At 44.4% G+C, this 72,089-nt stretch overlaps 2 protein-coding genes across 2 annotated transcripts; one reads left to right on the top strand and one right to left on the bottom strand.

The window, feature by feature from the left end:
- Positions 1–9,903: 9,903 nt before the first annotated feature.
- tyrp1b (tyrosinase-related protein 1b) lies at positions 9,904–15,146 on the top strand. The gene is made up of 9 exons (XM_084566146.1): positions 9,904–9,961; positions 10,810–11,168; positions 11,383–11,491; positions 11,918–12,131; positions 12,320–12,524; positions 13,848–14,015; positions 14,313–14,492; positions 14,581–14,727; positions 14,812–15,146. The coding sequence occupies exons 1-9, from the start codon at positions 9,948–9,950 to the stop codon at positions 15,015–15,017; spliced, it is 1,602 nt and encodes a 533-aa protein (XP_084422272.1). The 5' UTR covers positions 9,904–9,947; the 3' UTR covers positions 15,018–15,146.
- A 5,189-nt stretch (positions 15,147–20,335) lies between these two features.
- Positions 20,336–57,077, bottom strand: LOC311508020 (multiple PDZ domain protein; the record flags this gene model as incomplete). Its single annotated transcript, XM_084572634.1, has 42 exons — positions 20,336–20,482; positions 20,947–21,070; positions 21,178–21,278; positions 22,680–22,784; positions 23,057–23,210; positions 23,685–23,812; positions 24,018–24,089; positions 24,174–24,321; positions 25,174–25,367; positions 26,214–26,297; positions 26,454–26,783; positions 26,886–26,960; positions 28,059–28,151; positions 28,311–28,440; positions 28,537–28,628; positions 28,832–29,040; positions 31,758–31,857; positions 32,292–32,363; positions 32,839–32,901; positions 33,591–33,701; positions 34,881–35,058; positions 35,635–35,832; positions 37,682–37,993; positions 43,008–43,206; positions 45,257–45,380; positions 47,183–47,353; positions 48,419–48,628; positions 49,247–49,408; positions 49,578–49,763; positions 51,132–51,278; positions 51,440–51,519; positions 52,130–52,204; positions 52,415–52,628; positions 52,936–53,027; positions 53,122–53,224; positions 53,361–53,468; positions 53,555–53,638; positions 53,965–54,087; positions 54,264–54,332; positions 54,603–54,830; positions 56,078–56,244; positions 57,065–57,077. The coding sequence occupies 42 exons, from the start codon at positions 57,075–57,077 to the stop codon at positions 20,336–20,338; spliced, it is 5,775 nt and encodes a 1,924-aa protein (XP_084428760.1).
- Positions 57,078–72,089: the final 15,012 nt, after the last annotated feature.

The following is a 72,089-nucleotide window of genomic DNA, read 5'->3' on the forward strand; positions in this document are numbered from 1 at the left end:
CACCCATCCAAACCTCCACCGTGGTCAGACACCAAGATGGCCAGACCTTACCCAAGGAACCAGAGCTGCCCACTGCAGAAGTGGTGCCAATAGTGTCCCCTCCTAGTCTGAAGGAGGTACAGCAGGCTGTTCAGGAAGCCTCCGAACAGGTGGAGGGTCGCGGAGCAGAAGAAGTTCTGAAGGAGCTGCTGGAGAGGGTGGTGGAGGCAGCTCTGGGGCAAGTGGAAGGAGGGAGTGAAGCAAAAGCAGATGTGGTGCGGGGAGCAGTCGAGGAGGAAGTGTTGGGGGCTGAAACCAGAGAAACTGAAGCTGACACAGAGGCAGAAGTGTTGAAGGTGGCGAAGGATGAAAATATGGGCTTCAAGGAAGGAGATACGAGCGTTGAGGAGAAGCAGGAGGTAGCGGATGCATTTGAAGTTGTAGCGGAGGAGGGAAAAGGTGTTGTCGAGGGAGAGGCTGGTGCAGAAACCGAAGTCAGGGGAGCAGAAGGTGTAGAGATCATTGACGAGTCTCTGGGAAGTAGATTCAGTCAGGACGTTGTAGAGGGAGCTGGAGCTGCTTTAGAAGAGACAGTAGGGGATTTAGCAGAGGAGGAAACAGGGGAGAGGAGCAACGAGGAGCAGGAAACGTCAGAAGAAGAAGAAGAAGAAAGAGCATCTGAAGCAGAAGAAACCCCATCTGTTGTTGAGGTGGCAGAAACAATAGAAGAGACCGAACCTATTCTGGGAGTGGCTGATGTGGAGCAGATAGGGCAAGCTTTGGGAAAAGATGAAGCTCCGGGAGAAGAATCTCAGGTAGATGAAACGGAAGGCGAGGCAATAGCACCGCCTTCTGATAATTACAAGATAGAAACCACACAAACCGCAATAGGAGAAGCCGTAGAGGAGGAAGAGGAGTTAAACACGGTGAACGACAGTGAAGGGCGTGAAGCACAGGATGAGCAAATCCATTTAGGGAAGGGAGGAACTGCAGAAGAAGACGTAGAAGCAGAAGCAACGGGAGAGGAAGGAGACAGTTTAATCGGGGAGGAATCGGTGGCAGTGGCGGATGAGGGAGGTGACCAAAAAGCAGGTGAAGAGGAACAGATTGCTTCAGAGACTTCACGAGGCGGTGAAAAGGAAGGTCAAGGTGAGATAGCGCTAACAAGTGGAGTTTTACAAATGTAGGAAACCTAACACAAGGAATTAGGCTTCATTGTGGTGGCCTGAAACTGACACCCAGCGCCCGCCGAATGTAGAACTGACTAGAACTTTCCACAAATTGCTTCAGGGTTGAGCTGCCAAATACTATGTGCGTTAAGTTCGTTCATCAACATCTGTCAAATAAAATGCTGAATATGTAAATCTAGCTTAACATTTGGGTCACAAACACCTAAGATAGCAAAGGCGTTTGTCTCTAATGCTGCTGCATTAGACTCTGCAGCTTTGGTTAAGTGTTGCATTCTTTGCAACTTAACCTACTTCTTAGGATTATAAGCCACTTTTATACACGTTGCAATGATATTAGTTGCCAGCTCCATGTCCTGCAAAACTAAGATGCAGCAAATGTGAACGTTAAGCTGCCCCTGTAGTGGTAGCTGTGCAGCTTGGGTGGGAAATTAACACTTTTTAAAGTTGTGCACGTCAGAGTAAACTGAGATAGGAAGCTTGATGTTTACTCGTAATATCTTGATATGAACATTAGCCATTTATCGGTCTGTGCGTCTACAATTATCCGTGTTGTAAATGCAATTTTTAATTCAGTTAAAATCAGTTAACTAACAAAAAGCATACAACTCACAAACCGCAGCACGCTCTCAGCTCCTGCACATCCATGCGTTATTCTACATTCCATAGGTCAAACCCCTGAACCTTGGCCTCTTGGCTTCATTTTCATGTGTGTGTCACATACCTAACCTCTCTTCTAGAAGTGCCGGTGATCTCTGGTCCAGAGCCCGAGGATGGTGCTGGAACCTCCACAGAGCAGAGGCCTGAGGTCCAGACTCCAACCCCAAACCCTGCTCTTGGCGGCGGCGAGGGGGCTGGAGGAAATAGCTTTAGTGACGGAAATGAAATCATCACCCCCACCGATAACCTCATGCCGCATGACCCCGCCGTGGCGCGGCCTACGCTGGATAATTTCCCTCTAGCTGAAACAGCTCAGGCAGAAAGAGCGGAACCAGGGGAGGCCAAAGAGCTCGTTGAAGATACCGCTGGAGCCACAGGTAAAATAGAATTTAAAAAACAACAACAATATGTTGTGTTCATTGTGTATTTCAGCGGTCTTGTGTAGAGAATTTCATATTTTTTTTCGTCAAAATACAGACCATACACCAATCAGCCTCAACATTATGACCACTGACAAGAGAGGTAAATAACATTGACCGTCTTGTGACAATTCAATGGGAAACTTTTGGACCTGGCATTCATGTGGATGTTACTTAGACGTGTAGCACCCACCTAGACCAGACCAAGCACCCCCACCCCATTGCAATGACACTCCTTGATGGCAGCAGACACAGGCACACACAACAACAGTTTAGGAACAACTCAAAAAACATTCTGTTTCCAGACACCACAGGACACCCTCAGAAGGCCCATGTCCATTCTCTGATGAGTAACAACTGTTTTGGAGGCACAAGGGAGACCTACACAATATTAGGAAGGTGGTCATAATGTTATGCCTGATCGGTGTATTCATTATGAAGCAGTTTTAGAAACATCTTAGGCTATAAATGGTTTGGGAGCTTACCAATTGGGCAGAATAAAGAAAAAGAAAAGATGAAAAAGAAAAAAAAAGATCATTGTCATGATTCTGCCAACACGATATGCAGAGGGCCAAGTTGATGTTGTTCCATTTGACTGTGCAGTGAAGCAGGCTAAATTTACACTCTTACCAGCGGGGGAAGACTAGAGAGTTGGGACCATCCTGTAAGAACACAACAAGCCATTTTCCGTCCAAAGAAAACAGATGACACACACCTACGTTTCTTTCTACCCCCCTATGGGTCACACACATTTGAACAACCGGTAAAAGTAGTGGTACATATTGTGTAATTTTGGGAGATTACTAATTTGTCTACAGAGAAAGTGTGGTGCATCAGATGTTTGGTTTTTTTAATGGGTCATATCTTTATTATTAAATTCTGCCCCTTCCTGATTCATTTTTATCATATATTTTTTTTTAACCCTGCCTTATTATACATCTTTAGAGACCAAGGAACTAGGCCTGGAGGCATGGAAGATTGGGGCTATTTTTGCTGCAGTCTTTCTTATTTTGGAGGCTGTTGTCATAGTTGTCTATGTCCTCAAATGCCGCAACAAAACCAGGTAAGTTGCATCAGTTTTTGAGCGCTTAATCTCCAGGAACACTCGTTCAAATAATAATAACAACAAAAGTTGCCTTATGGCGCCAAATTTTTCAAAGCACTTCCGAAATCTTCTCGGTGTACTACTGCTCGACATCTAGCCAATGTAATTTCTTTTAGCCTGACATCCATGCTTCCAATTTGGGATAACTGAGTACCTCATACAAAAAAAAAAAAAAAATAGATTTCTCTTACAACCCTAATTTTACCATACCAGGGAATCAATCTGTGTTCAGATGCAGACTCTCTGAAGCAGACTCTTCAATCTCTTTACTTTTTATGAATTAGAATCGAAACACTACTTCTGCCATCACACCGGCGTCAGCGGCATCTCAGCGCTTCTCGTTTAATATCCGAAATCAGCCATCTGATTGCTAGCTGTAGCACCAACAGTGCTACAATCACAGATGGGACTCACAGCAGTGCTGGTACATGATTGCTTCTGATGTTTCCCAAGCAGTAGCCAACATTTCCACACTGATAGATGGTGAAATGAGGAGCCTGCGCTCAGTATTGAGTCAGTATTTTCCCACTTTGTTAACAACAAGAGAATGGCCTTTCCTCAGTAATATGCCGCACTACTTTCGATTGTTTCTCCGCATGGCTCGCCGCAACATGTTGTTAATTTGTAGAAGGACAACAGTAAGGGGCGGCAGCAATATCGGTGATAAATGGATGCCGTTCGTGTGTTTGTGTGTATGCAGCGCCCCGGCTCTGCAGCGGGCATGTGAGGAAGGGTGCGTCGAACCAGAAGCGGCTACGGGAAGTGACTGCTGTGACGATACACTGCCTGTGGGCAACGGTGACACTCAACAGTAGGTTTTTAAAATATCTACAGTGGTGGTGGTGTAGATACTGTACATGCAGTGCATACACATGGGAAGGGGGAAAACGAAACAGCAGTGTCCTAACAAGGCCTTCAGAATGGCTTCAGTGCTCCTTGGAATAGACTTCCCGAGACTTTGGTACCCTACTGTACGCAGGAACATTATACTTTCAAAACATATTTCCTTCTTTGGTGCCAAGAGTGCCAACACATAACACATCAGCCTAACACTTTCCATAGTAGGATAATTTAAAGGATTATTTTATCTTAAATTAAAGGATTATCTTATCTTCTTCATCATTCAAAGTGCTCTTGGAAGTCTTGCATTCCTTATTCTCTTTCTCAACTAATTACTTGAGTTTTTTATAGACTTTGTCACCCATCTGTATCAATTCATATTGTACTATTTAATACTGCATTACAAATTTAATGAGGCGAGGGCTACAAGTTCTTCATCAACCTTCAGCAGACCTTATAAAATATCAAAATGAGTAGTTTACACACTCTCACTGAACTCAACTCTCTGCTAGGCTTTTATGTCCCCTCGCCAAAATTGTCTCCTTGAGTGTCGCTTTCTTCTACCGTCAAACTGATCCAGTGTAAGCCTCCTCGTCACTTACACTAGCCAGATGTCAGGCTTTTCCTTAGTCAGTTGACTAAATATTGTGCACTGACCTGAAAACATGTGGTTCATAGGAACCACCAGTTGTGTGCTTCTCAGCTGATTCCCTCCTGGCAGTTGTGTAGCCTACATGCTCAGGATTCTGCTCACTGCGTCACATGAGATTGCGAGTCCCGTGAACGCAGAGCATTGTTGGGTAATACCACACCTAATCAGACTAGCGGGCTTGGATCAATAGTAAGCCAAAGGTGCGCGTGCGTGCGCACAAAGGGTGACCGTGTCGGGGTATGGGGTAAGAATGTGGGTAAAAAAAAAAATTGGAAATGAAAAACAGGGAAGCCAGGATGAGAGTATGATATTTGTCTGTGTAAAGACAGAGCTCACAGACTGTAAAATGACTGCATGTCTGCTGCCTGTGCAAATGAATGTGTGCAAGACACAAACAGAAACGTGGTGCATGCCTTGCACAGACGATAAAGCAACACTGAATTATTAAACAGTTGACAGAGTCATAGTGATACATGTCCTTGTTAAAAGACTTTGCAGCAGCTGTGGCAATTCAGTTGTAATTGGATCACGGTCAACAAAAAGCTTTTGAATACTACCTAAAAGCAGTGAAGCAAGATGTATTCTGAGGGCCAATACAAGGAAAATTTGGACTTAAGTGTAAAATAAACTATTCAACTAAAAGTACTGATTTGGTCCCTATCTTTGATTATTGTTGAGACTGGGCAAAGCATTTATTTAAGAAGTACAATATTTCCCTATAAAATGTTGTGGAACGGAATTAAAAGCCATATAAAACGAAAATACTCAAGTAAAGTATCTCAGAAGATAAAAACTATGATACAAAAAGCCATGGTGCCATGTGCATGACCACAGAGCATATATGAACTGTGGCTATGATGTTTTTTCTGACAGCATATGTATTTCAAATGTCAAAGTGGCTGTAGTTCAAAAAGCCTGTTCATTTTAGCATTTGAAGAAAAAATACATCAGTTTTTATCTATGTACTTTAAACTTTATTGCAATGAACTTGGTACAGAGTGTCGTCAATGACAAAATGATGGGTTCATATGAAAGGACTGCATGTGACTTCAGCTGATGCAATGTCCCAAGGCCGGTTAGCTGAAAGTGTAATCTCACAGCAGCGAACCCGACCTTAGCTCGTTTCTCCTCGCGCATGTTGGGATGTAGCACAGTACATCATTCATATAGCCTTTTGTAAAGCAGGGACACATGTTCCTCTTGCATGGGGCAAGTCTTTCTGGCAGCCTTTACTTGCTCTAGGAAGTCAGGTGTGGAAATATACAGAGCAGCAAAGTCCACATATGAAGGAGGTTGTGGTGAATGAATGGGCCAAACATAGGGCTTTCACAAAGGGAGTTGTGTACTTATTTATTTAAATCTATGTTTTTTTCACTATCCGGTTATTGCTGTGAAAGGGTCTGTAACCGAGGTCAGGACTTAATAAATAACAATGACAGTCCTGTGTTTGACCCATTCACCCACTCTGAGGCTCGTCTATAGGAGAACATTGTCTTCATGTGTAACACTTCACAGACCGGCCTAAGTCACTTCTGCCAAAAATACAAACTTCTTCCAATTCACAAAATTATTTCTCTCAATGTATACCCATGTCTTCTAAATTGGTTTCATATAAATAAACTTGAAGGGGAACTACTGTTTTTTACAACCTGGACCTTATTTCTGGCATAAAATACGATCGTTTACTCACACATATAACTTTTGTGTAATTTGTAGTCAGTCGGGAGATATTTAGATCTGCGTATATCCATATAGTGGGAGTGACTGGGGCACCGAAACGCAGCCTCTAAATAACGTATTATCTGCAGCGAAACTCATTCAGTTCACCAGTATTTTGTTATCGTGCTAGTGTTATTCCCCACTGAGACCGGAGTTACCTGTTATCATCATCCGGGATCTGTAGATTGACCTGCAGATAATGCGTTATTCAGAGGCTGCGTTTCGGTGCCCCAATCACTCCCACTATATGGATATACACAGATCTAAATATCTCCTGATTGACTACAATTGACACAAAAGTTATATGGGTGAGTAAACGATCGTATTTTATGCCAGAAATAAGGTCCAGGTTGTAAAAAACAGTAGTTCCCCTTTAAGTGTGCTGAATGGGCCTTATTTTTTGCAAAAAAAATGCAAAAAAAGCAAGATAGAAACAAGTGACGAAGAAAGATAAAGAAAGTGAGAGCTCAGTTCTTTAGAAGAACATTTGAATTGGAAATTCCGAAATTATAAAGTTGGTAAGAAGTCACTTCGGCACACATGCAACACACATCTGAAATTGCACTTAAGATGGCAGTGTTGCCCTTGAGGAGTTGCCAACTAGGGTATGTTAAAAACTTATGCACCTCTTTACAAAATCCTCTCACCCAGGACTGCACAACCTGCAATTAGTCAATAAAATCATGTGATCTATTTATATCTGAGTGTGTCATTACCTCAGAGCGTATCTCATTTCAGCACAATTTGTATTCTCTCCATCTGGCGTGGTAGTCATTAAATAAACAGACCTTCCGGTGAGAATATTAACGTTTGCTCACAGCGGCACATTCAACAGCAGTTTGACGGCCATTATGAACACACCATATTAAACTGTGTTTGAATTCTACTAAAGTGTCCCATTAAGAGCGTGCCAAACAAGCAAAACAGATTTCATCCCTCATCTGTATCAAATAGCGCAGACTGTACTACTTATAACACTTTTTTTATTCATCCCTTACAACTGTACGACTGTCCTTTCTGCCAGGATAGCTGCACTTGACCCATCTGACGTGGCTTCAAGCCTGGCCACAAAAAAGGAGCAGCGACAAGACGAGAACGCGATAGCCATGTCAGACCTTCTGCCCAGCTCCACAGAGGAGTCGGCCAATACTGGACCAGGACTAGACTCCTCACAGGACCTCAGGACTTCTATTCTCTAGGGGTTAAAAAAACTGTTTCTCTCTTCCTGCTGTATCTAAATAAAACGCAAAAAGCCACTTTTCAACCTTTGCGTCCCATCCCAGTCCACATAGACAGCCAGCGAATTAGCCTTTACGTCACAAAACCTAACCAATTCCAGCACAGACTACCTTGGATTCAGACGGTAACAACTACTGTATGTGTATCACACTTATATTTAGTGTATATGACTATATGTGTGCATGTAAATTGAAAAAAGAAAAAAGATACTGAAACACATTTGGTATGTTTGAATGTGTGGATGAGAGGACAGAAAAGCTTTTGAAATACTCTGTACATGCGCGACTGTGTAAATGTGGTAAAATGATTCTAATTTGGCCTTTGTATTTAGGTTGTATTTAGTGTTTAGGCTGCGATGTGATTCCTGAGAATTTTTTTTCATACTGTCCATATCATTTGAAGCTGTTGACAGCAACATTAAAAGGGCCAATTTTCTCATCTCATCAGCAATTTGGTAGAGTTTGTTCACAATGTGCTGGTTGTGCCGTAAAATGCATTATCCAAACAGCCTCATTAAGTTGTACAATGCTAGCCTACAAAAAAACATTTTTCATTACTTAGATGGAGTACAAAACTTTTTAAGTTTAAGATTTTTATTCTACATAACTCTTTACTTGTGCATTGTCATTTGAGCAATACTAAATTAAAATGATTATGTCGAATGTGTTCCTTCCTTTTTGCCTCTGCGTTGCATGGTTTCTAACGTTTGCTAACTTGAGCACAAATTAAGTACTCAGAAGGAACAAGTGAGTATACTGCATGAACAAAGTCTTAAGATTTTTTTCCCCTGTCGCCTGGCTGCCTCATAGACTGTATTTAAAAATGGGCAACATGACAACTTCCCAGAATTGGGGGCGTAAAAACATATTGATCGCCCCCTGGTGGCAGGCTGCAGTATAGGTCATAAACCCCACCCTACCTCAAAATAAGTAAATAAATAAATAAAAGTAGACTGCTAGTCTTACATAACTCTTATCCTATTCTTGTATGCCCAAGTGTTCTCTTGCTTCGTTTGGTTTTAAGCAGTTATTGATGACGTCATAGAACATTTAAAGTCACATCATGATTGGCAGCTGCGTTGAGTAAAGTAGCCAAGATAATACAAGCAGATTTGGGAATGCAGCGTTCACTTTAACTTTATGTAGCTGTGATGGATTGTTTCAAACCAACAAAAGGATTTCCTCTACAGTAAACTACAGTAAACCTCGACCACTTTTCAACTACAAGTTGCTAAGAAATTGTATGTGCGTAAATGTGTGTGCTGACCTAGCTAAATCATAGATGATATGAGCTAAAGATAGCTGATATGGCTGTCTACCTAGTGTCCACCTGTCCACCTAGGGGCATGTAATAGTTACAGTATGTTGTTATATTAACACACCAAACAGTCTTTGACCTCCAAATGACATCCCAAGCACAAGATGGCAGCGATGGACGCTTAGCTTCACTTTTGAAGTGGAGTGGATATGCTTTGTAGATCTTTGCTCTATGATCTGCCTCCATGGCTCAAGAAACCATCACCGTGTCGTTGCTTGGCTGAAATTGTCAACATTTTCTGAAGTATGACTTAAAGGACCAGTGTGTAGGATATAGTGGCGCCTAGTGGTGATTTTGTAGACTGCAATCTAATAACTGCCCCTAAATTGACCTGTTCCAACAAGTGTGTAGCCAGTGTTTAGTTTTTCTTTTATGCATAATTGTAGAAAAAAATGGCAGCAAAGCACTGTCGACTTAGTCAACCCACTCCCTATGTACTGTAGATATGAAGGGTTCATTCTAACCCAACAACCAACATAACTGAGACTGCTACATTTTGTTTTTGATAAAAGATCCCCTAAATCCTACACACCAAACCTTTAAGCATGAATATCTCACAGCTGACTCCCTTCTTGCGTGAATCACCACACGGGCTGGCGTCATTAGGGCCACGATCACAAGGCGTACTATAAATGATTTTTTTGAAAGAGCACCGCTTACCCTCAAGTGTAACCATGTGTACTATGTGTGCACTGTGTATGGGTGTGTGTGTGTGTGTGCTTTCCCAAGCTCCAGAAAGGGTCCGGTCATGTGCTTGATAGCTATTTAAGACGGAAGAGAGAAATGAGCCGACTCTTGGGGGGCTACAGTTCTGCAAACTGAGGAGCAGCATGCGCGGTCAGAGGTAGGTGAAACACATTATACAGATTTTTATTTTACATAATGAAGTGAATAATTCCATTATGAATTAATAGTACAAATGATTGTTTCAGCACCTTTGCAAAGTAAATGTGAATATGAGACTACTGTACAGTTAAGTCTTTGTCAATGAAATCAGGTTTTTACTAAAAATAGCATTATCCTCCCGTAGTATTAAAGTTGAGTAGTGCATTTAGTCATTCATTACATGGCTGTATTTCTGCAAAGGCACAAACCATTTCACTTTTTTTTTTTTTTTTTTTAATTGGGTGGTTGCTATCGACGTTAAATAACTGCCCCGGCCACATTATTAGTAACCCCCTCACTCATTCCTAACCAACAAGCTTCAAAGAGCAAGCAAATCTAGCTACAAAAAGGTTGAAGCAAACCATCCCTTGCCGCGTGTTGTTGAAAGCATTTCTGAGTTTGTAAGAGTTGAAAGCTAATGGCTTTGTGAATTATGAATAATAACTGGTACTGCCTGCCCTGCAGGGGCATGTACGAAAGCGAGGTTTTTTTTTTTTTGGAATGATGTTAAAACAACTGGCTTTAACAAAAGAACGCAAATCGAGTGAGTTGTTCATCAGATGTAATTGAAGTGTATGCCTGTTGAAGTGTATGTGTGTGTATTGAATTTTTTATTTTTTTTGTCTTCATCATAGCAAATGTGTTGTGGGAGAGCCCTGAACATGACAAGTGGTTTAGAGAAGGATGGGTGGATGTTAAATGATCTTGACGTGGAAAACACGCCAGATTTCTCTCTGCGTTTCCGAAAAATCTAACCTACTTTACTCTGACTTTATTCTCACATCTAACCTGTTTGGATTTTGTTAGCATGTGGAGAGCGGGTTTCCTGGTGGTGGCCTTGTGTGGCACCCTGACGCTGGCCCAGTTTCCCCGGGAGTGCGTCACCCCCGAGGGGCTGCGGAGCGGCCAGTGCTGCCCGTCTCCCACGGGGGCGGCGGGGGACGAGTGCGGCTCCAGCACGGGAAGGGGGCAGTGCGTGTCCATCGCGGCCGACAGCCGGCGCCACGGGCCGCAGTACCCTTACGCCGGGCGCGACGACAGAGAGAGGTGGCCGCTGAGGTTTTTCAACCGCACCTGCCAGTGTAACGGGAATTTCACCGGCTACAACTGTGGGCGATGCAGACACGGGTTGACTGGACCAAACTGTGATCAAAGGATCTCCGTAGGTAAGAGGAGCCATGCTGCGTGGGATTAAATAAATCAAGAAAACTTATAATATCCATCCACTACTACTGTAGCCTTTGAGATTTCACATCAGCCGAGGGAACATTTATAGTCCACGTTGATTTTTAACAATGGTTTCTTTCTTTCCCCCTACACCTAAACTCTCTCTGTCTTCTTTCCATCCTGTCTCCCTCCACCCCATTAACCTCGCTCCAGTGAGGAGGAATATCATGCAGATGAGTTCGGCCGAGAAGCAGGCCTTCGTGAACGCACTGGACCAAGCTAAGAGGACCGTGCACCCTGACCTGGTCATCTGTACGAGACGGTAAATAAGCGCATACTGGACTTGAAACTGATTGAATGAACTGATTTCAAAGGGTGAATGAGTATAAAGAAGCCAGTCAACATAGGAAGCCGAGCTTTGCCCAAAGACTTGTCGGCTCAATTGAGCCGAGTCTGACATTTGAAAGCTAAGCAACAAAGTCTGTGAATCATCTTCTTCCTAATCAGCTGAAGACTGCAGATTGAATTTTGATGCAATTGTCACCTGCAGGTAGAAGAACATCCCAATAACAAACTTATATCAGTGACCACATCTAGGTCCTTAGTTCCCGTTGGCAGCTAAGCCATGCAAGATCTACATAAATGTGGTTCACCAAAAAGCATGCATCCCCTCCCCTCCCCTCCCCTCCCCTCCCTAGAGGATAAACAGGCTACCTCGGAGCACAACTCTCAACCCTCTTATCTTTAGGTACCAGGAGGTGTTCGGGCCTGATGGCAACACCCCACAATTTGAGAACATCACCGTTTACAACTACTTCGTCTGGAGCCACTACTACTCTGTCAGCAAGACGTACCTGGGCTCGGGCCAGAGCAGCTTCGGAGGCGTAGACTTCTCCCACGAGGGCCCGGGCTTCGTTACCTGGCATCGTTTTCACCTGCTGCAGCTGGAGAGAGACATGCAGGTGAGAAAAGAAAAGGGGGGGGATGGAAAAAGGAGAAAGGAGGATAGGAGGAGGGCGGATGAGAGGAAGGAACTAGTGAAAAGATTTAAAGATGGCATGAGAAAATGGGATTCAAAGTGCAAAGTTCGTGGAATACAAGATAGTGAGATGCATGTTCAGTCCAGCTTCCCCTGTTCCTCTCCGTGCAGGACATGCTGGGCGACCCCTCCTTTGCCCTGCCTTACTGGAACTTCGCCATCGGAGGCAGCGAGTGCGACATCTGCACCGACGACCTGCTGGGAGCCAGGAGCTCGTTCGACATGAACTCCCTCAGCTCCAACTCTGTGTTCTCTAACTGGAGGGTCATCTGCGAGAGCGTGGAGGACTACGACACTTTGGGCACCATCTGCAACAGTCAGTAACGACAGCCCCAGAAACACGCAGACACACACACACAGTTTACGTGCATTTGATATACGGCATCGCCTCAGCTGCATCAGAAAAGAGGGCAAAGAGCTCATAAAGAGAGCATGTGGAACATAAGCCCCTATAAATAATCCCTCACAGCTGTTGTGCTAAATTTGATATGGCTCGCTGTTACTGCGGTTCGTCTGAAACTACTCCAGTCGTTCGACGTGGCCGTCTGAGCCCGCCGAATCTTAAAAATCCACGGGCCTAATTCCTCAATAGAAGACGTACAGGAGATTTCAAGCGTTAGTTCCCAATAGGTCACGGGGTTTAGTAGTAGAATAAGAGAGGCGTTATGCCGTAATGAGCTAACACGCTGCATAAGCCAGACTTTGGGGGTCGATCAGATTTGCGGGGATTGGATCTCATTCCGCAGTGGCACCAGATTACAGTCACTACCTTTGCTCTAGTGTTCGAATAAACCTAATTCGCGGTGCGCCTTCCTTTCATCCGGAGTTGAGGAATAATTACGGACGTCAGTCATCTTTTAGTCTTGCACAACAAACACATCAAAGTAGGGTCTCTTTGAAAGCGCATATGCATAAGAAAAAAGAAAAAAAAAACAGTGTTTGGTAACAGGTAGAACATGCGAGCGGACGACGTGTGAGTGATCCGCCTCATTATTTACCCCCCCCCCTTAGAGAGTCATGACAGGCCTGGTATTTCCTGCATCAACAAGCAACATCGTCTTAAATGGGTTAGGTGGGATTCAGGGGGGTGGGGGTGGGGGGGTTGCCTCATTTGTGTGCGCTTGTTGAAGACAGGAATCTCGCAGTCTACTGGTTCCTTTGATCTGAGGGAATAATCTTCAAACAGACAGACAACTGAGTTATGTAGCCTTCTGTTTCTGCACTTGTGTGTAGGAGAGAAAGCGCCAAAAAAAGAAAGAGAGAGATCATGCATGCGAGGAGAGGAGAAAGGAGGGGGGGGGGAGAAAAAAAAACGCAAAAACTTCTGTTCGGCAGTCACATAGCTCCCACTCACTACTGTTGACTTTTATTGAATAATTAAAAAAGAAAACTGCCATTCTGTCATGTTTAAGGCTGATCAAACGCGGCGAGTCTCCCACACAGACTTAGAAAGCGGTTAAATAATACAACATTTCTAATCATGTTTGTTTCCATTTCTGTGGGGACCGCCGGGCCGAGTTTGAAACACAATCTCACCACGAACTAACCGTTCATCGTTCAAGCCGCTCTAACCGTGATTCCGTTTTGCTTGAGATACGCTGCGTAGCGTCTGACCTTTGCTTCTGCCTTCCTCACCAAGACACAGAGAGCAGTCCCATCAGGAGGAACCCAGCGGGCAACGTGGCGCGGCCCATGGTGCAGAGGCTGCCGCAGCCCCAGGACGTGCTGGACTGCCTGGAGCTCAACACCTTCGACACTCCTCCTTACTACTCCACCTCCTCGGAGAGCTTCAGGAACACCATTGAAGGTGCGGGTCACAGGTCGGAAAAAGAAGCGGGCCGGGCGGTCGCTAATTTAAAATTCCCCCGTCAACCGGAAGGGGAGCGTTCAAGTTCAGTCGGGGCTCGGCTCAGAAAATAAACCTGCTGAAGTACTGTGTGACTGTACAGACACAAATGCAAAGCCAGGAAAAGCACACTCACTCAATCCTCCACCCACACGCACATATGGTTCGCTCTGAAACAGCATTTGCTGTTACTAATTTTGGTAAATCAGAGCTTTTATTTCATTTGTTTTTTTTTAATTATTGCTCCATATTTTCTAGGCTACAGCGCCCCCCAGGGGATGTACGACCCGGTGGTCCGCAGCCTCCACAACCTGGCCCACCTCTTCCTCAACGGGACGGGCGGACAGACTCACCTGTCGCCCAACGATCCCATCTTCGTCTTGCTGCACACGTTCACCGATGCGATCTTCGATGAGTGGCTCCGCAGGCACCAACCGGGTGAAGTTCATTTCCAGATACATCAGCTCACTCTGAAGGAGGAATAGATGGATAAACGTGTTTTTTTTATTTTTTTCTCTGCCTGCAGGTGACGTAGTTTACCCAGAGGAGAATGCACCGATAGGACACAACCGCAGGTTCAACATGGTTCCCTTCTGGCCTCCTGTCACCAACGCTGAGATGTTTGTCTCCGCCCCAGAAAACTTGGGATACTCATACGAGGTCGAGTGGCCAGGTTAGTAGTAGCAGTGCACACACTCTCTCTCACACTCACACTCACGACCCGCAATCACCCTCCTCTTCCCCTCCCCCTCCACAGCTCGCGCCTACACCTTGTCTGAGGTCATCACCATAGCCGTCGTCGCGGCGGTCCTGGTCGCGGCGGTGGTGGGCGGCGTCATTGCCTGCGCAGTGCGGGCTCGTTCCTACCGCTCAGCCGAGGCCCTCGAGCCGCTGCTGGGAGAAACTTTTCGACGCTACTCAGAGGACGAGCGGAGGTTCGACAAATCCCAGTCAGTTGTCTAAATCCGCGCCCTTTATTTTAAAAAGAGAGGCCTTAACATATTCATGTGTTTGTTTTGCAATTTTTTTATCCTCCCGTTTCCTCTAATAAACTGGTTCTGAACCCCGAGCCTTATGTGTTTGTGTCTGTATTTGCTATGAACTGCAGGGCAGCCAGAGGTCTGGAGATCTCTTATTAGACTGTAGCCATGGGGCCAGAGTACTTGAACTGAGGCAGCTTATAATGAATGAAAGTGGTAAACACTTTGCTCTACCACTGGATATCAAAAATAACTCCACCTCTACTGTCCGCTTTTCAGCAGCCAACTGCTATATTGTTTCCACGTACATTCATGCAGACCGGGCTTATCCGTCTACAAGATGAATGGTTATTGTCACACAGTCGCTCCTTTCATGCTGTGCTCCGACTAGGTCCACGACTACGTGAACAACAGACTGTGCTGTATGAACAGACCACATAAAGATCTTAATACTGCAGGCCTTTAGCTGCAGGCGCGTGTTTATTTGTCTGAAGCCCGAGGCCAGCTGGCAAGTAACAGCAGCTACATGTAATCTAACCAATAATGAGTCAGATCAGGGCCATGCGAGGCTCCTCCACGTCTTCATATAACAGCACACACACCGCCCTCATGTGGATGTGTGGTATTACTGCTAAAAGAGAGTGAGGGTACGGTTCAGATCTTTTTTTTTTTTTTTTTTATTTAGCCATTTTGGACTGACGTGTTCTTAACTGGGGTGGAAGGATCGTGCTGCATTTACGGAGCTACAAGTACATTTTGTTACAGACTACATGAAAAGTTTTAAGGTGAGCAAAAAGAAATATTTCCAACATACCTTAGTGACACTTTAACACTGAGCAAAATCGATTTTACACTTGTGAAGGGTGCTTTATTACGACTTAAGCTATGGACCTTTAAGTCACCAAATATCAACCTTGTCACAGCAACGGGCTCATTAATTAGAGATGTCCACCATGTTCGGGTCCCTCCACAATTTTGGCGACAGTGGCCGCTTGTTTTTCCCGTGACTGCGATATAAACTGGAACTCAGTGACTTTACGCAGAGCATGCTTTCAACGCACATCTGTAAGAAACGGCCACGTTGAGCCTTTGACTCCAAGTCTTGCGTAAATCGGGTCCACCTGGCCGTGCGTAATTACGCACAAAGGCGCTCTAATAATGCACTATTTATCATTTAAGTTAATACTTTTGGAGGGTTAGGGTTAGGGTAAGAATTTTAATCTCAGTGTCCTTAAAGGTGATGATTTTTTTTATAGTGTATCAGAAACTGTTGGACATATTTTCAGTGGATAACATTCTGATGAGAAATGAATGGATAAAAGAATGTCCCTTTTAAATCTGCTCTGAAAAGAAGTGAGCTTGGCGTTCTCCTATTGATAAGACAGGAGTTTTTTATTCATAACCAGACGATATGACATGCCATGCCATGCAGCCTTCTCTGCTATAGCTGCATGTCAGTGTCTAATTATTTCTTGCTTCAGGCTATGCCCCTGAATAAAATGGGAGGATATAGACATGCATCCTTCTCCTGTGCCAAGTTTTCAATCAAGTCCAGCTCATTTGCCCATGGCCACCCAGACACAGGGTTGGGGAATGACGTGGAAATACAGTAGTGACACCTGCAGTGACAGGTGCCATTAAGCGTGGGCCCACAGCCTATGTACAGTAGTTACAGTAAACCTCCCGGATGAGGTATTTTTGTCCTGCTTTAAGGGAGGCAAGAATTCAAGACTCAGCACTGGACTGAATTACTCAGGTTTGGCATTTTTGCAGCGCTGGCTGATGTCCTGAAAAAGAAAAAGAGATTTTTTTTTGGATCCATCATCAGTTGGCTGTTCTTTCCATACCACCAGGTTACACTGACAGGAAACAGACACGCAGTCCTGTGGATTTATGAATATGGAGATGTGACAGTCTCACGCAGAACAATCATTTGGCCCACTGCTACCCCTCTTGAGAGAGAGATGATCGTTAGTGTTTTTCAAGTGCGCCCTCATGAAAGTCATCCTATTTTCAGCTGCGCAGAAATACGCCAGCCACAGAAGATGCTTTACGCTCACTGTAGGTTTTACACAGGTTGGAAAAGAAGGCAAGAAGTGCAGCGGAGGGGTAAAGGTCTACGGCCTGCCGGCACTCTCCTCATGAATGTTTGAGGGAAGGGGAATTTGAGCCTGGCCTGGAGACGGCAGATCGGTTTTCTTAATGGAAAAGAACTAGGATGAATGTAAATACATCTGCCCACGCGAGGTTAAAATGGGTTTTAGATATCAAAATAAACGGCACATACAGGAATGTTATTGCTCACAAAGGGACAGCCATTATATTGAACGAAAACATCCAAGCTAAACGCACAAAAAAGCATTTTTCTTTGCCATTTCCCCATCTTAAAACCCTCCTCATGCCAGCAGGCAAGCGATTGTTCATCTGGAGAAGGATAAAGCAGACTGCGATGGCTGGGTTTCAATAAAGCTTGCAATGTGAACAGATGGCTTTGATTAATGCGAAGGCTCGAGACAGGATCTCCCTAGATGCCTCCTATATCCTAAATGAGACATTTGTGTGCAAATGTACTGTTTGTCAAGTTGTCACCAGTACTTAAAGTAATTAAAGTGAAAGTTCTGTGCATTTATAAAAATAAATAAATAGACGTCACGGGTTTACTCGCCCTTAGTGTTTCTCTGACTCGGGTTGGAAACGTCTTTGTCCCAACTTTAGGCTAATTTATTCTCAAGAATGTTGTTTCTCCTCTTACTAATCCTCTCGTCTCGTGACTGCTCCGTGATTTAGAGCCGCCTGTCACTCCGCGTACGACGTGCACTTCGTCCTGTCACCTCCACTAAACCTGAGTGCTTCTGAAAGCGTATTCAGGTTCGACAAAGATGGAGAGGAAGGAGCGCAAGTGGGAGAGAGTGAGACAAAGAGCGCAACCACGACAATAAGACGTCTCCAAGGCTAAATGCAGCTCACTGGTTTGGAAATAGATGCAAAAATATGCAAAATGTGAGAAATCCTTGCATCTATCCATAAAAATGTGACTGCAGGGCTTGTTTAACAGTTCGGAAGTTTCAGATTTTCTCAAACGCTTCTCTCTCGTGTGCATCTGTGAGCTTTGAAAGTCAAAATAATTTGCAACCCACAGCTGTATCCATCTCGGTATTATCCCACAGAGAACACACAAAAGAGCTAAATGGAAATATTCCTGAATTCTTGTCATCTGCCATTAAAATATGACCACATTTAGGGTATATGTTCCACCGTGAAACACATCACAGAACAACAAAAGTCAAACGTAACATGTTTCGTATACAAAATCCTAACAAATGAGCGTTTAATGAGATCACTTACAGTAGTCGGAGTTACCCGATGGTACACAATGCCAAACACACACGAGCCTGAGCGCCGTGGCTACGAGGACTGCTCGCTTAAACAAAAGCAAATAAACAACAGCAGCGAGGAAAACACAAGCGTCACAGTGTCAGCGGATTCATATAAAACAGGTATGAAAGGGTTTCTAAGTAAAGATTCGACGTTAGGCTAACAATACAACAGCTGCTCAAATTGGAGACTACCAAGACAAATAAATAACACGTACATGAGCTGATATTCAGCAGCTGCTCTCAACAGATGTAACAAAACGCTTATTTCTTTGCAGTTCTACCTGCTTAACATACGGTTGCTATGATTGCTGTTCATCCACATGTCAGCCAAGACGTTTATTGTACTGGTACGGCCGTGACATCTCGGTAATTATCAGAATCAGAAGGAAGATTAAAGCAAATGTCCTAAAGCCTTATTGCCATATAAAAGATTGGCAGGAGCACTTGGCATGTTTTTGGGGGTCTTAGCAGTTTATCACGGTCGTGAACTCTGAGTGAACAGAAGTCGAGAGACAGCTGTGCTGAAAATACATGTCTTGAGAGATTACATTCATTTGTACGGTCAGCGCATTCAGAAGGTCTGAGATCATTCATTTATTCATGCGTTGGTTTTCAAAGACAACTACTGAATATTTTAAATAACTTAAACAGGACCACAACATATCAGTTAAAAAAAAAATGCTATATTGGTTGGATACAGCAGTTTAGCACGCCGATCACGCATATCATTATGACCACCATCCTAATATTGTGTAGGTCTCCCTTGTGCCTCCAAAACAGTTGTGACTCATCAGAGAATGGACATGGGTCTTCTGACGGTGTCCTGTGGCGTCTGGCAACAGAATTTTGCGGGGAGGGGCCTCTGTGGATCGTCCCACAGATACTTGGATCAGTTTGGGATCTAGTGGATTTGAAGGCCAGGTCAACACCTTGTGCTGTTCTTCATATTTTTTTTGAGTTGTTCCTAAAGCCTTTTTTGTGTGTGTGCCTGTGTCAGGCTGCATCCTGCTGGGGATGGCTGCTGCCATCAAGTGTCATTGCTATGGGGTGGGTCTGCCTGGTCTGGTCTAGGTGGGTGGTGCACATCTAAGTAACATCCACACGAATGCCAGGTCCAAAAGTTTCCCAGCAGAACGTTGTATTGTCACAAGAAGGTCAATGTTATTTACTTCTGCTGTCAGTGGTCATAATGTTATGCCTGATCGGCGTATCTTACAAATAATTTAAAACAGGACCACAATATATCAGTTGCAAAAAAATGCTATATTATTTGGATATAGCAGTTATTGTATTATTTTGGTACTTTAATTTCTATCTACTCTGCCGTTAGCACAGTCGCCTCACAGCAAGAAAGTTCTTGGCTCCAACTTGCTGGGTGTTCGGGGCTTTTCTGTTTTTCTCTCTTCGCATGTTCTCCCTGTGCCTGCGTGGGTTTATCTCCTGGTTCCTCCCACTGTCCTGCCAGCAATCAACTGGCAACCTGTCCAGGGCATACGCTACCTCTCGCCCAACACCTGGGCTGGGTTAGGCCTCCTAAGGCCCTTTACAGGATAAGCGGTTACAGCTAATGGATGGATGGACAGAGGGATCTCCTCCATCTTAATAAATATAATCTTTTGTCATGTAAATACATTATAGTTATGCGACAGATTTGTTCAAATAACACCTTCACTACTGGAAATACTGTGTGCATGTAAAAAAAAATAAAACACCCAAGCTGTGTTTGCAATTAGAGGTAGCTTACCCAAACTAAAAGTAGATCAATTTAGACTTACTTTATCTACTCTTGTGATTTTTAACAAAACTACATGATTCTATCCATGTTTGCCTCCTCGGTTTCCCTGTGAAGCAGTCCTACAACAAGCAGCTACTCCACTTCGGTTAATTAAAATATCATTAAAGTGGGACACAATGGGTTGGTGTCTCAGGAGAGTACGGTGAGGACTACAGTTCCTTTGGTCTTCTTCAGGATGTCCACAGCTTCGGCGTGAGTCACGCCCTCCAGGCAGTGTCCGTTCACAGCGATGATCTGATCTCCGCGCTTCAGCCTGCCGTCCTCTATGGCCGCCCCCTGCAGGGAACAAAGCCCATCGCTGTACACAGATCGCAGTCTGTTTACACCAACATATGTACTCAGAACTGCAGATAGAGGCCAACAAAACTGTCCTGCAGTAGCTGACAAACCATGTATAGTGCAAACGCTTTACTATTCAGCGCCATATCTAGGATTATTCGTCACAGTTGTTATTTTGCCGTTCAGAATTCACCAGCTGCTGCAAACCATTTGCAGGTTGTGACTGTGGCTTCCTGCCTTTGTGCTTCTTGCATAAAGAAACACTTTCCTCCTAAAACTGTTCCATGCAAGGTAATGGAAATTTGTAGCCGGTGTGTGTTTGATTTGCTCCTATCAGAGAACAAAACACCACGCTGAAGGTAATGACTGACTCAGTGTGTGGCTTACAGGCCGCTGTTAAACTGTTTATAAAACTCCTCAGTTTCTCCAACAAAAGGAGACCTTGCCAATGTTTTTCCCACCTTGTTGAAGACGGTTTTGATGTAGATCGGCAGGTCTCCGTGAGGGCTGCCAAACCCTCCTACGATGCTGAAGCCCAGGCCTGAGGAGCCTCTCTCCAGACTGATGGTCTTATACATACGAGCACTGAAGGGGAATGGAGTGCAAAACAATAGGGAACAGCGTTAAAAGCATTAAACGCGTGTTAGAGGTCTGCCTTTGTTGTTAACCAGAACAAAATGACTGACTCTTACCAGAGGTTGTTTTGAGAGCAGGTCTGTGCGCGGCTAGCTGGCGACCTAGCGTGAGCATCACTGTGATCCTGTGTGCTGCATCCCCCAGAACTTGGTGCCACCTACACATACACACACACAGTGTTATAATACTACACACACTGCACTCCTCTGAAAACGTTTTAGACACTTTAGAAGTTTCTATTCTTATCCATCAGGGAGCCGCCTGATTGGCTCGTTCTTTCTGCAGAACATCTCAACAGGCATAACGTCATTGTGTCAGTCTGGCATTACATGAGGAGAAAGACGCAGCCGAGGCAGCCCAAATCTAATGAAGAACTGCGACAGTTTCACCGAGATGATTGGAACACCGTGGTCACACATTAAAGGACAGTCACGCCACATAATGACTGGATTAAGTGAATGATGCTCTGTTTACTCCACTTTGTATGCACTGTATGACAGGCTTTAACATGGTTACGCCCCTCCTAATGGTAATGCAGCGGGAGAAATACAGTATAAAACCTTTTGGTGTCGTGTAAACATGCTTGTCAAGAACAACTGCGGTGTTTATTACATGGACTGTATAAAGATGGAACTGCGCCTCAAAAGTGAAGCCAAAGCAAGTAGAGCTCCCCCTGGTGTCTGGCTGCAGTATAGGTCATAAGCTCCACCCCCTTCATGTTAGTGGATGGGACTTGGGCCAAATTAAAACACTGACTAGAATATACGTCACATTAAAAAAAAAAAAAAAAAAACTTCAAAGATGGTTTATATCATTTTAGGTAGTTAATATAATACTGATGCGTGCTCAAGTGTCCATTTTTCTGATAAGTTTCATTTTAGTTAGTTATTTGACGCTATAGAAACAGAAAGTGACATCACGATGACTACAAGTTGCCATGGCAACCGCTCCCCGAAGTGGTCCCGTAGGACTGAGAGAGTGGGAAAAATAAATAACTAAATACGTACGGTGTATAATCCAACATTTCATTATAACTGGTGGAGGTAGAGCAGAGTACAGTATTAATTAACAAAATGTGAGTGAGGTCTGGGGGAAGCATGGTCGGGCCGTGTGGCTCCACTCTCAGACCGTACTGCGCAGACTCCGGCTCCAAACTCGCAAGATTGCGCCGCCCGTACCCCCAGGGAAACTAGCATCAGTTTGGCCAATGCAAGGAAGTGGGGACGTGTTGTCCATATTTATATACAGTCTATGCCTTATTACATGAAATGTCGTGCACGTCAAGCACGTTGTTATCCTGAAATTACAGTGTGGCATATGCACAAAAATACTAATAATGAAGGGCCCGCTGAAGCTATACAAAATCTGAATTGTGTTTGATTTTCCGCTTAATGTCTCGGCGAGTGTCATGAAAGTAAATATGACCGAGAGGAAGCAGAGAGGCACTTCTGTATTCTTCTCTCACCATACAGAACATAAACTTGCTGACGTTATCACAAAGAAACTTTGCCTCCCAGGCATTACATATCAACTTGTGCATGTCTCACTGTGACACAACCTGCAGACTGATGGTTCCGGTGGCGTTTTTCAGCAGGACTCCAGCATGGACATGAGTCATCCCCTCAGTGGACACGTCATTGATACTGAGGATCCTGTCTCCTGTCTACATGACACACATGGACACACACACATAAGCTGGTACTTATATGCTCGCGAGGAAACTATATTCAGTTAGATAAAAAAAATATTTGACCAGGACTTTTCAAAAATCTGCATTTATTCTTTGTGTACCGCACTGAGTTTTATACAACCGTGAGCAAAAATCTACAAGCAACTCTAAAAGACAATCTTAGCCTTAAACAAATAGTTGACAGGTGGCAGGTTGCCGCAATCTGAACACACACTGGTGTACGTATATACATGTACGCTCCCCACCTGTAGTTTCTGTGTTTTGGCAGCCAGTCCATTGGTATCCATGGTAGCAATAAAAAGAGGTACGTTGCCATGGGGACTGCCCACTCCTCCAGCTACACTGATGCCCAGGGAGTCAGATGGACCCTGCGGTGATATCACAAACAGATTATAGACCCTGTGAATCACATGACAGATTCTGCACATGACACAAACACCTAATACTGTGTCATATAAAACCTGACGGCCTGACCAGGCAGCGTGTAGTGAGTGTGTAGTGAGTAGGTCACATCTCCGATTTGGAGGTCATTTTGAAGGCCCTACGAGGTCGCAATCATATTTCAACTTTCTGGACATAAACGTCAAATAATTCAGGGTCCGTTTTTCCATTGTAGTGTTACAATTATCGATTATTCTTTTAAGATCGTGTCTTACCTTTTGTATGATCACTTTTGTGACGCCAAAGTCTTGGAATGATGAGAGAGAAGAAAGCATTTTATATTGAGTTATTTTCATATATTTACTGAAGATGTTAACAACATAATTTCCACTTAAAGAAAATTGATCACGTTTCTTTTTTAAAAGGTAATTGATAATTAGGATTTATATACTTCTTTTGTTTTCAGACATTAATCCTAATAACAGGGGGCACTCACTGTTGCTCCCTGTTTTAGTGTCTGTCTCCCTCTGGTGGCCGAAGGAAGCATCGCATCCACTTGAGTGTGTCAGGGTGGAACAGTCAGAGTCTTCGCTCTGGATAAAACACAACTTGAAATACTCCTAGGTTCACAAAGTACTTTTGTTAAAACACCGCATGGGAATAATAGTTGAACTACAGACTACAGTAACAATGAGTGAGCCAAAACAGAATACAAATTAAAACTACACATTTAAAAATAAAAAACAATGCCAGTGTAACAAACATCTGAGTCTACATTTCTTTTTCACTGATTTGACACACACATGGCCGAGGGAAACGGCTTACCTGGCTGCGCTGCGAGTACTGCAGCCCGGCTTTAAATCGAGCCACCTCCAGGTGAACTGCTCCGCTGCAACCCTGTCAGCAAAGCATAACAATGGCACCTGATGACACTTTTAATTGAACACCAAAGTGTTTGCGTTGAGTGCGTCTGCGTCAGACCTGCAGGAGTTTCTGTGCGTGCTGCTGCGATGCGGCGCGCACGTCCTCCCCGTTGATTGACAGGATCTGGTCACCTAGCAACAGCCTGCCATCCGAATCTGCTACACCTCCTCTGATGATATCTGACACAAAGATGCCCGTGTCATTACTGTCGGAAGAAAACAGAGGTCAAAAACCGCGTCTGCTTCACGCTCATATAGCAAATGATGTGACCTGTGAGACGGCTGTTTCGCGTAACGTCACACTTGATCGTGCAAATACATGAAGGCACATAAATAAATAAATCAACTCTGCTCCTGAACTCTTTAGAAATGATGTGATCTGTGTCATCTCTGCAGTATGACCCCTTGGCCTGGCTGTTTACCTGCATGGTAATTACTGAGCACTGGAACGGTGTGTCATTTTATTATACGGCATATCTATCTCCTCTTTTTTTACATTAATGATCTCTGTTGCTGCAGAGTCACTGACCTCTAACTGAATAAGAGCCTCCTCTCCTCCGATCATTAAAAAAGGGGAGTTTACCTTTACAGTATCGTCATTAACAAAGACATTTTATTATTATTAAAAGCATAAAGGACAAAACTGTTAAGAAGCTACACAACTGACTTCAACTCATAAATAAAAAGTTGATTCTGATTAAATATGAGATAAAAATAGGCTGTGCATCTGCTGAATAACTTGTTTTAATATAGTGGTAGCGATGCATGGCCTACTTTGTTTCATTTCTCGCCTATTCTTCATCTTCACAAGGTGCAAGACATGCAAAGTCGCACTTTAACGTCAGTGCCAACCTCCTCTATTGGGTTAGCTTACAGTTACCGGGCAAATTCCCCGCGATCTAAATCTAGACCGGCTTCAGGAGTGTTTTGAACATCAGACAGCGACAGAGCGTTCACATGTGTGCAAAATGATTTACAAGCTGCACCTCGGATTTCGATGCGAGTGGACATAACAACTCGGAGGTTTCATCCTTCGTTAAGGAGCGTCGTAATTGTACCTCTTCCCCACTGTGGTGAACCCCAGTCCCTCTGCGGGACGGGGCCTGAGCTCCAGGCTGAAGACGTCCCACAAGTCCTCCTCCCTGTAGGCCTCCTGGTGCCTGAAGACGCACAGCCGGACGCGCTGGGTGGTGAGCCGCAGCACAGCAATAGCCTCGTCGTGGGTGGCCTGCCGCAAGTCTATGCCATTTACCTAGGAGGTGGTGAGGGTGAGGGAGACAACGGGAAGTGATTGGGTAAGAGTTAACCCACAGTACGTTTTAAATACAAAAATGAAACGACAATAATAATAATATCCTTGCTGCTTTAGAAACATAAAGTCAATAAAGTCAATACCACTGGAGCTGCCTAATGGATCTACACCGATCAGGCATAACATTATGACCACATTTTTACAATTGTGCAGGTTTCCCTTGTGCCTCTGTGACGGCCTGCTTTGTGTTTTCCCCACTTGTTTTGTTGCTCGTCAAATTTCTGCAGGTACCTTAGTGGGCGGGACTCAATTTGGGTAACTGGGAGCACCTGGCCAGTCTCCCTGATCCTTTAAGATCTGGCAGTTGCAGCCCTCACTGGGGCTCTTGCCTCTTGACATTGATCGAGCCAGGTCATGACACCTCCAAAACAGTTGTGACTCATCAGAGAATAAATGTGGACCTTCTGAGGGGGCCTTTGGGTCCTATGGGTTGAGGGGAGGGGCCTCTGTGGATCGTCCCACAGATACTTGACCAGTTTGGGATCTAGTGAATTTGGACTCGAGGTGCAGTTTTTCATGCTTTTTGAGTTGTTCCTAAACCATTTTTTGTGTGTGTGCCTGTGTCAGGCTGCATCCTGCTGCCATCAAGGAGTATCATTGCTATGGGGTGGGGGTGCCTGGTCTGGTCTAGGTGGGCGCTACATGTCTAAGTAACATCGGCACGAATGTCAGATCTAAAAGTTTCCCAGCGGGAAATGCATCCAGTCGGGTCAGGTTTGGAGAAATAATAAAAGGAACGTGTTGTGTCTTTGTGTGTATGTGTGTCTGTGTGTGAACCTATTATACCTCTAATATCTGGTCTCCAGCCTGCAGTCTTCCATCTCTCTGTGCTGCTCCTCCATCATTCACTTCATGGATTATTACTGCCCCCTGGTGTAAAAATCAGAAACCAACAACCCAATACTGTGCAACTGACTTTGCAGATGGATTTTAAGCACAGATAAAGTTCAAAGACACACTCAGTGCAGGAAAACCACACATTTAATAAGATCTGTCCCTTAGTCTCATAATCTTAAATGTTCTCACCAACAGAGTGTCACATCCTCCTACGATGCTGAGGCCCAGGCCTACATTCCCTTTACAAATCTCTATGGTAGTTTCCCTTCCAGCGACCACCGGGCAGCTCAGGGGGTCAGAAGCCGCGGGCCAATCAGGCCGCTCCGTCGCCGGAGAGGCCTGCGCGGGGCTGAGAGGCGAAGAGGAAGCAACAGGAAGGGCGAGCGAGGCAGCGGGAGAGAGAACGCTGGAACCGGAGAGTGGTGCAGGGAGAGGCAGAGACGAGGAGGAGGTGACACTCTTGGAACGGCTGATGGAGAGCTTGACAGTGACCCGGTGTTTGAGAATCAAACTGGACACCTGAATACAAAGCAGACGTGCGAGTCATAAATCATTAAATCCACCTGACCTTGATGGGAATATTTTATGTGTGTGTGTGTGTGTGTCTGTATGTGTCTCAACCTTGTCCACCGACAGTCCAGCCACAGGTTCATCTCCCACTGCTATGATTCTGTCTCCAACCTTTATTCTGCCATCCTGCACATGGGAGCACAAATTAAAAAAAAAAAGTAATATAAGCTAATGCATGAAAATGTGCGTGTGTAAAAAAAAAAAAAAAAAAAAGATGGAGGGGAAGTGAGATTAAAAATCAAACGCACCCTCTGGACAAATATGAGTAACTGTTGCCCGGGGCAGTACATGAAAGCTCATTAGTACATGACGAAATCACTTTAAAGCACGGCAACTGCATTATCTGGAGGTTTATCTGGTTTAAATATTTACAGGATATACCGACACGCTCATAGTTCGCCTCCGTTTTCTGACAGACTATATGACTGTCAGGGCTGAGGTAGAGCACTGAGGTTTACTAGGTGCAAAGATCTGAACGATTCATGTGCAACCTGCGTCCCGGTGAGCATTCCCAGAACGATTACGATGAAATCTACAGTGATGAGATCTAAAACCCCAACAGATGGAAGTGTTTGTCAGTAAGAAGAAAGGAGTTTATCTCTTATTTTTGTGAGCTATGTTGAGAAAACTGTCAATTAAATACAATTTACATATAAATAAATTACATTACAATGAAGTAGATACACCGATCGGGCATAACATTATGACCACCTTCCTAATATTGCGTAGGTCTTCCTTGTGCCTCCAAAAAGGTTCTGACTCATCAGAGAATGGACATAGGAATATTGTTAATGGGGGCCTTTGGGTCCTATGGGTTGGGGGGGGGGCTCTGTGGATCATCCCATAAATACTTGATCAGTTTGGGATCTAGTGGATTTGGAGGCCAGGTCAACACCTTGTGCCTCATGTTTTTTCTGAGTTGTTCCTAAACCATTTTTGTGTCAGGCTGCCTGGGACGGCTGCTGCCATTACGGAATATCGTTCCTATGGGGTGGGGGCGCCTGGTCTGGTCAAGGTGGGTGGTCCATGTCTAAGTAACATCCACACCAATGAATGCCAGGTCCAAAAGCTTCCCAGCAGAACAGTGAATTGTCACAAGATGGTCAATGTCATTCACTTCTCCTGTCAGTGGTCATAATGTTACGCCTGATAGGTGTTGGGTGCTAAACGAGGGAAAGGAATGGAAACATATTCATGTTATTAATGCTACTGAAGATGTCACACCTTACTGGCAGTGCCATGCTGGATCAGGGACCTAACCACCGGTCCTCTCTTAGACTCGTCTTCTACCAGGCAGAGACCAAGACCAACATGATCCTAGAGGGAGATGTAACAACACGAATGACCATGAATCAGTGTCACTACAGCAGCAGTGTTGTGTATAGGAGATTCCTATTAAATCTACACTGACATCGGAGGGCAATTATATTTTCTCCTCTCGTATCAGTCTTCCAGTTCATGTAAGTGCCGTTGTACCTGAGGTAGGGTAATGTGCTCCACGTCCCTGGGCAATCCTCCACACTCCGAAGTGTCTGCCTTGGAGTCGACAGCGTCCTCACACTCCGCTCGACATCCCTGGACCTTTTGACTTAGAGACGCTTTATTTCTATAAAATAAACCAATTATCCATGAGTGCTTAATCAAAGACATATACTGTGTTAAGTGAATTCCGTGTAAATGCCACGAGAGATGTTTTTGGTACCTGATGAGAATGATCTTGACTTTAGATGGAGCGTTGTTGATGATGGTGGAGGCATTTTGGTGACTCCGGCCATACAAGATCTGACCATTAATCTAGAAGAAGAAACATAACGTTGTGTACTTTCTCCTCTCCTTTATCTTATCCGTCTCCATCTTCTTCTAACCCCACCCTTGCATCATTCATTTGATTGTTTGATAAATCTACTCCGCAAGTACTCCACGCTCTCTTCTGCAAACTTCATGTTTAACTTAGATTTTGAGTTTATTGGCCCTTATTGCTCCCATTTGTTTCTCACCTCCAGTAGCTCGTCTCCAACCTGTATCCTCCCATCTAAGCCGGCAGGCCCTTGAGGGTCTATATCTGCCACGTAGACACTCATGCGGGCCCTAGAGCCATCCTTGTTGCCTGTGAGGCTGATTCCTAGGCCGTGAGCCGCAGGGTCCTTCTCCAGCTCAATCATGTGCAGCTTTCCAGACAGACTGCCATAGCGCTGAAGCATCTTTTCTAGGAGGCAGAGAGAGAGAGAGTTAACAAACAGGAGGTTGTTAGTAGGAAGATTTGATGGCTAAGCCAAAAAGTGTGGAGTACTACACATAACGACTGACACATGGAGACATGTGGAGAAGCATTACACCCCAGAGAAGAAGGTGTGTGCGTGGGTGTTGCGGCACTTTGTCTGAAAGGGATATCAGTCAAGTTGAGGGAAAGGTGATGTCTGCGTTTCTGTGTGGTGCACGTATACAGAATGATTGGATACGGCTGGTGTGCGCATGCCTGTGCCAGGAAAAGAGGAGTGTGTGTGTGTGTGTGTATTGGAGTACAGACAATTGTATGACACTCAGGGTCACATATGTGCATATAAGCATGATTATACAAAAAATATTTCGTTGGACCGACTTTTGCTTTGGTAACAGCACACATTCACTGTGGCATTGTTTCGATAAACTTCTGCAATGTCACAAGATTTATTTCCATCCAGTGTTGCATAAATTTTTCACCAAGATCTTGTATTGATGATGGGAGAGTCTGACCACTGCGCAAAGCCTTCTCCAGCACATCCCAAAGATTCTCAATGGGGTTAAGGTCTGGACTCTGTGGTGGCCAATCCATGTGTGAAAATGACGTCTCATGCTCCCTGAACCGCTCTTTCACAATTTGAGCCCCATGAATCCTGACATTGTCATCTTGGAATATGCCCGTGAACATCAGGGAAGACAAAATCCATTGATGGAACAACCTGGTCATTCAGTATATTCAGGTAGTCAGCTGACCTCATTCTGTGGGCACATAATGTTGCTGAACCTAGACCTGAGCAACTGCAGCAACCCCAGATCATAGCACTGCCCCCACAGGCTTGTACAGTAGACACTAGGCATGATGGGTGCATCACTTCATCTGCCTCTCTTCTTACCCTGATGCGCCCATCACTCTGGAACAGAGTAAATCTGGACTCATCAGACCACATGACCTTCTTCCATTGCTCCAGAGTCCAATCTTTATGCTCCCTAGCAAATTGAAGCATTTTTTCCCAGTTAGCATCACTGATTAGTGGTTTTCTTAAGGCTACACAGCTGTTCAGTCCCAGTACCTTGAGTCCCCTTCGCATTGTACCTTACTTTCACTATTAAACATAGCCCTGAGCTCTACTTCCTCGAAGACGATGGTTCTCCACTATCCTTCCAGTTTTTAATAATGCGTTGGACAGTTCTTAACCCAGTTTGAGTAGTTTCTACAATCTCCTTAGATGTTTTCTCTGCTTGATGCATGCCAATGATTTGACCCTTCTCAAACAGACTAACATCTTTTCCACAACCACAGGATGTGTCTTTCAACATTATTGCATCAGTTGGGGGTACATAACTTGTTGCCAGCTGAAAGATGTTTTTTTGCAGCAATTATCAAGTAGAAGGCTTGTACCTATTTGCTTAGTGAAATCCAGGTGGCGACTTTTTTTGGCTAGGTAGTGTACAAACCCTTACACTCGTACGTACACGAAACATTCATTCTCTCCAAACTCATGGTGGGAATGAGGTCTAAAAAGGCGAAAAAAGACTCTCGTAAACACATTGCGGATCAAGGTTTTTATGAGTAAGTCCTCATTTTGTTTCTTTATGCGTATGTGCACAAGGACACACATGCATGCACACGAGTATATTACGTTCTCCTTCCTCCACTTTCACATTATTCCGCACGGATCTATAAAGAGCAGAGTAACAATACGCCAACAAAGGCCCTGAGGATGCATAGTTGTAAACAATCCAGCATTCAAACTGGAATGAAAATCCCTGTTGCAAAAGGAAAGCAATGTATTCAACACACTTGGTAGACCCCAAGGATACATGCAATTCATTTTGATGAGTGACATGGAGTGTAAAGAGAAACCTTGGATATTTACAAGAAAACTCCACAGGGCAATAAGTGCGCAGCGCACATCAAACATCAGCAGATTGCAGTCGACCTCTCTTGCCCTTGACACAAACTTTTTGAGCCACCCCCCTCACGCCTCAAGAAAAGCCCCCCCAACCAACACAGTCACACACACACACAGACTCTCTCACAGACTTTTTAAGCCTAAGTTAAGGCTCATTTAGGGTACTGTGGGACATAGGCGCGTAACCTATGTACGTAACCTACGAACGTAGCCTACACCGGTGCCATTTATACTTGTGCGTTCGTCAGTCTGGCTCGTTCTGTAAATACGCCACCCAAACGCTAGTCGGCACGTCAGCTACGGTGCTAGGGTTTGCGCAGAAGCCTAAACCGCCTATTAGTAACCAGTAATGTACCTTGAAGTGTACTGGACTAACCACCACAACAAATTCCTCATATGTGTATGTGGCAATAAAGAGAATTCTGATTCTGATCTTAAGATACCATTTAAATAACATTTTTGTGTGTCTGTGTCTGTGTGTCAAAAAAGAGACAAAAAAAATGTCAGTTCTCATTCGAAAAGTAAAACCAATTCATAGACAACTGTTGCTCTTCCAGGAATATTCAAGCTCTGTAGGCCTTGGTATTCTTGGCTTACAATGCATCGCAACTGGCTTAACATTGAAATATTATGAGAATTCCTATGTCTTCAATAATACACTAAATTGTAAAAGTTGTAAATTTGTCATTGTAATCAAGCATTGCAGCTTTTTCTCTTGTGATGTTACTTGGGGCTTTGGGGGATCCCTCTGTATGTCTGTGTGACGTCTTAAGGAAGGATGCAGACTTACTCCTGCCAGTGTCGTCTCCATCTTCAGCCATCGCTGCGATTGGTGTTGTGACATTTACGGGGCTTCTCCGATCCGTTCTATCGGGGGTTGGCGAAGGTACCTTGGGGAGAAGTTTTGCATTATTGAACAGGCAGAGTTTGAGATGCCTCGGGGGTCCTCCGGGCATGAGTTGGACTACCCCTGAGGCTGGTTCAGTGCGCTTGATGAAGCGGTGTGGGAAAAAGAACGAATTAATGAACAGTTTTTATGTCAGCTAAAAATAACATGAAAGTTGACCAGAATCATGCATTATTTTGTAACCGACTTCCAAGTGCATGGGAAAATAACTTCAAAAGAATGCACTGTCTATTTAGAGTTGTGCATCTCCATCAAAGGGGGAAAACAAAGGGTTTAAACAAGCAAGGTGGCTGCAAGGGATTTTCAACTACAAGGGTTGTATCTACAAATATGCACGTTAATTAATTTTTTGGGGAAGTTGGCTCCATGCAAATGCAAGGCTGCTTTTGACACACTTACACACAACAATGTACCAACCTTAAAGGGAGTGGGAGTGAAGGGGTTTGCAGGGGAGAGACTAAGGAACAGACCACTGAGAGTCTCTGCTTCCTGGGATCATGTGGGGAAACACAGATATAGATCTATATGCACTGCTACCAAAACAGAAAAAAAACCTTTAAAGCTTGTTTTACTCTTTGTGGATCACAGTGTAGGTGTTAATGACTCATCATTCTACGCATAGTGTGGCGCATGCGTAACATTTTATATATGCTACAGCCGTGCACAACCAAACATCAGCAAGAAAACTGCGATGACAGACAGATGAACAGATGACAATCTGTTTCGTAATTTTAAATCAAAGTTGTAGTCATGATCTTCAAAACACAACACATATTCACTGCTCTTTAACTCTGTAGGCCTGTATTCAGTTTGTATTTATATGATCTGTGATTTTCCATACCAGAAGAGCAGTGAAAAAGTCATTACCTTAAGGCTGGAGTAAATTTTAATTTACACAGCAATTATCTCTTTCCAGCAGAAAAGAATAGTGTGAGGCTTCAGGTATCTAACAGACCAGTGTTACCTTGCTGCTGTTTGAGTTGGACAGCGGTGTCGGAGTCAGCGTTTCATGGTTGAAACTAGGAGACTGTGGGCGAAACACAAGATCCAGAGTAGGCAGATGAATATGACTGTGAAACATGGATTCGCATATAAAGCATTATATTGTCAGGCAAGGACACTATTATTCAATATGCTTAGTATCCAGAAGACATCATATTGCACACTAGCTGCAGAACATCTTTTGGGGCTTTTTCTAACAGAATACACTGAACCTTCTCTTTGCATTTGTGTTTAATGAAGTTATAACTTCATAACTCTCTTTTCTTTATTTCTCTTCCACCTTTCATTACAGGAACCAGGGGGACAAGGATCTGAAGCTTCCTGAGATATGCCCCCACCATGAGTCTCACTTCCTGGGTTCCTCTACCATCATCAGTCTGCACATTCCATCCCTTCAGCTCCTTTTCATCCCATGCCCTCACCCACTTTTCACCCTTTTACATCCCATCCCTTCGACCCCTTCTCATCCCTTTTCATCCCATCCCCTCGAGCCTTTTCATCCCATGCCCTTGACCCCCTTCATCCCTTTCATTCCATCTCCTCGACCCCTTTTCATCCCATGCCCTTCAATCCTTCTCATCCTTCCATCCATTTGTGTCACAAACTGTCTGTCAGTAAACTTATTTGCATCAATTAAGGTGTGGTCTTTGTTAGTGACATCTTTATACATTGTAGAAAACATTCCAAGCATGGTATTTTTCTTAGATACACCACCTGAGATCTGTATTGTCCAGACTGGACCAGGAAGGTCACAGAGTCTCCAGCCCTACGGATGGCCTCCACTGCCTGCTCATGGCTGGCATCTCTTAGGTCCACACCACACACCTTGGGCAAAACAATAGATATTACATGTACATGTACTGCATACTGCAGCTGATACCATATTCCTGTGTGGCTAATAGATGTTAGAAATATGCATAAACATGTCTATATCTTTCAAATAACTCATTTCAGAAACTTTCAAATCAAATGTCTTTGAATTACAAATTGACTCTGAAAATCCAAATTGCTTTATAATAGCCATGCCCATTTATTTGCAACGCTGCCGGCAATGAACCCAATTCAAACAGACAGCTGCTGAGAAATGATATAGCAAAATTTCTGGCAGATCACAATGTTATTTCTTGTCGCAGTATTGTACACACAACTCAACCATAATACAGCAGACTGACATGTTTTCATTTTCTAGTCTTCAACTGCCCAGTTTTGGTTAGTGTGTGCCCACTGCAGAACTCAGAGTTCTGTTGCTGGCTGACAGGAGCGGAAGCTGACGTGGTCTTCTGCTGCTTCAGCCCATCCGCCTGATTCTGCTGTCCTGCTTGCCACTCTTGCAAAGAGTGTTTATCTGAGTTACCGTAGCCCTTTCTGTCACCTCCATCCAGTCTCCGCTGACCTCCCTCATCACAAAAGCATTTCTGTCCGCAAAACTGCCCCTCATTGGATATTTTGTTTTTTTTTCACACAATTCTTGATACACTCCGGGGACTGTTGTAGTTGAAAATCTCAGAAGCGCCACAGAAACTTGCCAGTCCATCTGGCGTAACAATACTGCCACGGTCAGAGTCACTGTGATCAGATTTCCCCCATTCTGGTGTTTGATTTGGATATTAACTGACTAACTTGACCTGTTTCTGCAGGATTCTCTGCATTGCTTAAGGTATAGAGCCACAATATTATGACCACCCACCTAGACCAGACCAAGTACCCCCACCCCATAGCAATGACACTCCTTGATGGCAGCAGCCATCCCCAGCAGGATGCAGCCTGACACAGGCACACACACAAAAACAGCTTTATACAGCATTATAATAAAGGCCACATATACCGCCAAATTGCTGCCAGTCTGCAGCAAAAACACACACAATCCCTCTTTGACTTCTTAGTCTCTCTAACTGCCTCACAGACACTCATATCTGTGTGTTTCCAAGAAATTCAAATTGTCTTCTTTGTTTGTACAACACGCCAACACACGCCTCAAGTCCAAACACACACACACACACACACCTCTAGTATCCTATCTCCGGTCCGGAGGGTGCCATTATGTGCTGCTGGGCTGTCAGGGCTGATGTGCTTGATGAAGACTCCCCTCATCATCTCTCCACTGCTCAGTCTTCGACCCATGCCTCTGCCTCCCATTATACTGATGCCCAGGGACTGGCCCGGTGCTCGAGTCAGCCGCACACTGAAACACAAAGCAGGATGCATGGAACATCCTCACATAGTGTGGAGCTGAGGATCCTTATGAGAGCAGAGCTACAGTGATGAATATGTGTCTGCTGAATGCGTCATGAGCACCTCCTGTACCTGCTCTAAAACATGTCTGCAGAGTTGCGTAAGGGGGAGAATTAATCCAGTGTTTTTTTTTCTTTTTTCTTTCAGTCTCCCACTGCTCAGCTGCTTAAGGCTTCAGAGTTTCAGAGATTAAGTCAAAACAATAGAATATTATACCTGTCAGGGAGACACACAGAAGTTGGTTTTTGCATGCGGTGCACCTTATGGGATTTATCCAAGTGGTGTGCAGTCATTAGTGTAATAGACACAGGCTGGGAAAAGGAGTCACTTCCCCAGAACCAAAAAATATGAGCGTGTTGAGTCTGCTGTGCTGCTCAGTTCCTGCTATGAATATGAACTTGAACACACTAGGATTTGGCTAAGCCGCTTCTGGTACAGAAATAATAGAGGTCATCGCAGACAGAGCTTTTAATAAATTTCAATAAAATCTAATGACAGACACTACTGACATCACCGATTCACTAACCTTTTAGGCTGATCACAAGACATGATGGTATGAGAAAGAAGCTCTTCATCTCCCTCTTCTTTACCATCCACCTTTATCTTCACTTCCAGCTTTGGTACTTTCACTTCGGCATTCATTTTGTCCCTTTGCACCTCTGCATTGCCTCCATCTTTTCCTTCTTCCTTACTCTTGTGTGGCAGATATTTTGGAATCTGCCAGCTGATTGATAAAAAACAAACATGAAAGGACATACAGTTTAAGTATACATATGATGGTGAATGGAAAACCTGATCATTCTATCTCTTAATTGGAGATTTACTGAAAATAAACTGTCAATAACTGTGTTATTGATTGAAGTTCTGTTTGCTGGTTTAAGTTAATTACTAAAAAAAAAATAAAAAATAGAAGTAAGCTTCTCAGGACTGAGAGTTTGCTGATGTTTGTGTCATGCTAATTGATTGTCTTTGGGCGTGACCACATACGTATAACTATCTATCATATCGTATCTTATCGTGTCTTAACTTATCATATCGTATCGTATAGTACGTTGTCATATCTTATCTTATCTTATCTTATCTTACTGTGTCTTAACTTATCGTATTGTGTTTTATCGTATTGTATCGTATCGTATCGTATCGTACCGTATCATGTTGTATCATATCGTATCGTATCATGTCGTGTCTTAACTTATCGTATTGTACCTTGTCTTATCTTATCTTACTTTGTTGTGTCTTAACTTATCGTATCGTATCGTATCGTATCGTATCGTGGCTTATTGTAACTGTGACAAGTGTTATTCACAATTTTCAAACAATTTGTTGTGTAATAATAAAGATATTTATCTACGCTATGGTAACTGGTAATTGTAGGCCCCACACTGTGAGTTACAAGCCATTTCACATCATCACACAAGCAAAACTGTTGTTGATAACAAGTTACATCTGTGTACTTGGTGTTTTGACATATTGTGGCATAAGGCCAGGAGACACTCATACTGCTGAGCCTTGAGAAGATACACTGATTTAGGTGCAAATAGCCCTGAAAATACACATTTTCTGCCTGCGAGGTCACTGCAAAGTAGTGTGTGTGTGTGTTAACACACCCTATATACAGTATCCCTGTATATACAGACTGTGTGTGAGAGTGGAAAAAAGCGGTAAAGAAGGAGAGAATTTTTCATGAATATGTTTAACGGTGGAGGGCTGTAATAAGCCCATGGATGTGAGTGATAGTTGTGCTATCTGCACAGCAGGAGCCTATAGCCAGTTAAGTTACAGAAGAGGGCAGAACAAATGGTTCCACTAGGGCTGAAAGAGAGCGGCCAGGAGAAGGGGATAGGGCCCAGGCACAGAGAAGGAGGAGGACAAGGAGGAGGAGGAGGAGGAGGAGGAAAATGAGGTGAAGAGAAAAAGACAAGAGCAAGATGACTGAGGGTGGTAGAGAGATGAAAGACAGATGTAGACACACAAAGAGAAAGAGACAAAGACAATGAATGCACTGGAAGATGGGAATGAAGACAGGGCTGCAGAGAGAAATGGGAGTGAGGGAGGGAAGAGAAAGGCCGAGGCACAAAGACGGAGTGAAAGCAGGGACAGACAGAAGCGAAACAATTCATTTTCGCTGACAGTCAGCACTGAGATCCATAAGCGAGCAGCTAAATATAACTCAGAGATTCAACATTCAGAGAAGCTTTTGCCTTTACCACAGAGAAGAATGGAGAATAGAAAATACGGACTGGAAGACACTCACAATGAGCTGGTTGCACACTGAAACACATTGTTTCCTCATGGATACGGTTAATTAAAGTGTCAGATAATAGCTCAGATCATTAGTATCACTTAAGCTACTGGGTAAGTGAATGTTGTGTTACATTAATTAACCATGGCTGCTATAAAAATCAAAAGCCTAAGGTTAACACATTGGAGAAAAAAAAAACATATCAACCTGTAATAAAACTGAAGCCTTGAGGACTAATAAAACCTCAGACAGGTTTATCTTGCACTCTGAGGCTTGAGAAGGGATTAGGTGACGGTAAATAATAAGCTGAAACTTCTGGACCTTACATTACCTTGAGTCTGAGGCTGGGGTGATTGTAGGGACCACGGCCGGACCTCTGATCGGAGCTTTGAACGAGGCCGAAGCTCTGACTTTGGACTGCTCTGGATCAGGGGTTGCAGCCTTAAATTTGACAGAGGCGGACGGTCTGAGCGGGAACGCGGCCGGGGGACTGGAGGACCTGGCCAGGTCGGACGCAGGCTCCGGAGAAGGAGTCGGTAGCGTGGGCGAGGGAGAGGCGCTGTCTGTCTCGATCGATGCCAGAGGGGGCAAACACAGACGGGCTCTGTGGTCGTCCACCTGACGGGCTGGGACATAGGTTATACTGAGGGGGGGAGGGGTGAAGGTAGTGGAAAAGAAGAACGGGGGCGGGGGGGTGAAGACATTTTAAATATTAATCACTTAAGCTTTTCAGTCAGAATGTATTAACAGCTGCATATTTACTTTATTTTCCGCCAACAACGACAATAAGATGACAATGAATGAAAAATGCCACAGTACTAGTGAGTGATTACTGTATAGGATAAATAAAATCTGACAGAAGTAATGTAATTTTGGAAAAGGACATTTACTCATCGTCTCGTCAAGATTAGGTGTGAAGATCAATAACAGCCCCATGTCAGTACGATGAATTTGAAAATGATTCCTGCAGTTTGGTATCTTAGCTATGCCTAAAGCACCTGCACACAGGTGGAAACTAGTAGTCTGGCTCTATCCTAAGGTACAGAAGCTTCCCAGACACAAAAAAATAAATGGATAAAAGTTGCTTGGTCTTATCAGATGTGTCTGGGATCTTTTCCTTTTTTATTTCTGTATGCGTTCAAGTTCCAGGATTTTTTGAGTCAGCGAGTGGTTTGCGTCTTCTCAACTAACACTAAGCGTGTTTCCAAAAATGCGAAAGCTTCAGTCCTCATTTGTTTGGCCACTATCAGGCAATGCTATTTTCAAATTTTTTGGTGTGTCACCCATCTGGAAAACACGAAACGATTTACAGAGGCCTCTGTCATACGTGTCAAACGCGTGACAGAAAATCACGGATGTGCCCGCTCCGTCGAGAAATAATGGACAAAAGACAGATTTCTGAATCACGTCGAAGAGTTTTGCATAAGCCCAGATCTGTGCCGTGGTGAAAGATGCCAAGGACATCATTAAAGCTCCCTCACTCACGCTTCCATTTCTCCCCTCATTACATAGCGTGACACGACCAGCAGACATGCCGGCTGAATCTGCTGAAAGAGCCAATTTCTCTGTTTCATTCAGAGTGGTAGATTGAATATGGAAGTCTTCCGCACTAAGCTGTTGTGACTGAGACATGTGATGTGGACAGCCTGTCTTGTCTCAAAGGAGGCAGTTTGGTAGTGACAAGCCCTCACCCTTCTATGTGTCTTATTCCGAGGCTGCCAAAGCAACTCATCTGCCTCCACTCGCTCTTAGTTTGTCTGAAGTGCTGTCAGGAGGAGGCGGTGTGAGCGCGTGTGTGGGTACATATTAGTGTATTTGTGTGCGTGGATGTGGATGTGGCTCAGAAAGACAAAATGCATGTGTGTGCTCATCTGTGTGCGCACTGTGTGTGCATCTACGAGAGGCTCTTTAAAACGCTCCTTTATTCAGAAGCGCACTGTTCAAGGTGATATGAGTGATGAATTATTCAGAGTTATTTCCCTTAGCAGGAAAAAGGTGTTTTTGGAGGTTAGACGACTGAAAGGCGCTCTATGTGTGTGTTAATGTGTGTACCTGCGTGTGCGAGGGAGAGAGAGGGAGCAAGAGGGAGGGCGAGAGACACAGAGGCACTGAGGTTGAGAGGAAGTGAGTGGGTGTTCTGGAGGGCAGCGGGGTGACGGAGGTGGAGCACATCTCCAATCACCCAAACAAGCACTGCCAATGTGGAGCCATAAGTGCTGATGTTGGAACAAGTAATAATTTACCCGATTTCCCCTCGGGCGATCTTTAAAATTTCATCATCTAATCTAATCTAACATGATCTGTAGCGCCTCAGTCAGCTGTGACTGCGGCGTCGAAAACAAGGTGAGACAAGAACATTTGTGGACGGTGATGCAGCAAAAGCCATGTTTGCGCGTACACTTACGATGTACTCACTCATTCAAGTCACACAGACTGTCAAGATCTGCATGGGTAGATCTGGAAAATGTGAGCAGCATTCAGTTACTTATTCAGAGCTTGATTGTTATCTTCTCACTCCCGAAAGACCTTCACCATTCCCTCCGAACCAACAACTCTGACTCACTTGTTCTCCTAGCAACACTGTGTTTCACATGTCAGAAAGTGCTTATGAATGTAATATAACGTGGTGCTAAAAGAATTCCTGGGGTCTATTCGAAATGCCCCAAGCTCAATTGGGAGCTACTGGAAAAGCACTTGCGTTAATTTTCATAGTTGTTTACTACCTGAGGCCTTGGGCTACAAGTTTGAGAAACCTGAGTCACCTACAGAGTTTTGCACTGAAAAACAAATAAAATATTTTAAAATTCAAATCATGCTTTCTTATTTTTTTAAACTATTCATATTGTTACAAGACATAACAGCAGGACACATATTCAAATAGTCCGTTTTGTGCTGAATAAATGAACTCGGTAACAAGGACCCCAGATGGTCGATGCTGCGCCTGACGCAGAGCCTTGATTCGCGTGGTAAGTTAACTTTTGTTACATGTTGTAGGCTGCATGCCCTTTTCCTATACATTCCTCCTTTCTGCAGCAGTTGACTGGGTGCACGTCTCAGCTTGGTCATTCGTGGGAGCATTCAGATTGTGTGTTTTCCTCTACCTTTCATTTTGCAGGATGGTATTTGATTACTCCACTTTCATTGGAGGGAGGGTGTCTTTGTGTTTTGTTGTACTTTTTGTCCTAGTTTCTAGATTGTAGATGTTTACATGGGGTTGTTGGAAACCTAGTTGTTTAATAGCATTTAACTGTACTTTAATTCGTATCTACAGCCTTCCTACATTTCATTAGGTTTACCTGTAATTCTCACTCCCTCAGTCCATTAAGGAACGTAACGGAATTACTCGATTTTATCTGGCAACTAACAACATTTGGGCTCCTGTAATTTGCCACCTTATGACAGCACAGTTTTGATCCTGCCAATATACCAGGATATGAGTTACTTTGTGGTCATATATCATGCACTAAAAATATGTCATTTGTCCATTGGGAATAAGTCATACGTTTGGATTTATCAGTCCGTATTTATCTGTGTTACTAAAAGGACATGCACTTTTAGTTTAAGTATAGGGATCACTGTGGTCAGAATTATGGATTAGTGTGTTTAAATGCACATATTCTACAAAAGCAAAAACAAGACTTTTTGAAATCAGTTTTACTAGGGCTGTTTAAAAAAAAAAAAAAAAAAAATTCAATACATTTTCCAAATCAAACCGATCCGCATTTGGAAGATGTTCATTTATAAAATCCTATTATCGTTATTTTTGTTCCCATTTCCTACGGCTCTTTCGAAATCTCGCCGAGAACTCGCGAGACTTGCTTCGCATGATTAGTCTCGCGAGATCGCGCGAAGTCCAAAACTTGATCGAAGCTGAGAGCACCTGAGGAGACGACGATGCGTGGCAGCATTTTCGATTTAAAATGTATGACGACAAAGATGAACTGGATAAAAGCCAAGCCATATGCAAGATGTCTCGGCTAGAGGTAAAATATTGCGGAGATACCAGAAATATCCTGTGCCAAATTGTTTCAAAACTAAAATTGAATTGAATCGGTTCTGGACCTTGACATTGTCACAGTAGCTAGTTTGATGGCTCTCAGTTTAGCTGCAGTTTGCTGGCCGGCCTGAAAGCTGACATATTTTTCAGTGCTCATGTAGTGACATTTCTCTGCCACTCATGTAGTGACATTTCTCTGCCATTGTTTCTATCTTATCTTAATAATAGTAGGTTTGGCACCCTAATCCTGCCTTCTGGATCCAATTACCAAAATATTCAGCAATATTTTTATCAAGCAACGATTTTTATGTTGATTTCCTGCCATTGATCAATTCCCGTGTAACATGTGTTACATACTGCCTACAAATTTGGTCTTTTGTGTTCACAAGAGAGGTTCATTTGACATGGACATTCTTGGTAAGGTCTGAGTTTTTTAGAAATGAAGGCTGTGGGTTAGCCAATATATTGTAGTTTAATCATATAGCTTTGTCTTTGTACATTTATAATATGTCTGTGGTGAAGTTAAGTTACCCACTCGTGGGCTTGCTAAACTGCTAAACTCTGCCTCTGTGACTTACAGGCGGTTTATGCTTCTGTGTCAATTTGATACCGTAGCTACAGCGACAGCCCAGACCCTACGCAGACCCTAAAGGCGCTTATATGGTACTGCGGACCTAAACGCAAGGACCTACGCACGTAGCCAACGCCGCTTGTCAGTCTGGCTTGCTCTGTAACAATGCCACCCAAACGCTAGTAGGCGCTGTGTCTTTTTTGCCAGTCGGGTCAATTTTTGTTTCTACTTCCTGCTTCACTTTCCACTTCCTGCTGCTTCACTTTCAACAGTGGCGACTGAAACTTTGCCGAAATTTTGCCGAACATGAGTCATACAAAGGTCTGTATCTCCAAACCTCTTCAGTTAACCTTACCGATTCTTTACTGATCCAAAACAGTCAGTTTGAAAATTGCGGAGATGGAGAAGCAGCCGGAAACACTAAAGCGGAAGCACGTTTCTGAAGAGGTGCACGTCAGCTATGGCGCAAGGCTCTGTGTAGGGTCTGCGTAGGTGTCTGCGTTCTCTCCGTGAGGGTTAAACAAAAATTAACCCGACTGGCAAAAAAAAAGACACAGCGGCGACTAGTTTGGGTGGCGTTTTTACAGAGCTAGCCAGACTGACGAGTGCAAGTAGTATAAATGGCTCGCACCGGTGTAGGCTATGTGCATAGGTGTGTCCAGTCCCGCCAACACCAACAGTTACCCTGCAGCTGTTGAATGACTTATAGAGATGCCGCCACTTAACACCCCTCCTTTTGTATGCATGACTCTCTATATCATAACCACTAACGGCAACATCCTTTGGCTTTGGTTAGATCAGACAGTAATGATGTCATGTTGTATATCAGAGCCATATGTCGTTCTCAATCACAATTTAAAAATCTAAACGTTCAAACAGCACTTGACCCATTGTTAAGAGGATGACTCATAGTGTTGCGCATCCATCCACCAAGTGTTTTGGTCTAGAGGGGTGTTCTGTGGCGTAGAGTGAATCATTTTTAAATGACCTTTGAGCTTACATAGAGTGAGCTTCACCAAGAATAATGTTTTGGTTGAGCACATAACACTAGACATGTTGTAATGTTGCGGATAGTGACTGTCTCCTCACCTCATCTCTGGCCCTATGACAGAGTGCCTGCGGAGCATGGACCTGGCCTTGGCGTTGGTCAGATTGGAGGTAGGCTCTCCGTTGATGGCCAAGATGGCGTCCCCCAACCCCAGCCTGCCATCCTGTCTAACGGAGCCCCCCTGGACCACACTGCGCACCAGCATGCCTGAGCCGTCCTTGATAGCACTCACCGTCATCCCTGCCAGCGCGCACAGAAAACACACAAACACACACAGGCGCACACAAGCGGCAGGTGAGTGGAGGGTTGGCTAAGGCTGCTCTGAATGCATGCCAAACAGACACACAGTCGCCCAAACAAACACCTGACAGTGGCATAATCAGCATAATCAAGACAGACACTAGGCAGATTAGCACACAAACACGGCTACACATGCTTGACATTTACACAGCTTCATCCTTCACGATCACACTCACATAAGGTGCACATACACACTCACACCTACATAGGCCAGAGGGCACAGGTGACTAGAGGGGTAACACATGCCAGTCACACAAACACCTGACTTTGGCATTATCAATTTGGACACTAGGTGGATTACACAAACACTTCATTAATGCAAACAGGCAGGAGCAGGTAAATCGGGCATCACACACATTGGCTCAAACCTTATGCACACACATACACACACATAGTGAAGAGAGGGAAGGCGGCTACCAATTAGGCAGGTTGTTTTATAGTGCTGGCGTACTACTGCTATGTAACGACAACGCACATCCACAACACTATGGTCGTACATAATTTGAAGTTCGTCAAAGAAATGACTTTGTGCTTCTTTTTGATCATATTAATAGTTTATTGTTTTTTGTTGTTACATTCAAATTACAATACAATCATAGTGCCAGGAATACAATCAAACTGGAGACAAAGCTACCGACGCTGACAGGACAAACTGAAGACACACAATTCAAAGACAACAGAGGAATTTTGAAGAAATCATGTTGAATGTTTCAAAATTCCCAGGAGAAATACTATGAAACGGCATCAGAATACATTTTTACTATTACAAATTCTTCTACAAGGACATATAAGAATACTCAATGGTGAATTCTCATATGAAAATCGATTTGTTTTGAGCTCAACAAAACGTTTTTAAATTACCAACCCTGTAAGTTAAGCGCTACAGGTTCACACCAATAACCTTTACAACATTCAAAAACAAACAAAGACTAAAGAGGCTGCTTAGAGTCATGTTTTAGATGAGCAAGGCAAGAAAAAAACACCCCATTTTACTCTATCAAACCTTTTTCTTTAACAACTTGCTTCTAAAGCCATCCAGACTTTGTAGTACAAACAAACAATGCCCTGCACGCATATGTCTAATATCCAAAATTGGGCAGAAAGTCAAGGTAATGGATCGTAATGCACAGGCACCCCAATAATTGGAAGAAGATAAAGGTAAAGTAGCACAGATAAATATTGCACCACATTACTATTGCTCATAAAACACCCCACATATTCAAGCCTTCTGGATACATGGTGCAGTTGTGCCTATGGTGAAGCTATTGCTTCAGAACGAATAAAATTAAAATTACACAAACCACAAAACAAACACATCTGTAAACCCTCCACATTGGGATTTCCACAAAACCGTACTTCAATAAATATCTCGGCAAGAGAACCAGATATATTTTAAACAGATTAAAACCAAAACAAATGTAGTGATACACACACTGTAGGTTACGACCTTGAGTTTCTCTACCTATGATCATTTACATAATTTTAAACTTTTACACACACACAAGCATGCGTGCACCAGTAATGTGATGCCTTCTTAGAGCGCGTTTCCAGAATACAAATGAGTTTGTTTCCTTATGCTTTGCATATTGCCCTTACATAAAAGTGCAGGATCGCCTTGCTCTCAGTTGTTTGCCGTTTGGATTTACTCTCGGAGCAGTGAGAACAATAGACTCTCAACACTGGAGTATAAAAATCTATATTTAGATCAGCATTCAATTATAATATACTCATTGGTTGTTACTTCTTGATATTCTTTCACATGACTTTAACCGTTCATCCACCCCCTTACTTGCGTCTCAACCCAAACACACACACTTTACAGTTCACACACATTCAGATATTCCTCTCTCAGGTATGAGGAGCACATCACTTCACCACTCTTCTTCGGGGCAGTCGTCATCACCACCACCGCCTATTAGTGTTATTATCGTCATGCCTGCGACGTACACACACCAAGACACCATCACCATGAGAAAGACGGACAACATACCAAGGCTACGGTTGCCCCGGACAACTGTGATTGTCCTCTCAAAGCTGGTGCGGGGGGGCAGAGGCGGGGCTTGCTGCCTGTCGTCATCCTCCATGACGCTGAAGCGATGACGCAGCTGATTTGACTGAAAGAGACAAACGGGGGCACGAGTCAGTAACGGCAAAAAAGCGTGAGTTTACAGTTATGGTAGTGGCTCGGTTAAGTAACGTAGGCATGCTTTGACATTGGAACATCGGAATGGAGAGATACCCACAGTGACAATTCAACGAGGTTAATATTTGCTGTCTTAATTTTAGCATGTTAGCATTCTATCCGAAAACGTTAAAGAAGTTTCACTGTTAATGACTAAACACTTACGAGGCGTTAACAGACACTAGTTAAGCAAATTTATGATGGGTTACACCCTCAGATGTCCCTATTTAAACCGCAACACCCCACCAGCTACTCAGATGGTTGACGAAACGTCTTCAAGAAACTCTAGAAGTCCCATTGACGTTCTTTAACATTTTTAAATATGCCATGACTTGGATGACTGCGAAAATTCACAGACACATGTTAGCATTCTAGCATGTGTAATTTAGCAGTAAACAAAAAATACAGCTGTTAAGTTTGACCTGATGACAATCGTAGATTAACTGTTACACAAAGTTATCCATTTGGGACCTACAGATGTCTGTTCCAAATGTTGTGGCAATCCATTGAGTAGATTTTGAGATATTTCAGTAAAAACTGACCTAGTGGTGGTTCTAGAGTTCATCAGAGCGTATCTATGGAGTTCATGAGAATCAACACAATAACTAATCAAGATAGCGCCTATCACGCTCAACCAATATCACGCCATATAATGGAAATCTATGGAGGATAATCCAGTCTGGACTATAGTGGTAGGTCAAGTGACCAACAATCCAACGCAAATGGCAAATAATGCAAAGATAACCTGACAGTGAAGCCTTAAACTATTATTACACCCATCAGATTGCACAAAAATGATTTCACACAACTGTTATATTAACTCTCCAGAGTGAAGGCCTCTGGAGTAACTCACAAAGGGAAAGGGCAAAGCGAGGAGATCTTCTTTGAATCTGCACACAAAGTGCACGCAGCCCTTAAAGAGTTCTGAAGCTACCTTTGCAACAAGCCTGTCTTTGATGAAAACGCTCTCTCCCGTCTTTGTACGCGTAGAGAGACAGAGGCAGAACCGTATGCCCTTGTGCTAGACTGTGTGCCAATGTTGTACAAGTAGTAAGCGCTTTTCATTGAGAAGCAATCGCTGGTAATTAAGCAAAGGCGAGAACAAAAGGCTGCTTCAATAGGATAGAGCCGAGGCCACAATGCAGGAACAAGTCTTTGACACCGAGCACTTTCTCTATACCTGACCCGGTGATACTGATACAGCCGGCTCTAAGCTCCTCACTATAGAACGCGAACGAAGAGAACAGGCACCGACATGGTAATCTCCTTTAGTGTGGCTAAAATGGCTGGCCACTGAATCTCAGGTTTGCATGGTGAGCAATGCTTTCTTTGTGATAGACTGCAAAAGTCGGACTAGTGCTTTGTTACCGCAAAAAATGTTTCCTGCCTTAAGCATTAAGCAGATACTCAGCATGATTGTGCATGATCATACAGCGAGGGACAGTATTCTTAAGTTCAAGAATCATATGATGCATTGTAAACCTGGAAATTTGTCAATAATATTCATTCCAGATCCATTTTCTGAATAAAGTATACACAGAAAAACAATAATAAATACATAAATGGATGAACTTTTTTAACAAAACAGTCCTGCAGTATAATGGCAGATGCAGGTGTATCTCAGGCATAATAAAAGTTTGATTAGTTTTCTTACCACAAATGATTAAAAAAAAATAGCAGAAAGTACTTATAGGCTTTCGTAACTAGTGCTTGTATTGTGTTGCAATGACATACCGTGTAACACAGCTCGTTGATGGTGCTGTCCTCAGAGTAGCAGGTCGCGGTGTTGATGTTAGCCTCGGCCGCCTCAGCTAGCAGGCTGACCTGAGTGTGGCTCTCTGTGTCATCGCAGGAGGCCCGGGCGCTCCTCTCTGAGATGGGCGTCAAGCCGCCACACAGCTCCAGCTGAGAAAATGGTATTCAGAAGTCAAAATCAAGGGCCTAAAAACTAAACCAAAAAAATAAAAAAAGAATATCTCTGCTGCGAAGGAGACTAAATTGAAGCAAACAGGCTAGAGAAGGTGACTGTAAATTAGACACCCTGCACTCCTCTCCCCTTCTCTCTCCATCTGTAGTGTGGTCAAGCATTGTGTTCATCTCTCAGCTGCATTAAAAATTCAGAAGGCCTGTAACTGGATTCTCTGTTCCTTGTTACCAAGCCACAGTCCACAACAAAAAGGAAAAGAAACGTTGTACTTTTCAAAAAACTTTTTAAGTGATTACATTGCTCATCTGTCGAAGTGTTAATTAATTTTTTATTATGTTTGTCAGATTAAGATTTAATTTTAAAGTTAAAAATAAGTGAACACAAAGTTGTGTAGTGTTTGTTGCAGTCCATGGTAATAATTACGTTTTAGAACACACTTCTCAGTTCTGCATTGGGCTGATATTATGATGTACGTCATGTGATAATATTTCTGGATGGTCTTTGTTATTGCTGAACCATTTTTCTGTGGTACACACTCTATCATCTGGATAGGACTTTTGTGATAAAGCGTATTGATTTGTCAGGTATTTGTGGGATTGGCCAAAAGATGAAATTCATGACTAGTTAAATAGTTCAACTATGAATAATTTGCTGAGTGATTTTCAAGAAAATGTACTTTATTATAATATAAGTATACAACTAAGCCCCTGTGCAATTCAAATCAGTGGGGTATTTAATCTTAATTAAAAAAAGGACTTTTGGGGGTTCTTCACAGTCCACAAAGTACAACCACAATGCAAAAAAAGTGACCATGCACTTAATTGCACCCATACTTTCATTTTTTATTAACTTAGCTGATCCTCTTCGGCGTGGAGGATATGTTCTTTGCATCGACAGCCATCGCTGCAACACCAGTTTTTTTTTATTTTCAAGATCTCTCCTCAAATAATAATAAACAACAAAATATACTTAAATGTCTCACAAATGTTCAGATTTGATGCAAGATATAGGATAAGATGATATTAAAATTTATCTTCACATACCGGCAGTGGTTTGGCAACACCAATGCGGACAGAGCCGTAGCCGGTGGACTTCAGGACATGCACTGCATAATCCAGGCTGGAGCCTTCCAAGTCTGTTTCATTAACAAACATTAGTCGGTCACCGGGTAGCAGGCGACCATCTCGATCTGCTACCCCCCCAGACACCAGGGACCGGATAACCAGAACTGTTTTAGTGGCATCTTCAGGATCCTGGATGTAAGGATAGAGAAAAGGCTTACAGGAAATATACTCAACAATTTAGATGAGTTAAACCATAGACTGCATAAAGATGGATGACGAAATAGCTCCCCAAATGTGAAGCCAAAGCAGCCAAAGCTGCAGTATAGATCATAAACTCCACCTCCTCCATGGTAGTGGATGGGACTTGGGCCCATGTAACATAATGATGACTACAAGTTGCCATGCCAACCGCTCTGTGAAGTAATGCAAGGAAGTGGCGAGACATTGTCCATATTTATATACAGTCTATGAGTTCACATCAAGTGAAATGACAGCAGGATAAAAGGAAGCAAATGGATTGGTTGGTTTCACGGATGGGCTACCAGCCAGAGTTACTATTTCTTCATGAATTGAAAGCATTGATATTGATTTGTGCTCAAAAGTGGGTGAAAAAGTGTTTTTCATTTAACATTCTTAGCAGTTTAACACACAAACATGCACAATACGATAATCCTCCCTACAGAATACAAATGTCCACTCCTCCATTTTCTCAGTGTTCGCTCTATCCATCCAGACGTCGATATTCTTAGACTGCAGCCCATTCCAGTCTGTTCTATTTGTAGAAATGCTCACAGGCATGTCTCTGACCTGGTAGTCCAGGATACTGAAGCCCAGTCCCGACTCGCCTTTCTCCAGCTCGACCACCTGAGCCTCTCTCTCCCACATGGCCAGGGGAGGTGACATGGGCGGCACGCCACGCTTGGTGATGTCCTCAGCTGTAGGACAGGGAATGACACAGCCCTGGTCCAACTGGAGCAAGCGGCGAGGGGAGACAGAGGGCACAGAAAGAAGAGCAGCATGTCAGTGGCATTTCTGAGTTACCATTTCAACTGCACGTGTTGTGAAAAAATGTGGTTTGTGCTTTTAAGAGAAGCATTCAACACAAATACTTAATCTATCCTTAAGTTTCTGCCTTCACCTTGTCGTTGAACTCGGCGAGCAGCTCTTTCAGGGTGAGGCAGACCTCTTCATTGTCTTCCTCGTCACTCTCTGGAATTGAAGGCGGTAAGATGCGGGAGCACACGAGGTATACACGCACTGGCAGCTCCTTCAAAATATTGACCACCTCCTTGTGTGTCTCTCCAATGAGAGGGATCCCATTCACCTGCCAGGAAGATACATAATATATTTATACAGTATTTCTAAAATAGTCATTCCTGAAGTCAATGATTGGCTGAGTCATGCAGCTTTAACACTCAAGGTTAAAAAAGCCGGATGCATATATATTTTTTTTTCTTCCACTCCGATCTGCCAATACATTAAAACCACTGACAGGAAAAATAAATAACATTGACCAGCTTGTGACAATTCAGTGTTCTGCTGTTTAAACTTTTTTTTCATTCATGTGGATGTTACTTAGACATGTAGCACCCACCAGTCACCCCCACCCCATAGCAATGACACTCCTTGATGGCAGCAGCCATCCCCAGCAGGGTGCAGCCTGACACAAACAGTTTAGGAACAACTCAAAAAAACATGAAGAACAGCACAAGATGTTGACCTGGCCTCCAAATTCACTAGATCCCTAATTGATAAAGTATCTGTGGGATGATCCACAGGGGTCCCTCCACTCAACCCAAAGACCCCCACTAACAACATCCTGTTGCCAGCCACCACAGGACCGCCTCAGAAGGCCCATGTCCATTCTCTGATGAGTCACAACTGTTTTGGAGGCACAAGGGAGACCTTCACAATATTAGGAAGGTGGTCATAATCTTATGCCTAATCGGTATACACATATGCGACTCTGTTTTGCTGTCTGACCACAAGGCCTGAAAATTATATTTGATATTGATATTTTTATAGATACTTCCGTTTTGTGTACCAGTGAGCAATTAGTGGCCTCAGTCACAGCAGGAACAGCTAATGCTGAAAGCGGTTATTAAAGCGAGTGAGGCTCATTTAAAAAACGGCGATGAACAATGGCTTTGCCAGGCTGATATCATCTAAAAGAGATCAAAGGGTTGAGCTGCGACACAGATGTTGGCTTGTCCCCTCGGAGATACGAAGGACACAAGCCAGTTTGCCGGCGTGTCCTATTTGGGCAATTTAAGCCACTAAAATTTGTCCAAGACAGACTGCTCATCAAGATGAGTGATGCATGTGGATGCGTGAACTTGCACAGTGGAGGAGGAGGTGGAGGAGGACGAGGAGGAGGAGGACATGCTCTTCCTTACAGCACAGGCATTCATCCACAGAGACATGTTCTCACACCCACTTTCTTACAACTTGCATACAATAATTAAGCAATAGCAGTAAATTGTATATAGTTAGGGGGTTTTCAGCTTCAAAAACCGTATACCTCCCACCTCAGATATATACAGTCGATATTAAATAGCACAAAAAAGAAAACTATGACACCATGAACTGCGAGATAATATCTCACAGATGTGTAAAAATAATCATTCCCACACTAATCAGATTTCATATGAAATGACTTAAAGATGTGCTGCAAATCGCTTGGCTCATTTACCTCCAGTATCTGGTCTCCGGTGAAGATCTTGCCACTTTGGCCCACGGGCCCTTCTGGTAAGATGGAACACAGGTAGTGATGCCCTGCCCTGGCCTCTAGGCTGATGCCCAGTCCACTTGTCTCACTGAAACGCTCCAGCTGACACACCTGAAACGGGTGGAGACAGAAAATAAATGGCAGGAATAGCAAAATAAGTAGTGGGAGATGAATTGAGTTTAGACATTTAAGTGGGTTTTAGTTTAATTTTAAGCTTTGTTTTTTCTTTACATGCTACAATCAGTGTTTATCTTCATTACAGAGGGACGTACAATGACTTCATATCGGGATCCGACTGCATGCTGCCACCTCCTCCTCAGGTTTTCCTCCTCGGCCGCAGTGAGTTTAACACCTGTAAGATGCGTTCACAAGCGTAATCACCCTTGTGTCACATGCACAAAAATGTATGAACCCAGACACCCACACACACACACACTCCAATTCACACTGGTCCAAGCCCCAGAAGTTCCAGTTAATAAAGAACGGGATCTCATGTGAAAACATCACCTTGGCTGTAGCATACTGAGAAGACAACATAATTCTCCTTGAGGCAGAAGAGGGTGTCAACACACAACCACTCAGACAGACACACACACACAGACACATAATGAGCATGCATATTCACATCCACCATCTTGTGATTTCTTGGCAAACTAATGTTTTCTCATTCATCTTTAAAAGCCGCACAGCAATCAGGGCTTATTTGCCCGTGCTCTCTAATCAAGCCCAAAAATTCTTGTCTAAATAAAGCCCTATATGCAGGCGGTGTGAGAGACAAATCATCTGGAATGAACTGAATGAGTTGGATAAACACATGATTGCACAGTACTATAAATAGACTCCCGTCAAGGAACATGCTTCACTGGCACATGGCTGTTCCCTGAGTCCAATCAGCATATCAGACCAAGTCCCATTATCCAGTTCCGGACTACAGTGGCGCACAGGGGGAAAGGAGAGCTCACCGTTTCTGGAGTCGTGTCGCGGTCGTCGGCTGGCGCACGCCGCTCGCCGGGAGATTTCGCGCAGAGAGCAGATTCCTGGGAGACGTTGAAGCACACGTTCAAGGATCCAAAAGACATGCGCAAAAGCACCACTTTACTTTTCTTTACTTAAGCTACGATTTGACTCAGCAGAGAATTACCGGCGTAATAAGTTTATGAGAAAACATCTGCATGCTCTCCATTTGCTCTGTAACATCATAACTGATTCCCTCATGATACAATTAAGCCAACACGTGCACAAAGCACCTGTCTCCTGAATCTTGTTGAGGCCCACTCGGTAGGGATTGCCTTCGTGGAAGCTGTGGGAGTGTCGGAGCGGCTGCAGAGGAGGAACCGGGGGCAGGATGTGACTCAGACGAACGGCTTTCCTCAGCAACTTCAGTCTGACGAAGGGGCCTGTCCTCCTCAGCACTTCCATGGCACGCTGTTCGCTGCAGCCCTGCAGGCTCACCCCATCCACCTGAGCGAGGTGACAAGAGATGTAAGGGCAACGGAAAATGGCAAGAATAAAAGTTTAACGGGAGACGGAAGTTTCTGTGGATGGTACAAAAGGTTAGATTATAATTAAAAGTAAAAAGTAATCAAAACTAAAGATGGGACGCAGTGACAACACATACAAAAATACATAATGATAAGCGGGATGCAAACTAAAAAAGACCCTAATTGGTGTGTAGAACTGCAGAGAATATATTTAACACAGCAAGGTGTTTGTCTTCAGAGAGGACAATAAAACAACCATCTGTTGTTTTTTTTTTAAAAACACTCACAGACAGGATGATGTCTCCGATGTGTATGCGCCCATCTTGATCGACAGTGCTGCCTTTCACTATGCTCTTCACTATCACACCGGCGCTGTAGACTAAGGAGAGCAAAATATGTTAAAGGAAATGTTAGAATGTGTTGTTATGAAGATGCTACGTTTGCCCGAAGCTAAAACTATGGTGGCTACATACCTGAGTTTAGATCACCTATGTAGCTGGAGATGGTGAATCCCAGGCCCCGGCTGTTTTTAGTGAACTGCACACTGAACTCACAGTCATCATTCAAGTCACTGAGCTGGAAGGAAGCAGCAGGAGAGAGACATTCAGGTACAGAGAATACTTTCACACATTTAGTATCACTGAATCACTACTTATTTCACATAAAAACTTTGGTGGTGCTAATTATGTGATAATAGTCCTTAAACACACACCGTGCCATCCAAGCTGTCCTGGCTGAGGACTGGGGAGGAAACGTGGTTGTCCTTGGTGACATCTCTGGCGATGAGCAGTTTCACTCTGTTACCAGCGTTTCGCAGCACCTGGCCCGAGTGAAAAGTGACGGTATGTGAATAAATAAGGTCCTTTTTTATCACCTACTATGAAAATGTCACAGACAATAGCTCACCTGTGCCACCTGCTCGCTGTTCATTCCGGCTAAATCTGTATCTCCAATGCGAAGGATTTGATCGCCGCTGCGCAGGCGCATATCCTGAGGAACCCCGTTATGAGAACATTTCAGTGACGACACTTCAGTGTGTTTGCTCTACAGTTCACTTTATTTACTTTTGCAGACTATTTAAACTATAAAGTTTATACTATTTAGTATAAACTAAATTAGCTAGCATTAGAAGTGCTGATTGTGGAACCAATTTATGCTGGAGAGAACCTATCTGTTTCCCCCTGCTTCCAGTCTTTAAGAAAAACTAGGTTGTCAACCACTTGACAGTGGCATCAATCCTCTCAACTTTGTGATAGAGAAAAGGTGTATTTTTTAAATACTTTTCCATCAAGTGGCTGTTTACGGTTTAGACTTACCCTACCGGCAGCCCCTCCGGGGAGGATGGTCTTGACCATGACTCCCGTACTCCGTCCCCCTATGATGCCGAAGCCAAGTCCTTTCCCATCGTTGGTCAGCTCTATCATCTCCACATGGCGCCTCTGGTTAGCACAAGAAGAAAGGAGACAGGAAGGGGGGAGGGGGAATGGAAAAAAGATCAATTCTAATTAAACAGTATTAAGTGGTCGAAGCACTGTTTAATTCCCTTGATTGTCTACGCCCACAGACACACATTTATCAGCTTTACAGTAACACCTCACATGCTAGCCTACTGTACCTCATGTGCGATAGCGGAAAGGTTTCTCCCCATTGACATGGTGCGGGAGATTCGAGGAGGGGTGCAGTACTAAAAGGAAATAAATGCCACGTGTGAAACGGAAGCGAATCTCAGATTACATGGAGTAAACCGAGAACTCGGCTGATATCCAGTTGATATCCAACTGGGCTTGACTTTTTAGTGTATAGTGATATTCTTGAGTGGAAATGTGACATTTCGAAGGTGTTCCATTTTACAGCGGGAAGTAAAACAAATATTTTGTGTCCATGGATCCTCACGGACTGAGGGTTCCTATTGCTACGCTGCCTAAATGATCACTCTGGGGGTATTTTCACATACCTGAGATTCAGTGTGAGTGCAGTTGTCTGGGTAGATGTCTGAGAGGTACAGCTCCTGCGAGCCCAAAGAGGAAATGCTGCCATCCTTGTGGAATGATCTGGCAGTGCTGGGCCTTCGGTTCTCAACGGCCCATGTGTATGAGTCACTGTGGCTCAGCGACTTCAGCCCCACTGGCATGCCCGGGCACGGGCCGCAGTTCATGGACACAGACTTGGTAATGCCCTTCACCTGGTTAGATTTAGAGAGCATTAACGCAGGGATAAATTGTCTGCGCGGAGATATGGAAAGAAGAGTATTAAAGATGGATTGGGTGGGGCGCAGAGAGAGCATGAGAGAAGGATGGGGAGGTGTGAGAAGAACTGAGAGGGATATGGGTGAGGCACTAGACTAGATAGAGGCGTAGGGGAGGGAGGGGGGGGTTGATGGAGAAGTGGCGACATTAATTGAAGAAACGAGATACGGAGGTAGAGAGGAATGAGGATGGGAGAGTGATAGAGGAACACAGAAAGGATAAAGAAAGTGAGAAAGGAAGGCACTGAGAGACAATGAAGAAAGACGTGGAAGGGGGGGAGGGTTAATGCGAGTTAACCAAAAGGAGAAAGGAAAAAAAAAAAGTACCAAAAGACAGATTTATAATGGAGCGAGGAGGGAGAAGATAGGCGAGTGGGAACACAAGGATCTGAGATAAAGGCTTCTTTTCACCACCACATAACCGCAAAACGGTTCCCTAGATGTTTCTCTTTCAAAGTGTAAAAGGGAGTTTACGCCTATTTCTGATCTGTATACGGTATTCTAACAATGTTGACATCTGTTGAAACGGGTAGAGTAAAAATAGAACACTCTTAAAATGCTTTGCGCCCATTTGATTTGGACTTTATGTCTATGAAAATCTGTGTATTCATCCGAGAAACAAACATTTGAGCTAATGTCTCTCAGTCCTGTTAAAAATCAACAGACCTGTGACAAAGTCCTTTGCCATGTTTGCTAGAATGTGATACTAATGGCCACAGGCTCATGCCACATTGCTAATCTAATAAGGGTTGTGTGTGTAGACTGAGAGTTAGCCTATTAGAATACACCACAATGGCCGGCTACCAAGCCGCGATGCTTAGGGCTAACAAGCGAGTTTAATGCCTTCGTGGTGTCACAGATGTTACACCGCATCACTTGCACACACATGGGCGACACACACACACACACACACACACACATATATATACGGGCAAAAACTTATGACAGTGTCACGGATGACTTCTGCAAACTCTTCAACATGATATATAGCCTCATCCCTCTCTCCCCCTCTCTCTCCCTCTCTCTCTCTCTCTTTCTCAGGGCTTTAGTGGTAAGCTTAGGTAAGCTGATTACTCATCCAGTTTGGTTCCTGCATTCAGTATTTTGGGAATGATTCCGTCTCCTTCTTCACCTCATTCAATACACACCGCCCAAACGCCCACGCACTCACTCCCGTGCTGTACCTTCGCCGGGGGCTTCCGCTGAGCTTGCTGTAAGCTGAGTATATGAAGGAACAGGGGGCTCTGCAGGACAGTCTTTAGCAGGGATAGTTTCTCCTGAGTGGGGGCCTCGCCTCTCTCCTTCAATTTGGCTTGCAGTCTCTCCACAGCCTCCAAGGCACACTGAGTATCTGCAGAGAGATTGTACAGTATATCATTTGTGTCATTCGGGAGCAGGATTATTCCCACTTGGCTTTGCAACGTTTTTTTATTTTATTTTTTTTTTTTACGTGATTTGGAAGGCGCCGGGCGACCCAGGCGCCAAAGACAAACCTTTGATATTAAGCTATGAATCGTCAACACTTACTGGTGCCAATGGGAATAGTAAGAGAGTAAATATATATATATATATAAATATAAAAAAAACAACTGTGCTTTAGAGGTTTGAGTGGAGGAAAAATGAGAAAATGTCCTTGAACCAATGTTGCTGCAGTCTGACTTCTTTCAATTTCAAACGTTATTTCAAATGACAGGTCTTGGGTTAATGTGTCCGAAACCAAAGCAAGGAGGATTAGACTAAACCCAGTGAACAGACATAAGATGATACTGAAGGAGCGTGTGCTATCCCTAGCGCAGCACAACACAGCGAAAAGCAAAAAGCTGAAATCTTCCGCGGCGACCTTGTGCCCTTGTTTATTTAGCAGAGAGGCGGCTGATGAGCCCAAGCGACCACAGCGGTAATTGTATGTGGCAGAAGGTTAAAACCCTGTAAACTCCTCGCCGCGGAGTTTTGACTACCGACCAGACTGCGAGATCTGTGCCACCTGCACATGTAACCGGTCCCTCCCGTCTGGCTGCAACCAGCATGCTTGACACCTTAATTGTAAGCCTGTGATGGTGGCGGTGGCCGTGGCGGTGGCCGTGGCGGTGGGGAGTTTTACGGCGTTGACTGCAACACAGTTTGGTTTTAAAACTGCGCTCTGCACCAGGAGGTCACGGGAATACACTCACCCATGATTTCCATTGTGGCCCGAGAGGATGCCTGAGCGAAAATGTTCCCTTTCCCGCCTCAGTTAAATGTCATTCTTCTCCGCTTCCCACCTGCAACAGGAACAAGAAAAAACAAAGTTTGTGCTTTAAATCATACAAATTGGCACAATCAATTGTAAAAATGTGAAAGTAATTGTGTAGGAAGACGCTCCTCCTTGACGAAACATTTTATTAGTGTGCAGATTTAGCCAAAAAACAAACAAACAAAACAACTTTGATTAGCCTCCTCCTTATCCCAGAATGAGTAGTTACTACACCAATAATTATTTTACATCTGTTCAGCCGCGTGTATCGTTTTCCCCCTGCATCTTCTCCTCCGGGGCCAGTGCCATGCCTCCTTGCAAGCGCCTTGCTTGTCACCTAATGCTCTTTAGCGGGATTTAAGTCTTCTCCAAAAGGCTTTATCAGCCGGTGATGGTAATTAACAGAGACACGCGGCCTCCCGACTATGCCGACTTGAGGGGGAAGCCTGTATGGCTTCAAAGCATGATGCCAGTGACATGATTTGATTTGCAAAACGATGGGCTGGAAATGACAACGTCTCATCCGAGATCTAATTAGGACGCATTGATAGGCACGAGGGGTGCGCGCAGTATGTGCCCTTCACGGCGACATAATGAAATCTATATCTTATACCTGTTGATGTTAAAGCGAAGCTGCACGTTTCTAAATATGACATTACATATTAATGGTTTACCGTAATTGGGAGCTCATTAGCTACTAATTTGATATGCAATCTACAAGACTTAACTGTTAATTGGTATATTAAAAAAAAAAAAGACCTTATACGCGTTTCTGTGACGAACAGAAGGACGGCGGGGACAGTTCACGATCGCCTCGGGTGCTGAGAGCTCCATCTCACCTCCATTACAGCGCCGGTGGACGATCAACAGGTCCCCACTGGGCTCGAGGCACAGCGCGCACGCACAAACAAACAGCAACCTTCTCCGGTCCGCAGGGGAGACGTACCTCTACCGAGTAGCAAGGCTGACACTTCCCCGGTGGAACAAGTCATAACAGCTCGCAGAGATACCAGGTAGCAAGGTGAGCGCTGTATTTATTTATTTTTTATTTTTTTTTCTTGCAGCGCTGCGTCCGCGGCTTGCGTGCGTCCCGCGCAGTGCGCATGTCACCCTCTGATCTCCAGCACAAAGGGCTCATCCCTAGTGATGAAGAAGTAGCCCGCAGTAATCCTGTAATACATTTCACTGGGGCAAATGATACTTGTGGATTTTACAGAGACGACCAGCCCTGCATGTCTTTATGAAAAAATATTTTATAACATTGACAAGGAAAGGAAAAAAATAAATAAAAAATGCTTGTTAATTTGTACTAATGTATAGATAATAAAATGTTATGTTACGACTTGAGCTGCAAAGGTGTGTTGCCATGGTTCCCGCTTTAATATGCATATATTTATTTATCATATAGCCTAATTAATATACTTAGGCATCAAATGGTATTACGTACACGGCCTGCTTAATAAAACATATTATTTTTTGCTATTAGATCAACTGAAAACACATTTTCTTTTGCTCAAACTTTTCAATGGCTTTTATTCTTCATAACTTTTTCAGCTCATTGTTTTTCTGTGTTTGTCCGGTAGTACACTGCTACCGGGCAAACCGCTTCGGGCTCACTACTTCTACTCCGTCCACACTTAATTTTTTGACTTAAAATCGGGTTCGGTGACCACAATACGCAATTCAAACACCCGCAGGGCGCTAGCGGTGATTTAATTTTCATTCCCCTTGGTTTGATTGCGCAACGGCCCGCCAAGTCGCCAACAGAATCACAGCAAACACCATCAGGGGGCTGTGCTTCAGCATTAGTCACGTCTTTTGGAAGTTGTCTAATGCGGGCCGCGGCTGCTGTGCCCCCGTCCTTGCCACGAGAAGAAAGTTTGCCTTCCCCTTTGTGTTTTCACACGGCAGGTGGAGCCCTCGGTCCAGAGTTTCAGGAGCCAGATCCAGTTCCGCGTTTTCCACCAGACGCCCCACTTCATCTCTCCCTGCATCCCCCAGGCAGGAATCATCACCCTCTCCTCTCAGCCCCTCCACCCACCCCCTCTCCGCTCCCCCCGCCCGCCTGCGACGCAGCGCTCCTCTCGCCGGGCTGCGCTCTGATCAACCGAGCATTCACCGCGCCTCCAAATTGGTTTGTCATTTCTGACCCCGCACTCTCCCTCGCTCTGTGTGTGTGTGTGTGCGCGCGTTGACCGCGGTCCTCTGCTCCGCTGCGCCCTGCGCCTGTGGACTTCAGCAGAAGTCAGTAAGAACATAAAGGCAAGAACGATAAAGAGAGAGGGGAAGGGAGGGACGGAGGAAGGGATACAGACAGACGGATAGAGAGAGAGAGAGAGAGGGAGAGGGAGAGATACGCCTCTGTCCTCCTCCAGCACTCCACTGGACTTAGTGCGTTTGGACGGCCGCGAAACCTCCTCCTGCGTGAGCGCTGATCGGGATACTAAGCACGCAGCTTTTGGTTTATTACACCCTCAGCTTTATTTCCATCCCCTCTTTCGGGAAGACCTGGCCACACGTCGTTTTGCAGCAGCGAGAATTAACTGTAGAGCCGGGAGTCGCGGCACCAGCCACCAGTGAGAGAAATCTAATCGATTGGGAAAGATAGAGCCTGCTTCTATCCGAGATCTGCGTGCTGTTGACTGTGCGAGAGAGCGCAGAAAAAAGGTTATTCCCGACTCCTCTCTGCGCTGGATGTGTCTATGTGCCCCCATACATCGCTGCGGCTGGTCACACGGTAAGAATGCGCTCATTCCCCTCGCAAATGATTTCCCTTTCCTTTCCAGACATCGCCGGTGAACGCCGTCAAAGCTCTCGGCTGCATGTCAACCTGTGTCCGTCGCTGAGATGCTCCGAAAGCTTCATGGCAGCGCCGACTTTGGTTCTCACGGATGCCCATGGGAATGTGGCCTGCGATTATTGTACTTAAGGGGCGCGGAAACTGGCCTTAACGGACGAGTCGGTGGGGTTAATATGTAATATAGTTTTTTTTTTTTTCGTATTTGTTGGGATGATGATGGTCCGGCGTCTTGTGGCTGCATGGGCGTCGCTCGGATGCGAGATGTCGCCAGGGCGAAGTAATATCTAAGCAGTGATACCTTTTGGAAAATAATCAATGCAATCACATTATCCCGTGACGGCTCCTGTGCCACGGTGTACACAGAATTGTTATTCCGTAGCCGCATGTTTCTGCCTCACTGCAAGGCGCAGCGACAAATCACAAGCCTCGGCGTGATGGATGACAGATAGACCGTGTGTTCACCTCCTCAGGTTTTTTTTTTTTTTTCTTACCTCCTATTTTACGCGCTTGTCATTTGAGTATATTGGAATGCAGTTACGGCTTATTCCGGGCCGCGCTGGTTTGTCAGCCGCAGTCCCAAAAAATCCAGAGTCCAAATCCAGCGGCTCTGCAGGAAAAGGAGTATCCAGCAAGGGCCAGTGCACCCCCGGGATACGTCAATCATGCGGATTCATGAGTGAAAGCCGTGGCTCTTATTTACAGAGGAGGCGTCCCGGGGGGGTTGCAGATGACCTTGATGTGAAACTGAAAACTACTGAAGGTGGCACAGTCCTTCGATCTTGACCTAAACTAGCAGCCTGCTTCAGATTCGTGCGGCCACAGATGTACGGTGCACTCTACTTCGACAAGTATCTATGCAGGATCTAATCACGCAGCCTCTTTTTCTTTTGTTAATCTACACTGATACTGATGCCGGCTAATCATATGTGTAATAATTGCAGCTATCTGGAAGTTAAAGCAGGCCTCAGTAGTCATCTGTCTGCCTGGGTGGCTGTGGGCCTGCCCCTTTGAATCACTCCACTCTCCACATCCAAATTGCTATCAGCAACTCCATACTATGCAAACTCTTTGTGTAGATCTGAGTGCGAATTCGAGGGTGGATGTTGGTTTGAAGTGGCTGACAGTGTGTTGACTCAGTGCTGCAGCCGAGGAGAAGGTGTCTCCAAGGAAATTCGCCGTGCAGGTGGGGAACGGTCAGTGTAGGCAGATATCTTTGCCTCCGTACTGGAGAATATTTTTTTACATAGATTTGCTTGGCTGCCATTTTGGCAGCATCTGTTTTAAACAGGCCCGTCTCCAAGGACGTTATTATGTTTGTAGATGAGATGAAAATCAGTAAGTCATTTGTCGCGAGTGCATCTGTTTGTGTCTAAGTGATCCTACGGTTCCTGGGTTTCATTTATATACCGGAATAATTATTTGTTTTTAAATAATTGAGAAGTGGAGTCCGAAAAAAATCCAAAGACGTCGGTGTCTGATAATTCTTTCGAAGTAGTGTTTGAGTTTTCCTGTCCAAACTCAGGCTCAGGGAGCCTCTCCAGAGAAAGCCACAGGATGTTTGTCAGGCACCACGCTGCGAATCCAAGGAGTGTCAAAGAGCATCTTGGGTCACGTTCAGCTATGACACTCACGCAGCACTGATGTTGTGTGAAGCACCTGAAGCTGTACAATGTGCAACAGCAGCAATCACGCATTCTGCTGACTGGAGGTCTGTCTGTCCTCCTTTAATTAGGTCACGGGTTTTCTTTCTGTTATGATTCACAAGACAGACAGACAGACTCCTTGCTGGGGAAAACACGCCGTGAATTAGGATGGCTGTGCTAATTCGGATTGTTCTGCTCGATTGGCTGAGGCCTGGCTTTCTTTGTTTGGAGCTGTTAATGCGGCACAATATTTGGTTTAGATTTGGAGGGCTCCAATAACAGTGCGTTACCCGGTAATGAAAGCAGCCTGTAATTTAAATAAAGGCTCATATGTTAAGCATCTTGTGCTCGAGTCGGAACCTCGAGATAGCGCAAATAAACCTGAGCAGACAGCGTTGATCCGCAGCGGACAGAGAACAACAGATACATGCACACGGACGAACATTAGGACAAGCAGGCATATAATCAGTTTCTGTAACAAGTGTAACTAGCTTGTTACTGAAGTCTTTATTTACATTGTCAAGGGTTATTAGAGAGTCTAACTTCAACACTTGTGCAATTAATTCTGTTTAGTGGGCGCATAGAACCCAAGGGCCGATTTCCCTGGAACCATTTTAACAAGTGTTTCTGAAAGACTTTGCTGTTCCTTGGATCCATTCCTGTGTTTGGTTAATTTATGCATGGCAAGGTAAAGGTTTGTGTCGGAGAGCCATGTAGATAAACAGAAGGGGGTGTTTATTATGCTTGCAGAGACAACCAACCTCCTCGCATAAATAAACTGTCGCTGCTCCGGTGGCTTAAGCTGAACAAAAACCAACAACTCTTAATGCTGCAATAATAATATAATGTTTCAGTGAAAACAGAGCTGCAGAATTTCTGTGCGGTATTTCATAATGCGATGATGATTCACATTCCCAGTCTCAACCCCACTGTGTGCGCCGGGCTTAACCTAATTCAAAAGCCCTTTCCTTGCGCGAGACGACATCTCTCTCCCGTATCGAAATAATGAGCCCAGATCCTTCCCCGTCTTCCTCTTCCACCTAAAGAACTCGGTCATGTGTTAACACAGCCTTCCCTCCTGCCCTTCCCTTCCCTCAAAGAAGCAGAAACCCGGCCCACTGCATTCTCCACCGTTGACTGGAGCTATCGGCTCAGCCCACCTCGCTTAATGTGCGAAACTCGCCTCAGATATATCGTTCGAACCTATTAGAGGTTCACCGCGACGAGAGGGCGACGCAGTTACTTGGCTACCTGATTAGATAAACGCCCGAGAAAGGGGAAAACCAGTAGTAGACGACTGGCTGTCAGATCCCAGGTCATTCACTGACTCATTGCTCCTATGGCCTCGACTAGAATAGCCCTCCAGAGATGGATGTCTTACTCGTTCTAAATATGGAACTATTGGAAGGCTTTCTGCCTGAACCGCCACAGCCTATTATCCGTCTGTACTTTGGGGCCGATTGAAGTGAATGTGCACCGTTGGCCTGAGTGCTCACGCCATGTGTTATGGGCTGTTTGCGTGGTGCTGAATATGGTACATTTTGTTGTTTAGCAGAATACTGTAATTATAACCAACGTCAGCAGCACCATGACACCTAATCAAGGTCTAAAGTACAGGTCAGAAAGATGGGACACAGATGGTTCACTGTTACGCTGTTATTTTCTGAATAGTTGATAAATCCCCCTTTATAAATTACCTTACCTCCGAGTTATAACTTTTACTGTTAAACCTTTAAAGTCTTATTCCAACATTTTGTAGTATAGCTTGTAATCTATAGAGTGTACTGAGCAGCAGCCAAGAATCAGACCAAACTCATTGTAATGGTCCAAATAGTGATTCTGCTGTATTGTTCATTTAAGGTCAGAACTTCTTGTAGGTCTCTGTTTAGGTGCCCGTTCATAGCTGGTAGGATGTTTAGCATCTTATTAGGTCTCTGTTTAAAAAAGATGGAAATATATCTATATCCAAAAGATACGATGCTTTCTTTGGATGACATGATAGCAAAGTGATACGCGGATTAAATAAGGCTTGTTAAGATTTCAAGGATCTTTTCATGATGCACATTTCCACCATTTTTAGCCCTTTTCCGACACGAAATGTGTGGCATAGGTGGCTCCTTTCCAGAATGAGCCACTATCCTGACAATGAGAATAGTATGAGACTTGCAACTTAAGTTTCCGAGCCGGGTCTGTGTTCAGGCGGAAATTTTCACCGAATGTTGTTGCGCTCTTGGACGTCATCCAAAGCATCTTGTGAAGGCACACAAGGGCCATTAGTAGACAACGTCGATGGGAAAATGGGACAAGTTCCTAGAAGCTCTACTGAAAACAATAGTAGGAAAAGGTGCTGGGAGAGGTGACATGTCCCCAAACCCTCGCAAAGATTTGTCGTTTTTAATCAAAGTTCTGTAACGTTCAGATTAAACCAGTCGAAAGACACTATGAAGCATCCACCATGGGATCGAAATGATTGAGAAATCAATACGTGCAAATGTAAATCAATTCTGAAAATGATCACCACTCGGACATTTATTAAGATATAAATATTCTGTGATGTGATTATTTCTTTTGTTTCTTTCCTACTTTTCCTATTTCTACTTACCACCATAAAAATCCCAAAGAAAATAAATACTGAATAGTGTAACCTACAGCTTCCTCCATCTTAAAATAACAACCTAACCACGCTGATGGCTTCCGCTTCACCATCTTGTTACCATTTTTTTTCTACATGATCAATTTGAGCTGCTTAAAGTAGGTAAAATCAATGTCAGGTCTTGCAATTACGTTCTCTAAAAGGCAGACTTTAGTCTACTAATGGACGATCAACACATACAGTAAACTGCAGTCACGACAAAAGACAATAAAGTCTGACGGAAGTTGTTGACTCTCAACATACTGGAACAAAACAACCACGGAAGCAGTGCTTACAGATAAAAGGGGATGGAATTAAATAGACATTTTGTGAAAAAACAAGCAAAAAATGGTCAATAAGTCATTTAGCACATCTTCAAATCCATAAAATTGGAATATGGAATATAATCTTTATCTGGGGTAAGACTATATCTATGATTCCTTATAATTTTTCTTCAGAAAATGGATGCTTATGAGAAAGATCCCATAACTATTTGAAACAAATTATTCTAAAAGTGGAAGTCCCAGCAAATTCAACCAAAAAAAAAGTGTTTAATGCAACAAACAAAAACAAAAGTCTCCCAAGAACGCAAGAACCTGCAGATGACTCCCTCAGCTGTTGGTGTCAAAGTGCACACGTCTACATTCGGCAAGGGATCAAACTTGGCCTGCATGGGAGACATGCCAGGAAAACTACAGTTTGTCAGTGAACACACAGGCAAATGCCAGGCCTTCTGGAGTGATGCGCTCCGGACAGATGTATCGGAGATAGTGACGTCAAGCACGGCGATGGTGGAAATGCCCAAGGACCCGGGCAGCTTGCAGAGTATTGATTCAACAATAAATTCTGCTTCATATCAAAGAGTGCCGGAAGGTAATGTCGGGCCATCTGTCCGAGTTGAAGCTGAACCAAAAGTGGAACCTTCAGCGGGACATTAGCGAATCCCACCAAAAAGACAAAAGAAATGGTTATTTTAAGGTCCAGTCAAACCTTCAAACATCTGCAACTGAAGCGGGAATTACTAAGCTTATCTTTTCCACAGGAAGATATCACATCTGTTGATATTTCTGTTGAATAAATAAAAGCTGATTTTCCTGCAGGTTGCGTCAGTTATATCACCTTCATCTGTCGGCACTGTCTGAAAGAGGATCAAATGTTTGTTTGTCCTGATAATGTCATAAAAGCCAACAATGTCCCTGCTTACTTTTATTTTTTTTTTTTTACACGTGACCTGATGGAGCAGCTGCTTTGTGGCGCCTGTGTCCACGGTCCATAGCTCTTTCAAAAGCACTCACTCAGTCGTTGTTGTCCCTCTTTCATAAGGAAGAAAACATTTGCCCTTCCAGTTTACACATCGCCTGTCCACACCTCTCCTCTGTGCCCTTCACCTCCCTGCGCCCCACTCAAGGCTGTCACCACTCAATAGAAGCACACAAGCGTTTCTTTCCACGGATGCTCTAAACACATATAAAGCGCCACACATCGACCGCCACTTGTGCGCCAGCGCACATGCATAAGCTCGCCGCGCCGCGCACTCGCAGGTGTGCGTGGATGTTGCCTGCAGCTGTATATTTAGTGACACACACGGTGCCATTAGGGAGCTGAATGGAGAATCAGTGTACAAGGCCAGAGTGATTGTAAGAAGCTCACTCAAAGGTCTGCCGATTATTTTGGTCTCTGCAGGAAATCATTTACAATAGCACTCACCCACCCCCCTTTCCCCCCCTCCTCCTCTCCCCAGTTCAGTCCATTTAAACAGTGTGTTGCAGTGTGTGTTAAGTGTTAAGTCAGTCAGCGCAGTATTGATGGGAAATTCTTCGCTCTGTTGTTTGTGCGGTTGACTATGGCGTGCTGAGGAGGCCTCACTTGTTTAGAGAATAGGGTGCATGGAAATGAGTCATACACAATGTGATGCAACACAGCGGATCAGATTTGAATTATGGGGCAATGAACAATGAGGTCATTGCAGGGCTGGGGGCATAAATCTCCCAGTGCTGTGGTATAACACGGCATTTCTTATCAATGGAGGAAACTACCGCGGGGTTTGTAAGTGTATGAAGACTGATTCGGCGTTTGGAAATAAGGGACCGGGTTGGTTTACTTCGGTGACTGCCGGGCTAAAACAATGGGAGGGGGGAACTCTGGTCTGATTGTTTTTTGAGTGCTGTTTACTCCATCTAACAGTAACATTTTGTTAAATAATTGTGTTTGCGCATTGTTAAATAGCTGCAATCCATCCTCATCCACTGCTTTTCCGGGGTTTGCCTGTCTGTTACACCCACCATACTGCGTCCAATGATATTTTCCATATCTTTTCCTTCTTCAGCAGATTGTCCACAATCAGCGTCTGCTGTAATACCATCATCCCCAGGCCCCTCTTAAATTTCCTGCTTACTGGGCTTTTACTTTAACTGCATTACATACATCTTCCACTCCCTGCTCATCTGGTTCCTTTCAGCATAAACTAGGCTGAAAGATCTGACTCGGAGCACTTTGATGGGACGGGTCGTTTGATGGTGAATTAAAAAAAATAATATTGTCATTTATTGCGCCTGTTCGGTGGCACAGCTGTGATCTTGATTGATATCGAATTGCGTTTTCATTCCAAGTCTTCGGGAGTGAGAATATGTGCCAGCGAGTATTGATCCGGTGCTCAGCTGTTGGCGTGGCGCGATAGGCCGAAGAAGAGCGAGGAAGCGCGGGGAAGAACTCGGCGGTCACGCTCGACGGAACACAGATATTAGCTGATATAGTTGTGATCAATGGCTTGATTGTGTGTGTTTACACCGTTTGCGCAGTTTTGTGTTTTTACCCCATGCTGGCTCACCCTGTCTACAGGTTAAATATACACCGATCAGCCACAACATTAAAACCACTGACGGGTGAAGTAAATAACATTGACAATGTTGTGACAATACAATGTTCTGCTGGGAAACCTTTGAATATGGCATTTATGTGGATGTTATTTAGACATGTACCACCCACCTACACCAAACCAGGCACTACCACCCCATAGCAATGAGACTCCTTGATGGCAGCAGCCATCCCCCGCAGGATTCATCCTGACACAGGCACACACACAAAAACGGTTTAGGAACAACTCAAATAAACATGAAGAACAGCACAAGGTGTTGACCTGGCCTCCAAATCCACTAGATCCCAAACTGATCCATGCGACCCATTAATAACATTCTGTTTCCAGACACCACAGGACACCCTCAGAAGGCTCCATTCACCCACGTCCATTCTCTGATGAGTCAGAGTTGTTTTGGACGCACAAGGGAGACCTACACAATATTAGGCAGGTGGTCATGATGTTATGCCTGATCGGTGTCGCACCATGCCGTGCTCAGGCCTCAAATCCACTTTGACTGGTGGGTGAATAATGACCAGTGAGAGCTGCGCTCAAACATGCTCGGTTACTTTTAGCACATTCACAACGCGCGACTCTAAAATACCGCGGCGCGGCTCAGTTTCTGCTGAGGACACTCCAACTCATTTGAGATAACGGCAACATGCCCCTTCGGCGTGTATCGCCCCCACCCCCGTCAATTTTTCCCCTGACGTATCTTTCCACATTTTGGTAATAAAATCATTTTACCTCCTCTGCATTTTGCAAGGGGCCCTGATAGTGTCACACAAAGACAGATGACTACCACTCTGGCCTGTGGGCCTGCAGCAATAACTTACACAGACCACACGTCTGTTTTCTAACCATGTGCGAAACTATATTCTCGCTCTCCTTCAGCCGTGCGTCTTGAACCCTCTGATTGGCCCTCGCCTGGTCGGCATATGTATGATAGATGAGACTGCGTCCGTCTCATGTATGAGGATGAGATTGTGAGGGCGTTGGGGCTTTATTGTGGAGTGGCAAGGCAATGCTTTGATAGATGGCATTTAGTCATTTAAAACCAATCTTTGTGCAAAAACATATGTAAGGCAATCACTGTAAGCTTTTTTATTTTCCTTAATGGTCAGAATGATGAATGTTTTGTGCGTGACTATCTTTTTTTTGTGTGTGTCTGCAACACCCATGTATTGAAATATCTCATTGTCCTGGGTTGAGTACGGTTGATTACAGTTCAACGGTTCACAATAACCGGACAAATCAACCTTTCTTTTTTTTAATTTCACCATGTACACCTCCCATTTTTATGCCCACTCTCTCTCTCTCTCTCTCTCTCTCTTTCTCTCTCTCACACTCTTTCAAAGATTTATGTGGGGCACACAGACAAGAGTCTTTAATTTTACGCCTGGGCAGACCGTACATGCTATTGCTCCATATTCTTCATGCGTATATAAAATCTGCTGAAGCGCCTTGGGGGGGACGAGGGGGGTTAGAATTGAGGTTTCAAAATGAACACATAGAGGGCTCCACCCTTTAAAGGAAATCCTCGGCTTATTTGCCATAAATCTCCACCAACAGGCGTCAGCCCGGCTTCTGGTGTGTCATGACGCAATCTGTTGTCTAAGGCATAATTACAAAGGGAAATACACGAAGAACCATCATGAAAGCATACCGTGGAATCATCCTAATTACATACAGCGGCCTGATGAATAATGGGGATGACACGGGACATCAATACAACCACTGCCTCTCATAATAGAAAACACCATTGTTTTACTGTGGGAAAATGGGCAGCATCTATCATGTGAAATCTACTCTGGCTTTTTTTTTATGGAAGACATTGAGCCTAGAGACTTAGAAAAAAAAATAAAAATCCATTCATCAGTCAGGCTGAGGCATCAACTGGCCCCCAGTCCCTCTTGGCCAGTGCCCCTGCTTAGGTCACAGTAATTGCTGTAACTGTTCACTGTCTCTGGCCCTTTCGTGCTCGTTTGATCAAAATCCTTCTTCTCTTGTCTTCATATGTACCCAGACACAATCTGACCCCTGCTTTCTAAATGGTCGCCAGCCACCGGTTATAGCGCCATAGCAGGAATGAGCAGAAATGATTATAGTTATGTTGACAAAATGGTCAGCAGCAGCAGCAGCAACAAAGAACAATGCATTTATAGAAACGCATGTCTGCTAGCTTCAACCATAGTTGCTCTTCTTCGAGTCCTATCACCAGCGAGAATTGCGGCGTTAAATGAAGCTGCAAAACCGACTCTTTAACGGCCTCTTTTCCAACATTTGCACACGCAGGTTAACCGACTCAAATTCTCGACTAATATTTGGCAAGCGAGTGCGGTTCGGATGAAAAGAATATCTAAAATGATATTCAGGCCTTTGAAGTCATTAACTGCGCAAAAACTGTTGGATGTGCTAAAGGCCAGAACCTTCACAGTCTTAGTTTCCACCCTGTAAAAGGGGAACACCGCTTCCCGCACTTGGCACTGCATGTCAGCGCTGGATGTAGCGTGTATATCGCGAAGACTGGAAAGCTTTCAGTAACAATGTAATTCCAAGCAATACTGGGCTGATTGTGTCTACGGGCTAAATTTAACAAAAGATTAGTTTCATCCAGTTGTAGCTTTTCTAAAAATGTTCCCTGGAAAGATGCTGATCCGTGCCCTCTGACAGATGAAAAGAGAACAAAATTAGGATTTAATGAACAATTCCTCTTCAGGGTTGGAACAAAGTGGTGGTGCGCTGCTGATGTATGGACTTTTTGCAGCGGTTGCATCTTTAATCTTCTCCTTCCTCTTTTCCACTTGATCACGTAAATGAGTCCTAATAAAATATCTCATTCCCCGCCGAGCCACGCTACTCACACCAACCTGGTCCTCCGCCACCTCGAGTCTGCGCACGTTTTCCTTTCCGCTCCTCCTCCCGCCGTTCCTCGGTCACTGATCCCCCCAGCCACTGTCGACCAGCTCCGTGTGAATAATGCATGCCGTGCTTTGAGAGAAACAGGCAAGACATGAATGAAGGTGCTGTGTAGGTGGCGGAGCTTATCACCAAATTTATTTCTTAACAATAACTCGCGGCTTTCAGCGACGCATCCTCATTGTAGTGCAGGCGCATAACACAGGGGGTATGCAGTCATTTTCATGCACGCACATGGATACAGCACATGCAATATACACGAACACGGTGCAGGGAATCTTCTTCGTTGCAGTTTCTGCCCACCCGACCGTAGAGATATTGCTCACGGCCTCCTGTACTGGCTAATAGACCCAATTACTGCACAGCCCTGCAAGAGAGCGCCACAGAGGTCTAGGTCTGACACTCTGTATGGATGTGCGTGTGCGTGTGTCACACTCGTTTTGTGTTCCTGAGGAAAAATCTCGCGTGGCACACAGATAAAGGAAGAGAAAATTCAAGGCCAAACACACACACGCCGTCTATTTTAAACGGCTTCAGTGGCCGCCCTCCCGAAAAACAACAACAACAACGCACACATACAAAGTGCAAGTTTGCATGCCAGCATGCACGCACGCGGTGTCGCGTTACTCACGCTGGTAATGCACACACTTAGGTCGACCCCGGTGAGCTGCGCAGAATGCACCCTAGAAAAAGTTGGGCTTAAAGGTCGGGGTGAAGGCGGAAAGGGGCGGAAGATAGATAACAGACACGGAGCGGGTCTTCTCTAAAAGACGAATGGAAAGGAAAGCCGCATCAATAAAGATGGAAGAGATACGCTATTGTGGTAAAAACAGGCCACGGTGTTGGGAAACGGAGGAGGGCGCGGAGAGAGACGGGGACAGGAGAGAACGCGCAAATGGAGAAAGATACGAGGGACGTTCTAACGGTGAAAAACTGCCATTCTGCGTTTTAGAAACGGAGCTAACAATTTCCCTTTCTGCAAAGTGTCTCTGGCATTTGGCAGTGAAATGCCACCAATATAAACCAGTTATCATGGCGCGAGAGAGCTTTTTAGCTGCCAGCGAGCGCAGAGATAGACCATTACAGACTTTGATACCCTGACACTTAAGAGGTCATTACGAGGCACAGCACGGCACAGCACACGCGGGCGCGCACGCACACACACACACACACACACGTGCATGGGTGCAAGCGCGCGCGGACACACAAACGCTAAACAAGCAATCAGCAGCAAAAGTGGCTTGTGAACCGTCTGGTTCTTGTGTTTGAGTGGGTTATGGCCGTTCGCACAATCTGGAGGGGGCCATTATTCACACTGCACCCCACATTCACTATATATTATAGCTATCTGTCTCTATTGTGGAAAAATGACAGGGACTTCAGTTCACTGAGCTCAAATAACCCCCACCCTCCTCTCCTCCTGTATCTCCCTCTCTCTCTTCCTCTTCTCTCTCTCGTCTCTCCAGGACTAGGACATCCAGCTGCCACTGAGATGTGATTCTCTGCGGTTTCATTTCACTTTGACGAAGCAAAGCACGCTATAACAGGTAAGAATGTGCGTGCCCGTATTTGTGCGCGCAGGCTTAAATGTGCCTCGTTCCACCCCTACTTTTTTATTTTATTTTAAACATATTTAACTCAGGATGTTGACTCAGATTGTGTTTTTATTTACAGCAGACTTATTTAGGCCCGGGGGAAGGTCTCACATACACACACACACACACCTGGTGTGTCGTTTTTGCCGACTCTACAGTGCGCATTATGCTTTTTTTAAAAACCCAAATACGACCCCGTGTTCTCCCCCGAGATCTCAGGGTTCCATCTGTGCCGGCAAGCGCTCTAATTGGCCCCACAACTGTGGCCCCTGAAACTGCTAATCCAATCACATTTGACCGGTCTTTAGAAAAAAGAAAAAAAAAACGGCAAACGACACGCGGCTTTGCAGTAAACGCAACAAGATGTGAAAACAGAAAAGAACAGTGGAGTGTGGAGCCGGGATTAATTGCAGTCAGCCCTCTGTTCACTGAAGGCATCAGCGGGAGTTTAAATACAAACCCAGACCTTCATCTGCCCATGAAGCCATTCACCACAACTTATTTACAGTGTATTTACAAG

The sequence above is a fragment of the Chelon labrosus genome (genome assembly GCF_963514085.1).
Source record: "Chelon labrosus genome assembly, chromosome: 2".
NCBI classification, from domain to species: Eukaryota; Metazoa; Chordata; class Actinopteri; order Mugiliformes; family Mugilidae; genus Chelon; species Chelon labrosus.

Coding starts and splice junctions, on each gene's coding strand:
- tyrp1b (XM_084566146.1), top strand. Junction 12,132..12,319: donor AGCTGGAGAGAGACATGCAG/GTGAGAAAAGAA, acceptor CTCTCCGTGCAG/GACATGCTGGGCGACCCCTC. Junction 12,525..13,847: donor TTTGGGCACCATCTGCAACA/GTCAGTAACGAC, acceptor TTCCTCACCAAG/ACACAGAGAGCAGTCCCATC.